This window comes from Lethenteron reissneri, chromosome 26 (assembly GCF_015708825.2).
Source record: "Lethenteron reissneri isolate LAM-NWPU_2019-01 chromosome 26, ASM1570882v1, whole genome shotgun sequence".
Taxonomy (NCBI): domain Eukaryota; kingdom Metazoa; phylum Chordata; class Hyperoartia; order Petromyzontiformes; family Petromyzontidae; genus Lethenteron; species Lethenteron reissneri.
Genome location: NC_083804.1, coordinates 13,733,017 through 13,791,470, shown reverse-complemented (window position 1 = coordinate 13,791,470; position 58,454 = coordinate 13,733,017). Strand labels below are relative to the sequence as shown.

Sequence of the window (58,454 nt, the reverse complement as noted above, 5' to 3'; positions counted from 1 at the left end):
TTTTTTTACAGATATATTGGAATATAAAGGCGTTTTAGCTAGCTGATGGGAGTTGAGAGCATTGTGGCAGAGTTAAACATGATGAGTTTGGCAGTGTGCAAGAGTTTAGAGTTTTCTTAACGTCTCACGTGTTCCGTAAACAGGTTGCAAATTTATGAAGTTGGGAGAGAAAAATAACGCAAGTCTGTGTAAAAAAGAACAATCCAGGATTAACTCACATTCAGGAAGAAAGGTAGTTTCTGCATATATTTGGCAGAAAAGTGGTCAATAACCAAGGATATTTCCTGGAAACCGAAATGTGATTTGCACTAAAATATGGATTGGGCTTTTCTTCAAAAAGTTTTCCTTCCTCGAGGTGATGCTCACGGTTTGCTTTGTAACCAAGGATATTTCCTGGAAACCGAAATGTGATCTGCACTAAAATATGGATTGGGCTTTTCTTAAAAAGTTTTCTTTCCTCTAGGTGATGCTCACAGTTTGCTTTGTATGACCATCATCATCCATGGTCAATGCACCGCTGGGATGAATCCCTCACGAGCCACCGGCACCTCTCGTGACCCTGCGACGCAATAAGTCAACCGGGCACCTGCAGACGAACCGATTTCTTCGCTCCATCTCCACGGCGGACGTGTTACTCCACACTACTACGACTACTGCTACGTACACACCGAGGGGCTTAGAGGCCCGTCGGGTTTTTCATGCGCTGTGACCGGGCAAGCCGTTCACGACGCCCGAGAGTCGATCCAACCCACGACGCAAACGCCAGCGCCGCACGGGCAGGGAACAAACGAGACGCAACAGCGGCCCCTGAAAAAGAAGACTTTTTTTTATTTCGTATCACAAGCGCTCCGGAACGCTTGCACATCGTTAAGTTTATAACCAATACTGTACATGATCACAGGAAAATTCTCTCCCTCTTGGCCATACGACAACGTATGCATAATCAAGATGCAAAATACACGATTTACAAGACCCTTGGTTTACTGTCCTTTATGGGATGATGGAGGTTTGGAATTCGAAGATTTGTTTTTGAGCGGGAGCGGCGGTTCACTGGTGGAGAACAGAAGGGTGGGGGGGTTAGCCGAGGTTGGGTGGGGGTTGAGGAGGGGATGAGGGTCAAGTTGAACCCTCGGTGTCTCCACCACCACCGCCACCCGCCCAGCGAGGGAGTCACCCCCCCCCCCCCCCCACCATCGCTCCTGGTGGTCGTGGGAGCCCTCTCACTGCAGGTCGCGGTCCTCCAAGTAGCGATACTCGAAGGTGAACCCTTCCTTCTTGCGTTGGCCCCACTTCTCGTAATCAAAGTAAATGTACGTACCCTGTGCAGAGACACAACAAAGACAAAATGGTCCCCCCGTATAGCCTTTAAAAGACTGCTGAAGCAAGTTATGTTAAGCGAGCACCTATGAAGGCCCGCGCGGCCACATGAGACGCCCCGGCCGCCTTTGTCTCCCGAGTCCACACATCACGACAGGTACTCATTTATGGCCGAGTAGAACTAGGGGAGGCCCAGGACCGGCTCAGATAATCGTCACTGGTATTGGCCATGAGCAGGAAACAGAGCGAGCATGTAAGCGGGTGTACAAGCCTGGGAGTGAGTGTGTCGGTGGGCCTGTGAGCAATTGTGCAAGCCTGCGAGTGTGTCGGTCAGCGTGCACGTGAGCACGTAAGCCTGGAAATGTGTCGGCGAGTGTGGAAGCAACAAGCGAGTGTACAGCGCTACCTACCTGCTCGTACTCGTCCGTGATGGTCTTGGGCTCCTCATGCCGCTGGAACCACATCATGTACTTGGTGTGGAACCTCCACGACTGCTTCTTCAGGGCCTTGGCTGCCAAGTACTGCGCCTTGGTGCCCTACAGAGCACGCACGAGCCACAATGCCTTGCAGGTGCCACAAGCACCACCGCCACCTCCACCGCCTCTAAAACCACCACCACCTCCATCACTGCCACGACCTCTATCATCACCACCACCACCATTACCGCCATGGCTCCATCTACACGACAACTCCGTTCAGGTTTCACGCTGTTTTGGGATCGTCTGTGCTGCATTTTCCTGCTACCCCATATGACAACAACAAAAATGATATCTGTGCCACTATGATTACATAGTTTGGTGAGCCAAGTCACCCGCACCTCGTGAAGATAAATAAACTTGAATTTGATCTATTAGGGAGCATTATGGCAGCATAGTCATGCCATGCGACGTCAAATGTAAATGTTGCAATTTAAATGAGGGACTGTGTTGGTTGGTGTGGTCTGGGACGGTTTTTTGTTTTTCTGCATTGCCCAAGATTGCATTTGGTGCTGAAAAATTGACAGGAATTGATGTACTTACGCAATTTGTACTTTTTATTTACATATATTTAGTTCCTTGCTTAGCTTTCCTATACTTTGTACTCCCTATCGTTTTTTTGTACCGTTTGTTGTTTTTGTAACTTTCTGACCCGCCCCGACTGGACATCTGTGAAAAAGAGCTTCACGGCTTGTCAGATTTCTCCAGGGTGAATAAAGATTCTAATGATTCTGAAACCAGTTTCACCTTTTATACAGTCGTCAACGTTGCGTTGTATTGCTATCACTCGTAGAAAACATTGCGCGTTTCATCCCAATAAACTATATAAATATATTACCACGTAAGGCCTCACTGAGCTTATAGCTCTTTTTAAGAAGCAGCCTGACCATCACGAATTACATCCCAACGGAGTGGCTTGTCGTCATGTGGACATTTTATAGCAGCCAAATACTCAAATCGCGTGATGTTGATTCTAAAATGTGGAAGGAAAAACCGGAGGACCCGAAGAAAGATCCACGCAACCACCACGTGGAGAACGTGCAAATCCCAAATATACAGAAGGCGTCAGGGTCGGGATCGAACCCACGACCTCCTGTATACCAGGCGAGGTGTTAACTACCTCGCCTGGTATAGAGCCCAAAAGCTATCCGTGCACAGCTGTCCTAAAACTGGTTTCCCGTTAGAATCCGACCGAGACCATCGGCACAGCGTGGGCAGGGGTGGGGGCAGTCACGACACTTTACCTCCAGGTAGTAGAAGATGAAAAAGAGGGTTTCGGTGGAAAGGCGCTGGTAGAAGTCGAGGGAATCGTAGCTGCCAGGCAGAGCGGGCTGGTGATACACGGGTATGGGGCACGGACTCCTGGGCAGGTAATGCCTGTGAGAGGAGCAGGCACGGGCGGGGGCCACATGGGCGTGGGACGGTGGCGTGGCGATCGAGTGTCCAGGCACTGGGATATGAAACTGGACGGAAGGGCGGGCCCCATTTCATTTCTTGCAACCAGGGCCCATGGCAACCGGGCCACGCCATCGACCGTCGAGTAATAGACGAATGCGCGCGACCGTTGCGTGAATACATGCACGCAACAGCAGCTACACGCCAAGACTGAACTTATTTATATTTGACCAGGTAAGGCCCACTGAGCTACATAGCTCTTTCTCAGAAGCGACCTGGCCTCAAATGTCAGCTCAACAATGTGGCTCATCATCATGTGGAAATGTAAAGCAGCGAAATAAGCTGAAGGCGTGATGTTGATTCGAAATGCGGAGGGAGGGAAAAACCGCAGGACCCGGAGAAAAGTCCACGCGACCATGGGGAGAACACGCAAACTCAAAATATAAAGGTGTCAGGGTCGGGACCGAAACCACGACCTCTTCCATACCAGGTGAGGCAGCTAACATCTCACCAGCAGCGCCCCTGCACCATGCCTGTGCAAGAATGCACTTGTGCGCACAATTTAGCAGTAGGCAGGCATGTCCACTTTTACACGACAGGGCCAATAGGGCCAACAGGACAGAGATCCCCCATGCGGCCTCTAACGAACTTTTGGCGCAAATGCTGTTAGCGGAATGGCACCTACATAAACGCTGACACGGCACAAAAGAGGGTTGGGTGTGGGACAGCACCACGCCCGGCCGCCTTTGCCACCCCAGTGCTGATGTTTACACACTGCACCAGGCACACACTGCGCTGTATATACACACTGCACGAGGCTGTGCCCACCTAGGGGAGGCCCAGGACCGGCTCAGATATTCATCATCAACTCGGGTCGCCGGGTTTGCACCGCGGTGCACCAACCGCTCCACCTATCACACACGCACTACAGCATCACCTCGACTGACTAAATAAAATCACTGAAGTTTCAGTGCGAATATAATTTTACAACACAATTCAAGCTTGTCTGTTTTTTAAAATCTGTAAATGTAGAAATTGCTTCTTAGCCCGATGGGCTATGGTTCGGGTGGGGGGGGGAATTTCAAGAGGCGTGAAATCGACCCTCACCTGAGCCTCTCCGAGTCGGAGGGGTGCGGCATGTGATGCCACACCGCCTCCAGCATGGCCTGCTGGTACAGCAGCTCCTTGACAAGGGGCACGGGCGCCAGCGGGCAGACGCCCATCACGGGCTGCAGCCTCGCCTCCACCGTCGCCACCTCCACGCCGGGGGACGGCGCGTCCGAGCCCTCGCCGTCCACCACCACCACCGGCGGCGCCGTCTCCAACTCCTCCTCCAGCAGCAGCTCTGGGGGCGGGGGGGGAGGCAGGGCACGGGGCGGTGAAGTTTCACGAGGAAAATGTCACAGCTGTGCGTAGTGGCACACGAGCGTCTGATCCAGCAACATACAAAAAACACACCCGAAGTGAAAAGCTGTTAATTGGGGCACCGCAGTAGGGCAAGGTTTTAACTACTTCGCCTGGTATGCAGGAGGTCGTGGGTTCGATCCCGACCCTGACGCCTGCTGTACGTTTGGAGTTTGAATGTTCTCTCTCCCCATGGTCACGTGAATCTTTCTCCGGTTCCTGTGTTTTTTCCCTCCCCATTGAGAATCAACATCACGCGGCGTTCAGAGCATTTGGCTGCTATAAACTTCCACGTGATCTGCCAATTCGTTGAACTATCATCGCATGTGGCCAGGTCACTCGAAAAACAGCTATGTAGCTCATTGGGCCTTACCTAGTAAAATGAAAAGTTAATTTTTTGTAGTTTACAGTTTCATTAACACTTTGAATAGGACCTAAGGCAATTTGTTATTAAATAATTTGTGCAAGGATCTCATAAAGATCGGCGGAGCAACCAAACCTGCTGTGCTGCGAGCGTAAGCCGGTAGCAAAGCAAGTGAAACTTGTCTGCGTGGACCTTTGAGTGTTACATTCTTGTGTGTGTGTGTGAAGGTGGAGAATCCAGGATCTCTCGATCGATCGGTCGATCGCTCGGTCAGTCGCTCGCTCGCCCACGCGGTTTACTTGTTTGTACCATCGCTCGCGAGTGGGTGTGTCATCAGGCTCGCCGCATTCTCACCGCTGTGGTTGAGGTGCAGCGAGTGCACCTGCTCCTCCAGGCCGGCGCTCACCACAATGTGCGCCGACAAGCTCTTCGGCGAGCTCAGACGCTCGGGGCTTGGGCTCTGGAGCGCCATTTGCCAGCGATCGGCGGAGACGGTCGGGGTAGGGGGGGAGGGGGAAGAGAAAACGTATAATTATGCTTTGGTCAACAAATGTCAACGTACAACACCACGCAGGAAGGCGATTTTAAATAAACTTACATGGAAAAAACGCAACCTCGACGACAAATTGATCTTGTAATATACGCGCCGAAGGTGGAGCGCGGACGCACTCGTTTGCGCACTGCGCTATGACCCTGGCAATCCCGAGTACGGTTCCTGAACGCGGCTATTATCGGTGGCTAAGAGTAACATCACCGGTGCTGGGCCTCTTCGCCTTCACCAACCAACGCTTCACCAACCAACGCTCACCGGAATCTGCCCGAACTTTCCTCTGGCAAAAAGAATGCGAAAAATCAAGCGACAAAGCTGCTGAATGGAGCTGGTGAGGAATCACCCCCAGTGAGGAGCTCGTGTCTGGCTCCAATTCCGAATGGCTCACATGGTGGAGATGACCTGCAGCAACCACAATGCACTTGATAATTGTTTTTTTACCCTTTTATCTGGCAACAAAACTGACACCTATTTTTTACAAGGAGTCATGTTTGCATTGACCACAATACCTGCGGTCGGAATGCAAAAAAAACCCCACAACTCTGATAATCTATGCACGGTCCTTGAAATTGATTGGTCCACACCTGAGACAGCTTTTCTTAGAGCCTAGTCTCACGTGGTGTTGGACCAGATGACGCCAAAAGGCGCACAACTCAAAGGCAATGCACCATCAGAGTACGAGAGCTCGGGGTAAGCATCTACACCATTGGAACCTCCTTTGCCAGTAGCATTACGACCGCAGGTATTGTGGTCAATGCAAACATGACTCCTTGTAAAAAAGGCGTCAGTTTTGTTGGCAGATAAATGGTAACAAATTTTTTTCTCATATTTTGCTACTGGCAAAGAAAGTTCCAATGGTGCACAATGCCCTTCTCAAGATTTGACAATGCCAACAACGGAAGCGGTGGTCCTGTGCATATATTGAGATCTGACAATATAAGTTGGACAGAAGACACGACGCAGACTGACCAGCTTGGCAAGTATTGTCCGTCATGGTATGGGGAGATCTTCATCCAGCAGTAGCTCAACAAAGGGGTTGTAACTTATAATTATTTTATATACTCCTAGCCTCTGCGTCCCAGGCTGTCCGATACATCCTTGGAAGCTTTGTAAAATTAGAAAAAAAAATACTTAAAAGTTACGGTCAGATGCGTCATCATGATGTTTCAGTGAGTTAATGTTGACGTCACTCCTGTACGCTTCAATTAATCCGAGTGGTGATGTCAAGTGTGAGCTATAATGGCGGGCAAACAAAGGAGGGCAGAGGAGCGACGCTGACAAAAACGAGTGGAGCGCCGGGCGGCTAAAATACAGCAAGTTGGTACAGCAGGGGGGACAGCTGGTGCCTTTGCCGGTCATCTCAGTCAGTCAACCCATGGCACCTGGGTTCATCCCGTGATCTCCGGTCAGCGAGCCTTCGACACTTCACGTGGGCTCAAAGTGCACCTGGCCTGGCACGGGCACCATGGTGACGTCACTGTCGCTTAGTGGCGAATGGCGGGTATTGGCATTGGTGACCGAACACAGCAATAACCCCCCCCCCCCCGCCCCCAATTTGTAAATCTCGAAATGGTTGGAAGCAGAGCGCGTGCCCCCACCTTGGCGTCACAAGGCGAGTGAGCGAGCGGGCCGTTGCTGAGCGCAGGCAGCGACGCTGCGACGCTCGCTCCAACGTCGTGGAACGACGCCGTCGTCGTCGTCTGCGTCACGGTGACGGTGAGCGTCGCCGTCACCGTCACGGCGGCCGTGGCGATGATGGTGCCCGGAGTCGCCGGGGTGGCCGGCGGTGACGGGGCACTGGCGCTACTGCTGGCGCTGCTGCTGGCGCCGCTGCCGCTGCTGCTGCTGGCGCCGCTGCTGGTATTTGTGGCGGGAAGGGTGGCGTTACCGCTGGGTGGCCTCGGCAGCCCTGAACTCGACGAGTACTCGCTGGTGCTGTGCACGGAATGGTGGGGGGGGGGGGGGAAATGAGAGGAGGTCATTAGGCTCCGTTACCACGGAACAGCGGCCAGGGCAAATTGCCGAGTGACGGTGGCAAAAACGCGGTTGGCATGAGCCTCGGTGCGCAGCAAGAACAAGGAATGGCACGGCTCCCGCCGTCCTATCTCCAACCCTCTTGGTAGCACGGGCACCTCGGCCCTGGTGCAAGTTGCACCTCCTGCACACTTGCTTGCTAGCTACTGACAAGAGATGTAACAAATAGTATCCGTTGATCTACTACAGATTCCTGCACCCACGACACGCGCATCGATAATTATGAGTAAAAGGGCGAACTGTCTCTGATTCACCAGTGTGTGCTGCATGTGACCGGCACATAGGGACTATATGCAGCCACTCTGTACAGTGTACGTGTTTGACAACAACAACAAAAACTTAAGTCTAAAAACTGTGGCCATGAATTGTGACAATGCCATGTACAGTGGCGGGGGAGGGTAGGTTATCCACTTTCCGGTTCCACGTTTCCCAGCCGCTAGCAAACCCTGTGCCGGTTTCGACTTATCGCGCCTCCTCAGCAGGGGCCCCCCACTGATCCCCCCACCTCGCCCCCCCCCGTCCCCCCACCCCCCCGTTCCGCACAGTGCACATTAACATACAAAAGCCCGTCAAGTTCCTAAATGTACCTAAATCCACCCGTTTCGCACCAACCCCTTCGACGACATTAAGCGCCATTCTGAGTCCCCACGAGTGTGAGGAATGGCTGGCAGGAAGTCACATCTGGGCCTCAGTACCCGGTGCTGGGTGAGGGGGCGGTAGACAGCGGAGGTTGCGCCGCGCTGGGCAGCTGCGTGTGTTCGCTGCCGTTACTGCTGCTGCTGCTGCCGCTGCCGCCATTGTTTGTGCCGCTGCTGCCGCCGCCGCTGCTGCTGCTGATGCTACTGCTGCTGCTGCCGATGTTGTTGCTGCTGCTGCTGCTGTTGTTGTTGTTCACAGACTGCGATGGCTCCAGGTTACCTCCCTCCGCAACCACGGCGCTGTAGCCTGAGAACCAATGCGGGTGGAGAAGGGGGAAAACGAGGCGGGATAAATAAGCGTGTCGGTACAATCGAGTTTAACACGTAGGCTTTCGCGACCAATATTAACCATTTGTAAATGTTTTGGGTTTGCTCTCCAACACACCGGTGTGCTGAACTAGTAACTAATTGGCATCTTTTGTTTACGTGACAAACCTTACTAAATGGCTGTGTCTGGTGGTGGCGGGTTTAACAACATATCCATACTTACACGATCTAACCCCAAAAAAAACCTCTATTACGGTACAAATGAGTTATCTTCAAGACAGTGCTAAACATGTGCCGGGTGTCCTGTAAAAAATGTTGATAACCCACGAACATCAATGCCCAGAGAGTAGGTTTTCCATAACAGTTTGCATATTAACCCCTTCCCGTTCCGATGCCATACGTGTACATCATCAGCTTTTTTACCAATTCCGAAACCGGAAGAAAAAGTATACTAAAATAACTTCATCGGTACCGATCCTCCCACAAGGCCATGCGGGAGGGCGTGTGACACTGTCTGGCGCCAGTGGCCGCAGAGTGCGGTCGTGTCGCTACGGTTCTCTGCGGTGAGTAAAATGTCTTCAAACCAACGGTGCTACTACGCCTCCCTGAATAAAATTAACACGGATGAGATTCGGCGGTGAACGGGGCATGCCACCCCGCAACTTGTAGACGTCTCGGAAAGGGTTGTGTGGACGAGAAAAGCCCGAACTGTTCAGTTAATTACGTAACCATGTGTGGGGAGAAATAATAATAATAAGTATGATCGACAGTGGATCGTGAATGTATTCTCCATTAGGTTAACATAAATACATGTCGGTTATCAACATTTAAAGTACACTCCCCCATTGTTTTGGATGAAGAAATCATTTAAAGCCGCTAGCAGAACCTCCCGGCACAACCCCATTTATAACGCACGAGCTGGTGAAGCCAAAGACGCCGACGCTGCAGACGCCCCTGTCTGAAGCTAAGGAGGGGTGGGGGGGGGGCGGTCGCTATCTGTCGTTCACCTCCCACGATGCACTTCCGTGGCGTGAAATAAACAAAGCATTTGATTTTTAGACAAAACTCAAGTGCGACCTTTGCAGGTCAGTTGGCGTTCCGAGCGCGTATTCTCTCACGAAAAATACCACGCCCCACCACAGGTTAAAGTTCAGCGAAGTGAGGTCATATGTCCCTCACTTCGACTCCTGAAGGTGCCCCACCACTGCGGCGCTCAGGAAGGCGTCGGGAAAGCCGTCGCAAATGGATGCCGAACTCAGAAGGCCACGCTTGCGGGTGAACGAGCGGCCGCAAAGAGCACAAACGCACTTAATCGAAAGAGGCGCACTCACTCGTGATGCCATTGGGCGGTTTGGCGGGAGTGTTCGGCATGGCCACGGCGGAGCCGGGAGGCCGGGGCTGGGAGGTGCCACCGGCTGTGCCGCACGGGGCGCTCGCTCCCACCGCCACCACCACCACGTAGCCCTGGTTCGATGTGGCCGGCGCCGGTGCCACGTGGTTCCTGGTCGACACTGAGAGAAGCGCAGCGCAACCGCGGCATGGCACCCTTCATTGACACGTGCTCCCCGCCCCCCCCCTCGGTTCACCGAACGAGCGATGGTTTTGGCCGAGTTACAGGCACATCGAGCCGTCGATGGTAAAAGTCGATTCCTGCGTTCGCGATACACGTCAAATCATCGCGCGCATGAGAACCGATGTTAGAATTTGGAATGCAAAACTGCCAAACTGTACGAGCGAGACAGACAGAAACAAAAAATAAAAACAAAACAAATGAGACAAAGGAGGCTAATTGAATCAACTAGTGACCGTGAATGGCAATCTTCCTTAAATCAACGTGAATGCATAACACGACTAATACACATCAGATGCCCGGCAAGTCTAAAGCACCTGTTAGGCAAGTAACGATAAAGCGAGTCGATTCTTAAGCTCAAATCGCACAGATCAGAATCACAGCGCGCGTAAGAATCAGAAGGTTATTATGTTTTTGTGACATGCAAATGTCACCGTAAACGCCAATTGTGAGAATGAACTTAGCGGAACAAATGAGACGAACGGTACAGACACGGAACGAGGCAGTAGAGACCGCACAGTTCCCCTAAACCAGTGGTTCTCTCTACCTTTTGGGTACAATAACCCCCTCTCAATCAAGACCAATGGCTTCGCACCACCTCCCACCCCCTTGCCACCCGCTACAACACACAAATCATCGGACCACAAATCCAAGTCTCTCGTCCACGCAGCGTTTAGTTAGGCATTTGCTTCACGTCGTGTGGCGCGCATTCAAACATTTCTCCTGAACGGTATCCATGCTGCAGCCTGTGCCCCTGCCCACTGCCCTGAAACGCTTTCCCGGCGCCCTGGTAGAGCGAGCGAAGAGCAAAAAATCCATAAACGATCCCACGAAAGCGTACAAAATACGAAGCGCGTGCACCAAGCGCACGGGGGCTTACATTGCGGCGGCGGCGGCAACGACAACGGCGGAGTTGGCAGAGTTGACGGTCCGGGCAGGAGCCGAGCCTCTGCCCGCTGTGCCGGGCGCCGTCGCATTCTTGGCCGTGCCCCGGCACGCCACGGGGTGGCTGGCAACGGGCGACGGCGGCGCGTGGTTTGTGTGGTTCGCCTTCACGCACAACAGTTTCGGTAGTGACTGCGTGGCAGGGCAGAGGGGGTGGGGGGTGGAAATGGCATGCTGAATATTGATTATTCTTGTCTACCCAGAAGAGGCACGCTGAGTTGGACGATTATTCTCAGGAGGGTCAGATCCTGCGACCGTATCAGTAGACGGTAAACACCTACAACTGGTCAAGTAATAATAATGACAGTAAAGGTTTTGCGTGGAGTGGTGGAACAAGTGGGTGGGCGCACTGCGCTATGAATCCGGCGACCAGAACTCGATTCCCAAATTCATATTCTTGGTTCTTTCGGTAAAGTCGCGTAGAAGGGAAATAATAAAAAAAGAAAAAAAAAACATAATGAAAAAAATCTCACGACGTTTCGGCCACAACACAAGCAGCCGTCCCTTCTACGTGACTTTACCGAAAGAACCAAGAATATGAATCCCTGCAGTCGCGAAAGCTTCAAATAGAAATTCCCAAATTGTTTATGTCACAACTGAAATGGAAAAAAGTGGGGGGGGGGAAGAGGTGGGTTGAAGAAGCGTGACGTGTTGACGTCGTTAATGTGACCCCCACCTGCGTCGTCTCGCAGTCCTTACTCCTCTTCTCCTCATCGTGGTTTTCCTGTGAAAGGGAGCAACCGCAAAGTTGTCATCTATGTCACCCCAGGAACCGCGGTGAACGTTTGATTCGGGCAAATTATTTTCTTTGAAGATGGAGAGAGTAACGGGGTACGGGCAGCAGTCCCGGAGATATACGAACGTCCGGCTTATGAACAGCTGCGCTTACCAACGGGCCATCATAAGACATTGCAAACATTCGATAGTGTTCACGAACACAGCAACTATTTTGTTCGGCAGGGCAATCCTCTGCGAGATGTAATGAGTCCCAGCATCCCGCGTGAAGCACAACAAAAGTGAACTGGACCACTCAAGGTAAGTGAAAATAAATCGATGTTGTTTTTATGTTACCAAATCGTGAACACGGCCGATACGCTGACAAGGGCTCTTCACACAGCCAGGCAAGGTAGATTCTTTAAGGAACCACTGCAAATCACTCTGTGGTGTCAAGGCCACTACTAACAACGCTTCCCTGTTGAACCACATTTTGTAACACTGACTGTACGTATGATTAAATATTGAGTTCCGAGATACGAACAAATTGACTTACGAACGGGTCTCTGGGACGGAACCCGTCATTCATAAGTCAAGCACTGCCTGTGCGCACGTGTATTTTTTTTTCATTGGAGAGGAGAGGTGTTGGACGTTTCAGGGGAATTGTACTATTTTCACAATTTTTATTTTACCAGGTTAAGGCCCACTGAGCAATGTAGCTCTTTTTCAGAAGCGACATGGCCACAACTGATAGCGCAACGAATTGGTTCATCACGTGGAAATTTACAAGCGCCAAATAACTCTCTAAGTGCACGTTTCTAAACGTGGAGGGGGAAAAGAACCTGAGGACCCGGAGAAAAATCCATGCCACCACAGGGAGAGAAGAGAGAGAGAACACGCAAACTCCAAATAAACAGGTGTCAGCATGGTCGGGACCGAACCCACGACCTCCTGCGTACCAGACGAGGCAAATAACACGGTGGCACAATACACGATTGGCGCGGGGTGGGGCCAGGGGGTTGCATGGAACGTACCATGGCTAAGAGGGCGCCGGGGCTGGCAGGGAGCGGTGAGCTGCTGGGGCTTGACGCTGGCGAGCTGTTAAACTGCAGTGAGTCCTCCTCCGTGATGCTGTTACTGCCAGGGGATGTCGCCATCAACGCCGCTTGCGCTGCGGAGGGGAGGAAGGAGAATGCGTGTGTGACGGCAAGGAAGGAGAGTGCGCAAGAAGGAGGGGAGCAGTGCTGGGCAGGAGACAGGTGTGGGGACGGAGTGTGGTTGAGGCAAGGCGTGTGACAAGTGTAAGGAAGAGCAGCGTGGAGAGAAGAGTTTGGTGGAAGAGAAGAGTGTGTTGAATGGGAGGAGTGTGAGAAGGAGTATGGGGAGGGTAGGCAAGAGTGTGGGGAGGAGCACAGGGAGTGTAGGGAGAACAGCGTGGCGAGAAGGGGTTGGGAAGAAGTGTGGGGAGGTGAGGAGTGTTGGTAAGTAGACAAGTGTGGGGAGGACAGGAGTGCGTGGGGAGGGAGTGAAGCGAGGGAGTTAGGAAAATAAATTGCGGGGCGCGTATCGTGCTCCCTCGTCACGTAACCGCATCGTAAAAACTTTGTTTTAATTGCCAAATCGTGAACACGGCTGATACGCTGACAAGGGCTCTTCACACACCGAGGTAGCCAGGCAAGGTAGATTCTTTAAGGAACCACTGCAAATCACTATGTGGTGTCAAGAACACCATCACTACCGTCAACATCTCATCATCCTGTAGGAGCCAACAAGATAAAACCACTGACGGCTAACTGCCGTGGTCGCGTTGCCTTCTCACAGCAAACCAAACACGCAGGATAAAATTAACGCGCAAAGCCAAACGACGATTACGAAAGCAACCAAAAAAAAAGAACAAGCAGGACGGAAAGGAAGTGGTCAAGTTGCACTCACTGATGTCCTCCATGTCGATGTCATCGTAAAGGAATTCGTTCTCTTCGAAGTCTGGGTCTTGCGAGGAATCGACGTAGTACTCCACGTCGTCCTTAATCTTCTTGATGGAGTCAACGTCTATCGTGCTGTTGTCCAGCATCCGCAAGAGCGTCTCTAGCATTCGTATGTGGTGCCTGTGCCTCTCAATGTGCCTCTTCAGCTCCTCTAGCCTGTCCTGCTTCTACACAACACACAAGGCAAGGAGGAGGAGGCAGCGGGGGTTGGGGGGGGGGGGAACCAAACGCTAACGCTGCAATAATAATAATCGTAATAGTCCTTTGTTTTAACACGTGAACGCCTCGGCTGAGTCTTGAGGCACGCATTCGAGAGGGTCCTGCTCGGGACGTTTGGACAATTCCTTTTCTGCAGGGGGCGGGTGGGGTTCCTGGAGAAAACCCACTCGTATGGGGCGGTGTAACTCTTACGCACTACACCGACAGGGCAACAATCTACTTGGGCTGTACAGCTGTCTACTAGGCGATCCCTCACACCCCACAAACCCTTATCCCTCGCAGGGTTGAGTGTCTCAGGCACATGTTGATGTCTGTGTGATTCACCAACCCCGCAACCCAAAGACTGGACCATTAGCTTGTGCCACCGCCATCCCAGCACTGCGTTGACCGTTCCTTATTCAACTGGGTGACCCCCCCCCCCCACCCCCGTCTCCACACCCCCCATCCCAGCGATTGAGGTTCATCACACTGCTCTTGACCGGGGAGTTGCACTTGATAGTAGTTACGTCGGAACATTTAATGTCGGGACGCCCCCAAAAAACACAAAACCCTAAACGGAAACAGGGATGCAAAGGAAAATAAATGAGTATTAGCAGGAGAGTTTGGTTCGGGTTAAGTTACACACAAATAATAATAACAATAACATAGTATTGTAATTAGAACAACAAGAACACGTCCACAAAGCCCAGGGATAAAAAATAAAAACTAAACGAGGGTGGGACGTACTCTTTGTCGGCAAAGGAAAAGGAACCAACAGCGAACACGCGAACGTTCATGAAATTTACATTTTTTCCAAGAGCTATTTTCCAAAAGATGAAACACACAAATGAGGACATTTCAATGCAGCGGCGGAAGATCGAGTAAACCTCAAAGAGCACAGCAGCGCCGCGTAAGATAGAGCACATGCCTGCGTGCGTTCCGTGGCGTAACGCGCTTCGGGGGTTGTTGTTTTTTTCTCGAGCGTTTCGAGTCATTTGAAAAGTCTCTGATCACAGGAAGATGGGGGGAACCCAAGCACGCCTCCCGCGTCCATCTTATCCGACCATCGCGTTAAAAAAACCCTGCGAGCCTGGCGTAAGCGAGCTAGGATGGGACCAACGGATCCGGGCATTGCTCACCTCTTTCTCCGCTTTCTTCTTCCTCGTCTGTGCCGATATCGACTCCACCTCGCTTTCAAATTGGTCCACCTACCAGAAGGACAGACGGAACACCCAGGGGGGAAGGTGAGCGACGCTTGTCAAGAAAATAGCCGCTCACTCTTCGACATTTAAAGCCCTTTATTTTTGTTGTTTATTTTGCGTGTTCAAGCCGAACTCAAGGCGTGGGCGACGCTCTTACCTGCATGTTGAGTGTGTCAATGGTGTTCTGCAAAACAATGTTTTGTTTGGATTAGAGGCGAGTAGGCAAGTGGGCCTGTTATTCTTTCATTTTACATCGGCTCGTTTTACGCGAGCGAGAGACGGAATTATTTCGGCTGCGTCGCCTTAGTGTGGCCACACATGCAATGCTTTGTTTTACAAATTATTAAAGATGACCTTTCAGACATTGAGCATTCTTTAAACTGTCACGACTAAAATGAAAGGCACAACGCACGTTGATGGAATAGAGGAGACACACTGCCCGGACGATTGCTGGTGATGGAGATGTCGTTAGTTTTTGTTTTTAAATCGGACAAAAACTAACATCGGTCAACACGCAAATTGCGAGACACAAGAAGCCACATTTTTAAGAAGTTATTCAGGACAAACACTTGGCATATGAATAGTTTGCCAAAACAACACATGAAGTAACAAACCTTGAATAATATAAACCCGAGGAAGGGAATGTTAACCAAGTGTCGAGGTCTTGCTTTCCACTCAAATTAACCAATTTGCCGAACAAGTGATTTAAATCCCAACAAACGTATAAAATGTTTCATTTTCTTTTCAAGCAACGTAATGTATCTTGTCTGCATCTATCTCGAGAAAACCTCCATCCGAACCCAACATGACATGTGCACCACTCATCTCAAATTTACTAAGATGTTTCTTTCCTGGCCCAACACCTCACAAGACACAACGAGGGTAGAAAGCACAAAAGCTAATGATACAATACGGAAGTGAAACTCACAGCCAGCCACTGACAAATGTCCTCCTTCTCCCGCTGAGCTGGGTCCACCTTGGCAGCAAGGCCTAGGCCTTCCTTGGAGTACGCCTTGGTCTTCGTCTCCCGCTCAATCACCTTAAACCTCTCCATTTGCTACACGCACGTGCACATAAAACACACGGTTCCACCATATAGCCTTCAAAGAGACTGTTGGGGCGAGTGCTGTCAGCGAGCACCCATTACGTTTGGCCTGGCGCACAAGGAGATGATCTTTTTGTCAACACCGCACCAGGCATTCAGTTAAGGTTGGGTTGACCTATTGGGAGACCCAAGACAGATTCATACGCTACTTGAGACTGATGTTAGCTGTGGCTAGGAATTGAACACAGGTCAGTGGGAAAAAATAACTGTGCAACCACTGCACACATAAACACACACACACACGAGTGGTGCATGAACGCACATGTAAAAGTACAAAGCTCCCCCATATAACGTTAAAGACTGTAGGAGCAAGCACTGTTGGCAAGCACCTATGAAGGCCAATACAGCACACGAGGGGGTGAGTGGCAAGCACCACGCCCGGCCACATTTGTCTTCCTAGTAGCAATGTTTACACATTGCACCAGGTACTCATTCTTAGTCGACCAAATACACACACACCTCTAGGGGAGGCCAAGGACCTATTCAGATAATCGTCAATGGTGTTGGCCAAGAGCGAGAATCGAACTTGGGTCGCCGGGTTCGTAGAGCAGCGCGCTAACCACGATACTACCGCTCCCCAAACTCCCCACATTTAAAATTACACTCAAATATTATATATATATTTAGTGACATTGCGGATGTCGCTGTGTAATGTATTGACATCGTGGGCACCACGTATATGTGGGTGCAGTACCGGCCCTAGAGAGGCTCGGTGAGCACTGACTAGCAGTGCTGGATGGCACCACGCTCTGCGTGCAGTGCCAACCCCTACAGGATAGGGTGTGAGCGTGCCAGCCATGGGAATGGGGTTACCAAGGGCCATGGCACTCTGGTTGACCCCGAAGGACACGTGACCGGTAAAGTCTACACAGAGCCCCCAGGTGGGGGCTATGGGTGGTCACGTGTCAGGGTCGAGATCCTGCTTGAGGGTTATCGAAGGTGGTCGTGGCTAAGGGCAGAGCCAGCCACACCACAGAGGATAGAAGCCGGGTCCCCGAGAGGGACCGGCTGCTGTTGTTATCCTGAAGAATCGACGTTCTATGTCCGAGAAGAGTCTCCAACACGTGCACCTGGACCCAAGATGGGGTCCTGTCCGTTGCAGCTACTCCCAGTGTGATTAGTGCAGTTAGCCTGGGGGTCCACCACCATAGGTTGTTATCTGGTGAAGGGGCAGTTACCCCTTTGTGTTGGTATTAATAAATGTGTTGCCTCCAAAGAGTGCGTCTGCAACTCAGTTGAACTCACTACATGTATACACACACAAAAACACACATGCGCACACATATTCATTCATGCACAGGCAGCCCACATTCAGCATGGGAAGCCAAGGTTTCAGCCAATTAAAAGTCTGCTGAGACAGAAATCTTGGCCAGAGACCATTAGACCAATGCTTCAATTGATCAGTCCTTTAGATTGAGGTCCTGAACAACCAGAAACTGTAAAGACTCAGGTCGGACACAATCAAAATCAATGAGGACACAAAGTTGTAGCCAAACAGAATAAAGTTATACTAAGCTTTCAACACATAAGATCAGACAAAACTTCTCAGCCAATCAGATCCTTACAAATTAATCTCTGCCGACTGAAGTCTCTTTATGAAGAAATCTCAACCAATCGGATACCGTTCACACTCAAGTCTCGACCAATCAGAGCAAAGGCCTGAGCGTATCCGCTGGGATTTTGATTGGTTTATTATCCGGGGCCGCCAGGCCACATCGGTGGCACACCGTCTCTATGAGTTTCCGGTTCTCCAACAGCTGCCGCTTGTCTTTGATGTCATTGGAGGCCACCCATGTCTTGATTTGGTCCCGTAACCTCTGCAGCCACACACACACGTACGCAAGCACGCACGCAAGCAGGCACGCAAGCACGTACACATTGAACGTCACTTGCTGCTGCAGAACCCACCTCGCAGTGCAAGAGCTCATCTCTGCGAAAAAAAACAAGAAACATTTTTTTTACAAACGTGTAAGGCTGCCAAGTTAAAAAATAAAAAGGGGAAGCTAATTATGTTTGCCCAACAACACGGGCAATGGGTTTTTAATTATTTTTTTCTTCTCTGGAATATGCTAATTATGAGTAACAAAAAATTGCAAAACCAATAGGATTGATATGACTATACACCTATTTCAAATAGATCCCAGGTGTTGACATTTAAAAAACACATTTTACACGCAGAGAAAATAGAACCTTTTATTATTTGTATTAACAGTGGGAATATTTCCTACTTGTCATGGGAAATACAAAGACATACCTCTCCGATTTATTTTAGAAAAGAGCAAAAAGCACGGGCATTAGCGGAGATCCCTGATGAGCGTAAGGGGAATAACGGTAAATCCTTTGTTGATTTGAATCGACGATCACGCTCACGATGCACACATCGAATTGTGAGTGTGCGAACCGATCGCTTCACAAAAAACGCACGTTGCCTGAGACCGATTCCTACTAAAAACCTGCAGCCGCAAGACTCTACAGGAGCTGTGAAATACCCGACGAAATCACCAATCAGTCCATATGTGGACGTTGGTGTGGCGTTGCCGGTCTCTGCCCATATATGGTCTTGTGGAACCCTGAATCGAGGTGTCGATATCGTATCGATTCTGCTCACAGTCGATCCGACAGCATTGTTCTGAGCATCGATTCGTCGAGGGATAATCGCCGCGTCGGTTCGTTGGCAAGAGATTTATAGATCGAGCAAATTCACGACACATTTATAGTTATGCAATATAACCCAAAAAAAGCCTGTATTATGGAAAATATTGGTTGCGAAAACTGACAAGGAGGGGGGGGGGGGGGCTGGAGTTGGCAGCTCGCGGCGCTCACCTGCAGTTTCTTGATCTCCTTTTTGAGGTCGGCCTCGTACTTCTCCTTCTGGTTCGCGTTGGCCGCATTGTGCACCTGGGTTTTGTCGCCGGCATAAAATTTCAGAGACAACGCAGGGTATCAGCGACGTGCGTTCACGTTACGAAGAGACGCGCGCAGTTCAGCCGGGGGTCCACGCGAGTCTGTTAATAGTGAGACCACAAGGCACGTCGGAGTCTATATTAGAGAGATGGGGGGAGGAGGCGGGGCTCGTTTTAAAACAAAAAGCTTCATAGCTCCAGCATAAACACACATTCTGATTCTGAAATGGAGAGATACGTTTGGGTCGGGCTCTCTCGCGATTACGCTCAACACACACTGTGACCGGCGCGGCGAGGTGGGGGTCAAGGGGAACCTTCGTGACCCGTAGGGTGTAGGGGAGGCCATTGTCCAGCAGTGGATTAACAAGAAATAGTTGGTTGGCAAATGTCTCATCAAACCGAGGGTGGTGCATAAAGTTTGTTAGAGAGCGTCGTGGAACACAGGCAGGCAAATTAGATCAAACTGTTAGATTGAGGTCGGATCAATAAGTGCTCGTTGGCTTGAAGTTCCGACCAATGACAGTCGAGTCAGTTGAGGTCACATCCAATTAAAAGTCTGTGAAGCCAGGAAAACAGCCAATCGGAATCAGTGAGAGCCCATGTCTTTTACAACGAAAATCGCACCTCCAGTGTACAAGAGGCGGCTTCATTATTTACTTATTGACAAAGGTGAAGCTCTCTCATTGACGACGCAAACAAAACGATTTCATCCGGTCCGCTCTCCCATGGGGACAGTGGGCGAATGAGGCCGTTACAATTAAGTTAGAGGAAAACAAAACCCCAAAAAACAAACAGGTGTCTATGACGTGTGGATATGCACCTCGGACGTGTGAGCAGGAGTCCGACAAGATGTCTGAATCTTCATTAATGAGACAAAAAGCATTTAAAGTTATGGTCGGGCGAGCCATAGCAACATCTACAAATATCGTCACACCTCAAGTGACATCAAAGCGACAGCAGCGTGTCAGGCCATAACTTTACAAACAAAGCATTTTAAGATCAACGTCTACATTACATCCAGCTGTTTGTTTCTGTGTTTTCCTTCCTAAGCGGGGTGGGGAACCTTTTTTTTGCCGAGGGTCACACATTAACACATCCCAAGTCACTTCTGTCACAGCAAGAGGCACCTTTAAAAGAGGTTGCAATCTAAATTAATAAGACAGTGTTGTGGGGTAGAAAATATCCCCCTCTAGTACCTTGATTAGTGCAGCCAAGCTGCTTGGATTGATGGGTAGTACTAAAGTTGTAGGCCTCATGTAACTGCGGGCGATGAAGTAGTGGGCCGTATTCAGCCCGCGGGCCTTAGGTTTAACACCCCCCGCACCCCACCCCGACTAGCACAGTTGGCTACGTACGGTGCGAAAAAAGTTCAACATACACACACACACATACGTACAGAACCTCAAAAAGGTGCGGATGTGGGTGATGCGGACCCCCGTGTGTTGAGGGGAAGATGTAGGGGCAGAGCTTTACCTTCTGCCAGATGTCTTCAAACATCTCCACGCCCTCGCACACCTTTTTTAGACAGCGCTCTATCTCTCCTGCACCCCACACGAGGTAAACACGCAGCTTATTTCGTTCGGCAACACGTCAAACCAGTGAGCTACGGTTTAATGTTGGGATATATTTCGCGGAGGTATTCATGCATGGTAGGCATCTAAAACCCATTCTTATCATCAAAATATATATACACACAGAATCAGACGTGGGAGAAATTATTATTATTTTGACAAGCATATGCTGCGTGTGTCAGTGCGATTAAGTTTCACCGCACTGTGAACCTGGCGACCCGTGTTCGATTCGGCAGCCGTACAACCGCTTATTCTTACTTGCGCGACGTAGTTCCATTTACTCAAATCGCGCTATATCCAAATCGCATCTGCGTTATAAAAAATATATGTTCCCTAACACATCCATCGTGTTATATCCAAAGCGTGTTATGAAAACACGCATTACAGGAGAACAAACTGTAGAATCAAACTGACAGTTTGAATTCTAACACATTTGTGCAAAAAAAGTTCAACAGACATACATGCATACAATGTGTCAGATCTGGCATTCGACGGATTGGTTGTTGGGAGACTTGTGAAATGTGTGTGTGTGTGGGGGGCTGCAATGTGTGCAACTCACCCCACTCATTGGCCTTTTATACAAATGGCTCTTTTAACACCACGCAGCCCCGCAGCAAGATTTACAGCTCCGCCCGTGGCGGCACGTTAATAAAGGGTGATTTATCCGAAGGCATCGCCTACGCACCGCCTGTACCGATTGCCACAAATCCAGCCATCCGAGGTGGCCAGGCCAGGAGAGGGAGGTATGGAGGGAGCAAGGGAAGGAATTGGGTCTTTAAAAAACAAACACGGCAGGGAAATTACTGTCTGCCGGAAATACTATTGTGTGGTCATATTTATGAAAAGCCGAGATTCGTTTTTCTTACTGACCAGAGGGACGGGTTGTGCACCTGCTTCGCATCACGTGACTGCTACGTAATGCATTTCAAAACGTCTGTGCATTGCTTAGTATTTGCAAACATTCCTCTGATCTCATGATTTTTATCTCCTACTCCCTCTCCCTTCAACTTCAGCAAACACTAACTTCCTTTCTCTCTCTCTTTCCCTCTCTCTCCCCGCATGCTTCCATCGTACCATTGATTGCATTTTCATATTCTTAAGCCAAGCGTGGACAAGTGTTGGTAGGTGACATAGTTTTGTGAGACTGATATTGGCCTACCAGATGAGAAGGAGCCTGGTGGTGTGTTCGTTAACCCATCTGTATGGGACGTTGATATCTATGCTACCTTTTTGCCAGTACAGTATCAAAATCATGGAGTAAAAAAAAAAGATAGGGTTTAGCCTTTCTGGCAATAAAAAAAAAAGCAGGCATTTGATGTTCAAACACCAAATAGATACCTATTACGTCTGCATTGACCACACGTACTTGTGGCAAAACATGTAAACAAACATGCTCTGATAACATGTGCATTGACTTTGAACCCAAATGACCTATGCCAGAAATAGCCTTATTTATTTTCTTCACCGTTGTATTTGACCCTTTGCCCTGTAATGCCCTCATACGCGTAGATTTTTCTGGGGTAATTTGATTCCCTCCCCAAAACAAATTGGGGGGAAAAAAAATCACAAATGCCATTACGACCCTATTCTCTAAATGATAAGACACTCCTTTCCCCTCCTGCCCCCCCTGCCCCGGTATTTTAAAGCAAAAGGTGGAGGTACAAACCAGATTTCTAAAACTTTATTTACAATAGGGCACAAACTTGTGGTGCATCTTACTTTCTGGAGCATCCTATAGTCCCGAGACTACGTATTAAGTCTATACACGATGGGAAGTTGCTTCTTTTTCCAAGGCAATTCTTTGGTCTGAAAACAATCTCGCCCCTGGCTTTGAGAATTTCTGACTTTCTTTATGCCAATCTTTCTCCCTCCACTACTCACTGTGTGCTATATACATCGCTTCACACTTCATTTATTTAGACGTACACAGCAAGGTGTGTATTATGTGTTGAAATGCGTTTACTCTTAACCCAACCCTGAGAATAATTACACATGTGCAACTCGGTAAACAATATAAATATAATTGTATTATGATTCTACGCAAAAGCAAAACTGTAGGATTCAGTGTGGAGAACTATATTATAATGCATTTTATAATAAAATTATTAACTGTTAATGTGTATCCTTGTGACCCCATGGTTTTCTCCGTCTCCCCTGTCAAAAAAATAACAACTCTCAATGAGCTCTCACCTTGTTAAATAAAGGACACTGATGAATCAGCAAGTCAACTTTTATCACTTCTTTAGAACTGCTTTCTGTATTTAGTTTGTTGTCCTTCCCACGCAACTCCGATTATATTCATCACGGTTGGCTACGTACGGTGCGAAAGAAGTTCAACATACATACAACTTGTTGCAACACTATACTACAGACTACAAGCCAAACTAATTTCCATATTACTATTAGAAACAATGATTAAAAAACGATCAGTTATTGCCAAAGAGGAATAGCTTTGCAGTTCAGACGACGAAGGGACAGTTCAGCTACGGCAACGCACAAACTATTGTTTGTTGCTCAGAATCACAAACCAACCCAGCACTCGCAAACAAGACACACATAGCTTAACCCAACATAAACCTCCAGCCGGTACACGTAGCAGACACACAAGGGACGTTGTTACGGGCCACCCACAGCAGGCAGTCCAACGTCAGCAACGTGTGACGCAACGTGTGACGCAACGTGTGACGCACGCGTGCAACTTAACCCCAACGTGTGACGCAACGTGTGACGCAACGTGTGACGCAACGTGTGACGCAACGTGTGACGCACGCGTGCAACTTAACCCCAACGTGTGACGCAACGTGTGACGCAACGTGTGACGCAACGTGTGACGCACGCGTGCAACTTAACCCCAACGTGTACGGACAAACCACACAGGCAGCGCTTCCAAGACATGAGAAGCAAGTGACCTAAACACAACCGGCACGATTGAAATTTGCCAACTCTGTGCGCATGCATACACACAAAAAGACAAAGATCCACCGTACAGCCTTAACAGACCATCGGGGAAAGTGCTGTTAGCGAGCAACTATGAAGGCTGGCACGGTACACGAGGGGGTGGGTAGCCAGCAACCATGCCCGTCCGCCTTTGTCCCCCTATTGACGATGTTTACACATCACTTAATCATTTGAGGCTGAGTCGACCTAGGGGAGGCCCAGGACCGGTTAACATAATTGTCACTTGGGTTGCCAGGTATGTAGCGCGGCGTGCCAACCGCTACACCACCACTCCCCGCACACACACACGCACACAACTTGATCTGAACACATACGAATAAACCGCACGCGCAACGCAAACACTTATCCCAAACCACAGGATTGGAACTTGCCAATACGACGCTCACATAATTGACAGGCACACAGAACACTTGAGATGTACGGGCTGACAGAAAACCCCACAAAATGAAACTCACCTACATGCACACAACACGCACAAAGTAATTACACAACTTGAGCGCTGCGATCATCTAGCAATGGCTCATACATTGACAATTTGCTGCAATGTATCTGAATATAGTTACAAGAAACTATTAATTTTGATTATGACGAATTAAATCTGATGTGCTTTTTTTTCTCTTTCTGCAACTTATCTCGAAGGTTTCCTTTACATATGAAACGTGTTAATAAATGGTAAACGTGTTTAGAACTGATTCAACACAAACTTAAATGAAGATAAATGATGAATCCCCATATTAATAACCAGGTGGAAGAGCCTACTGAGACAAGCATCCAATTCAAAGAAGACCTGAAATGCAGTAAAATCAGAACATAATCTGGTACACAGAACGCATGAAAACAAAATTGAGAATAACTTGGCCAACCATCCCAATCCATTTTAAAATCCCAGCGTTCCGTTTGTCCGTCAACTAAATTACAAGAACCTCTCAGAAGGCCTGAATCACAAAGTTAGAGAAACTGGACCCCCCCCCCCCCCCCCGAGTGTGGGGGTAAAAAGTTTATCCAACAGGTTACCAAAAATTGTCGACCCCCCAAACTTTTTTTACTACCCCCGCCCACCCGCCACCCCCCAAAAATGTTCATTTATTTTGCAGGCATATATGCCGAGATACCCTACATACAATAGAGTCAGTAGTATCTGTACGCATTAAAAGGGGGGGGGGGGGGAGAAGAGGACATCAGTAGGGGCGACGGGTGTTTGCAAAAAAGTGTCTGGACGCAGCGAAGTTCACTGCGATAAATTAAATGCAACTTTTACGTCAGTTAAGTGTGAATGTGCACAGACCGACAGAATTAAGATTACATTTTATTTTCCGGGAACATACCACTTAAATAAAATAAGACAGATCATTCTGACCCAACAACAATTCAGCCCTTGAGATGAAATATACTCAAGAGAGCAGTAGTAGTACACCAGCTGATAGATGTAGCGCAGATGTCAGGAAGCTGATTAAAAAAGACCACCTCTAAATTAATCTGAGGAATTTCACATTAACACAAACGTTGTTGTTCCTTGAACATTAGCAGGAGGTTCAGAAATCTTAGGGAGCGATAAGAAGGGGGCAATGTCTGCCATATATAACGCGAGAACGAGGGATTTCTCTGTGCCCCCTTTGGGCGTGCGATGACAGCTTACAAGACACACAGCGCTCCGATGTACTCCAGGAAGAGGAAAGCTGCACAAGGGTGTACGTATTCCATGTGTGTATGTGTCCTGCTCATGGCCAACACCAGTGACGATTATCTGAATGGGTTCTGAGCCTCCCCTAAGTCGACTTAGCCTCAAATGAGCACCTGGTGCATGGTGTGTAAACATCGCCACTTGGGAGACAAAGGCGGCCAGGCATGGCCGAGGCGGCCAGGCATCGGCCGACCTTCATTAGGTGCTGCTCGCAAACAGCACTTGGCCCAACAGTCTGTTAAGGCTACACGGGGGATCATTGTCTTTGTGTTTTGCGCGCGCGCAAAATTCTCAAGGCGCGAGGCTTGTGCTTTTGCCAGCTGCTCTCCCATCAGCAGCAACTTCTGTTTTAAAAACATCCTTGTAAATGTGTCAGAATAACAGGACGCCCGATCCGAAAAGTTGAGTGCAGTGATGCGCGGTTCATGCTGCTAGGCATACACTGTACATGCCATCTGTGCTTATCGCAAATAATTGTGGGGCTGTTTTGTTCCCTGTAACACCGTGAAGTGTAGAAAGAATTAGAAACAATAATTATGACCATGGTTTATATCCAAGATGGGGACGGGGGGTTGTGGGGGGGGGGCATGTGTGCGTGCGTGGTGGTGCCTTAGGTAGTTCTGGCCACGGCTAACGTTAGTGGCGAGTGACACCAGACCCGGTCCAATCAGCACGGTTGGCTACGTATGGCGCAAAAAAAGTTCAACATATATACGTACAAAGTGGAAACCCCTTCAACAACCTGCATTGACCAGCGTGGTGAAGTGTGATCACCACGCCAGTCCGTGAGACTTTTACGGAGGGTCCTGCTTGTGCTAAGATTAAACGGCTCAGAAAAGTTTTTCTTTGCACAAGGAAAACTGAGGTACCTGGAAAAAATCGACACGTATGAGGTAAACACCACTAAAAATCCAATATTTAAATAGTCTCTCAGAGATACCTATTACCATACTGACACCTCACAGCGTCAAAGATGGCTCTGTCACGTACACGCCGATGACTGGCGAGAACCACCACCCCCCCGGCTCGAACGACGACGCTGTCCGTTCGAAAGTCGTGCGGTCGCGCCAACTTACCTTGCAATTTCCGCTTGTCAGCCATCGCTGCTCACGTCACGATCTCTCGCTGCTCCGCACCATACTCCACCTACTGTGAGAGAGCGCGTGCAAAACCCGCCCACGCTCTTTGTCAGCGAGGGGTACATGCCGCGCGGCACGGCGTGGAAACACCGTGGAATGGCGTGGGTCACGGCCAGGCTCCTCCGATTAGCGGGGTCGGCTACGTACGGTGCGAAAGAAGTTCAACGTGCATACAGTACATAACACACAGGCTCACCGCGAGCGAGACATGAGCGTTCCGGCCGGTCTACACAGCGCACGGTGGTCGGTCCGCTGCACCAATAGCAGCGATGTGCAGGGAAACAAGTGTACGGTTATCGTAACGGCCCGACCGTAACATCAAAAATTTAAAGGTATGCAGGAGCGAACAATCAGCCAAGAAGGTTTGTCTCATGTGCCATTACAAACACACAATAAACATGTATATGTACACACATCCCTTCGTCAGCCCACTGCTGGATGAAGGCTTCACCAAGCCCACGTGGGTCAAGTGGGTAATTTGACCACCCGTCCGTATTTTATCCAGGTTCAAATCCAGCTTAGGTTCTGAGATCTAACGATAGCATGCACATTCCAGTTGATTTTCTCTTCGGCTCAACACACATACAAATGTTGAAAAATATATATCATAACAAGGCCAAAACGCTAGTGCTGGCGGCAGGCTGTCAACATGGTGGCGAGATGTTAACTACCTGGCCAGGTATACAGAAGGTTGTGGGTTTGATCCTAACCCTGACGCCTGTATATTTGGAGTTTGCGCATCTCTCTCCCCATAGATTTTCTCCGTTTCCTCCTGTTTTCCTCCCCCAATTTTTTAAACATGCGTTTTAGAGTATTTGTCTGCTATATATTTGCACGTGATGATAAGCCACTTCGTCGAGCTCTCATTTGCGGCCAGGTCTCTTCTGAAAAAAAGAGCGTGTCGCTCAGTGGGCCTTAACTGCTCAAATAAAAACAATAGTTTATTTACTTTTAAATTCAGTGTGCAGAAAAAAAAGCAAAAGGCCCAACAGGGATGAAGGCTTTGTAAAGCGACCCAAGCATAAAGACAGCAGATGGTCATCCTATTAAGTCAAATAGCTTTTAAAAGCTGGAATCAAGATGTTTGTACGGCAAAATTAATTCACAAACTGCATGACTGGCGTTGAAATTAAACGATTCCTTGCGGGCCCTATGCCGTTTGTTTAAAACGTATTATATACGTCATAGGTACACACTGTACACATTAAAGTGTTTTAGAAAACTACATGCAGTAAAAAAATTTGTTTGCATCAAACAAGTCAAAAATATATTTGAAAGTCGCACAAATTGTACAGGCGAATGCTAATTTTCTTTCCGTTCACATCACTGCATCCGTCATATCCACCTATGCCCGTTATTACAATCTTTTGGAAATAAAGCATGTGCTCGTAAGAATTATCAACAAAGTACCCACAATGCACCTAATTAGAGAAGCTCACCCGGTACAGAGCCTGGATAGTGCTTGGATGAGCGATAGGAGGCTGCTGCAGAGATATGTTGTCAACAGAGGGCAGTGCAGCAACATGCAATGTTGTACTGCAGTATGCTTCACCATCTATGCTATCCACCTTTATCAACTCACACTGACCAGCGTGTTTAAGTGTTTGCTAATAACCCTGACGACCAGCAGTGCGTGGAGAGGTCCTCATCCAGCAGTGGATTGACAAAAGGGCTGGTCATGTGCACATGTATACGCATCACAGATGCTCACACAAAACGCATGCATGGGCCTATCACATGCAAACAAACACATGTACATCAATGCCCATCACAAACAATGCACACTCCAAACGTACGCACGCGTACACCTGAAAACCACATAACACACTTGGGCAAATGCACACACAAACGTAACCTTATGCACGTACACAAACCCAAAATACACACATATGGCACACATACCCAAGCATTTAACATGTATCCATCTACCATGCACACACACGTGACATTCACTATTTTATCGCAGACCTACGAGAATATATCATGCACGTACATCCATAAGATGTTTTTGGGTTAGATCGTGTCAATATAAATGTGTCGTTAAACCAGGCACCACCTGACACAGCCAAATAATAAGGTTTGTCACGTAAACGAAATATGCCAATTCGTTACCAGTTCAGCACATGTGTGTTGGAGAGTAAACCCACAAACATTTACAATTCGAGTACGACGTTTTGCCAATAATTACAACCAGCATCATCAGGCAGACAGCCATAGTTGTTCTTGTTAGGAGGATTTCTCCACAACTCTGGATATCCGCTTGATGATGCTAGTTGTAATTACTGGCGAAACGTCGTACTTGAATCGTAAATGTTGTGGGTTTACTCTCCAACACATCGGTGTGCTGAACTAGTAACAAATTCGATTTGAAGCTTTCGTGACTGCAGGAATCCATACTCTTTTGTTCTTTTGGTAAAGTCACGTAGGTAGAAAAATAATAGATCACGACGTTTCAATCGCAACACAAGCAATCGTCATCAGGTGGGACAACCACAGCAAGAAAAAAACTGAATTTACCGAAAGAACCAAAGAGTATAGTAAAAAATTGGCACGTTTTGTTAACATGAAAACCCTTACTATTTGTCTGGAGGGTGGTGGCGGATTTAAAAACACATTTATATTTACGCGATCTAACCCAAAAACCCTTTAATATCGATAACATTGGTCGCGAAAGAATACGTGTATGCACATACATGATGTGCACTCTATCCGAGACAAATAAAAAACGTGTAGCTGACACGTGGACACAACATTATTACACGCATATCTATCCCTTATCACTGTCGTGTATATACACTTCACACAAACCAAAACACACAGCAACACCCCAATATTCAACACGCACACACAGTCCTGATACAAACACCTACAACATAAACTTACTTGACACCCACCTCTCACACCACCACTATCCCTCTCTTTCACACCCCTACCTCACACCTTTCTCAAACACCACCTTTCTGTGTCAATTGGGATCATGTATCACAATCATCACCCACATACGGGCAGAGACCAACGTCCCTTCAGGTCGCTTGTAAAGGAAACTCTTCTGGTATCGTCAGTTCTCACCTCGTAAAATAAACTTGAAACTTGCACCTACCTACCTCCCTCTGACGCACACACCTCTCATACATACCCACACACACTCCTCTCACTCACCTCTTTTTCACACAATATATACCTATGTAACGTACACCATTCACTCACATAAACCTGTCAAACACACACACACCTATGTCTGGCACACACACACCTACGTCTGACACACACACTTATCTCACAAACACCTACGTCTGACACACACACACACACACCCACTTCTCTCAAAAACTCAACTATGTCTCAGACATCTCTGACACATCAAAGATAAAGTCCCCCCCCCATAGCCTGAATAAACTGTTGGGGCAAGTGCTGTTAGTGAGCAGCTATAAAGGCCGGTACATCACACGAGGGAGTGGGTGGATAGCTACACGCCTGGTCGCCTTTGTCTCCCTCGTGGAGATGTTTACACACCGCACAGGTACTCATGTGAGGCTGAATCGACTTAATACACGCATACCACTCATACACATCCTCACACACATACACACCTACACCTCACATACACACACACACCTATACCTCACATACACACACCTATACCTCACATACACACACACACCTACACCTCACATACACACCCCTATACCTCACATACACATACACACACATACCTACACCTCACATACACCCCTATACCTCACATACACACACACACACCGATACCTCACATACACACAATGTTAGACACACACATGTATGCCTTACACACACACACACCTCTCACACAAACCCATGTCTGACACAAACCTATCTCCGACACACACCTGTCCCCCACACACACCTGTCCCCCACACACACCTGTCCCCCACACACCTATGCCCGACACACACCTATCACACACACCTGCCCCCCACACACACCTATGCCCGACACACACCTATCACACACACACCTATGCCCGACACACACCTTGTCTGACACACACAAACCTATGACTGACACACACCTCCCACACACACACCTGCCCTCACAATACACCTACGTCCGACACACAACACACACCTACGCCTCACACCCCCCCACGTGTACCCGAGGTTCATGTGCCAAGTTCACGCGCTCGCTCGCTCCCTCCCCCCACCTCCCAACGCTGGCGAGAGCGCGTCCAGGTGGACACAAAAGGAGCGCGCTGCTATTGTTTGCGAGCATCACCAGCATCATCATCATCACAGCAGCGCACGGGTTCCCATCTTTACCGTCGTTCACAAGTTCCACTCGCCTAAGAGTCGAGGACGTAAACATTGCGATGACACACGAGGCCCGCGTTGTCGAGGAACGCAGCAATCCTCAACACCATCACCACCCCCGCTAACCACCACCACCACCAACCTCACGTTGAGGGGGCCATGATATCTATATTTAAACACGTAACAACAAAATAAAAGATATACATATATACACCCACGACGCCGACGCCAACAACAACAAAATTACCCTCTTGCAAAATCTATAACAGAACGCGAATCGTGAATTCCGTCGTCGTGTGTATGTTTATAGATGCACGCGATAATTTTACGCACATTAATTAAGAATCTGCCTGTGCGTCTGTGTGAGTGAGAGTCTTGCAAAAAGCCCCGAGTTAGCGCGCGTGAATAAAATAAAACCCGCCGTCACACACAGACACCGCAGCGATTTAAAACGTTGCGTGCACACACGCGGAACGTGTAAGAATAATCGCAATCGCGTCTTTATTGAATAAAATAATAATATTCTTACCAATCGCATCCCTAATGCTACAGATCCAAGATGGCGTCCCGAGCCGCATCACCTTTTGTTGCGCGGAGGGATACACCGCCGCCCCCCCACTCCCCTTCACCCCGACCCCCATCCACTGCACCCTCCGCCCCTCGAAAAAAGGTCGCGTTTCGTTCGCGCGGTAACGCGAAACTCGACGCGATCGCCGCTCCGGGCGACTCGAAGCGACTTCGACACCTCCCGGAGTCGCCGTCGCCAGCGACAACGCGGGGCTGGCGCTTCCTGTAACGGGGGAAGGGGTTGTGTGGGTCGGGACTACTTGCCGGAGGCGGAAGAATAGTGAATAGCGGCGGAAGAAGAAGGGGGAGGGGGTGAGAAGTAGTGATGCGGTTTTGGGACTCGGATCGTGTCTGCAACCCGGACTGGATTCAGACCTGATCCGGACCTGGATTTTGCGGGACTAAGTCCGGGACTGGAGCATTAACTGGATCATGACCCGGTCCGGACCTGGATATGTGGGACCGAGTTCTGCATGGAAACCTGGACTGGATTCAGACCTGATCCGGACCTGGATTTGCGGGACTAAGACCGGGACTGGAGCATTAACTGGATCATGACCCGGTCCGGACTTGGATATGTGGGACCGAGTTCGGGATTGAAACCTGGACTGGATTCAGACCTGATCCGGACCTGGATTTGCGGGACTAAGACTGGGACTGGAGCATTAACTGGATCATGACCCGGTCCGGACTTGGATATGTGGGACCGAGTTCGGGATTGAAACCTGGACTGGATTCAGACGTGATCCGGACCTGGATTTGCGTGGACTACAGGATCATGACCGGTCCGGACTTGGATATGTCGGGACCGAGGGGATTGAACCTGGAATGGACAGTCGGACTGCGATTCGGCCGGTCCGGACTTGGATATGTGGGACCGAGTTCGGGATTGAAACCTGGACTGGATTCAGACGTGATCTGGACCTGGGTTTGTGGGACCTGGACCGGGATTGGAACCCGGACTGGATCTGTGAGACTAAGAACTGCACTCTTTCGGTATACTGACCTGTTTCAAACCAGAATCACGAGCTAAACGCGGATCTGGATCCCATTCGGATCTGGATATGTGGATCCAGACCGTAATTGATTACCGTGGCCAGATGATGCTTTGTGGGTCCGAGGATAAATTTGATACAAATTTTTTGGAACATGGTCTGATTGATTTCCTCCAAACCAGGAACTGGAGTCGACGGGACGTGTGTCTAGATTTGAAGTTTTCGTGACTGCAGGGATCCATACTCTTTGATTCTTTCGGTAAAGTCACGTAGGTATAAAATGAAATAAATTAAAACACGACGTTTCGGGCGCAACACAAGCATCCGTCGTCAGGTGGGACAACCACAGCAAGAAACAACTGCTGAAGTGCTTTTGTTGCGCCCGAAACGTCATGTTTTAATTTATTTTATTCCTACTTGACTTTACCGAAAGAACCAAAGAATAAGAATAGATCTGGTATAAACATGCGTTGCACCTGTTTTAACCATACCGAAGGTGCAATTTTCTTAAAGATTCAGATTCTGGTATGAGTACACTGTAAGTTAGCTGATCGGCAGAGACGCGTGTGGTGGGGTAAAGTGTGGGAACTTCCATCGCTTCCAAGACAGCGTGGCCAAGTGTGGGCCACGCCCATACTGGACATCCGAAAACAAAAAGAGCTTCATGGCTCATCGGATTCCTCCTGCAAGTGTATAAATCAATGATTCTGATCCGGGAAGAGTAGAGGGTCAAATGCCCTCTAGAGGGAGCTCCTCTGCGATTGAGGCCCTCTCGCGACCAGGAGCGGCGTGAGTGAGCACACAACGGCATCGAAATAAGCGCTGTGCGGCGGCAACTTGGGGGATATTTCTATTTACACGCTTTTATTTAACTCACTCCGGTCTTCTTGGTTCTTTCGGTAAAGTCACGTAGAAGGGAAATAATAAAATAATAAAAATAAAACATAATAAGATAAAATTCTCACGACGTTTCGGCCACAACGCAAGCAGCCGTCCTCTTTCTGACAGCCCTGTTCTTCACCTGAGGACGGCTGCTTGCGTTGTGGCCGAAACGTCGTGAGAATTGTATTTTATTATGTTTTAATTGTATTATTTTAGTATTTCCCTTCTACGTGATTTTACCGAAAGAACCAAGAAGATGAATCACTGCAGTCACGAAAGCTTTAAATCAAAAAATTCACTCTAGCCTGTTGTATCCTCAAATCTTGTAACTAAATTTTAATGCACTTCCCAATGTAGTATCGACTGCAAACAGGGTATACTTATGTCATGCTGATGACAATACTATATTCTATTAAAACAAGTTTTTTTAAGCACTCTTTTTCATATGTTATGTTTCGGCTTGGGTCTAATTGTCCACGCTCAACTCACGTTGGCTGTAAATCACCACGGTCACTTACGTTATGGCAAGCCTCGGGGCCACTTCCTGGAGTCGTGGAGTTCTGCCGTTACTCGTACGGTACATTTCATTAAAGCGTGTTTTAAAAGAAAGTATTTTTAAATATTACTTATTTACAAGAGGAACGTGTTGGGGTTGGACTTGAGGGGACTCGGCAGCACGGGTGGCAGGGGAAGCAGTAAAGTAAAAAAAAGAATAATAAAAAAAAAATTAAGATTTTTCCAATGATTTGTGTTATAAATGTCATTTCTGTACGCTTCCAATCATTTTTTATAGTCAAAATCGCCAAATTTGCGGAGCTCCGCTGCAAATACAGGAAGAGACGAGAGGTGAGGCAGCGACGAGCTCAGCCTCCCCTCTGATTGCGCAACCCCTCAGTAACTGGATGGAGCGTGGGCAATAAGCGCGTGCCTGTTACTATCTCAGTATGTCACCAATGTAATGTTAATAGACCTCTCCGTTTCATGTCCTCGCCTTCCATACTCCAGGTAACTTATTTCACGTATGTGTATAAAGATATTTAGGCTTGCTGGTCTCGTCATGAAACTGCAATGAAAAAAGCACCAGCGGAGGCAGCTATCACATCTGCCTCACTATCTAACACGCCACCCTAGTGAGGCCACGCCCCTCCTTGAGGCCACGCCCCCCCCCTCCGTGTGTGAATCTGGCTCTGACACGAGGCAGTGCCTCCCCAGCCATTGACCTCACCGCACGTCACTGACGGGTGGGGCTGGGGTGAAAGGGGAAAGGAGGTTCCTGCATTGTGACGTTTGGATCTAATGTTTTATTTGACCAGGTAAAGCCCACCGAGCGAAGTAGCTCCTTTTCTGAAGCGACCTGGCCACAAATGATAGCTCAATGAAGTGGCTTATTAGCACGTGGAAATTTATCGCAGCCAAACACTCTAAACGTACGTTGGTTCTAATTGTGGAGGGGAAAAAAACTAGAGGACCCGGATAAAAATCCACTCGACCACGGGGAGAACACGCAAACTCCAAATGTACAACAGGTGTCGGGGTCCGTATTGAACCCAGGCCCTCCTGCATACCAGGCGAGGTAGTTGAGTAGTGACATGCGAGAATCCCATCTTAATCGACAGCATCACCATTCGTGCTCGGCTGTTTTTCAAATTGAACATTTCTTTATTTAAAAAAAAACATTTAAGAACGTAATACCAGAGCAAAGAGAGGGTTTGTTAAATACAATAAAAAATATACACGTACACCGGCAGAATTTCAAATCGATACGCGCTGAGAGTTGGACGACAGGCACACGTACGGCACACGTACGACACACGTGGGACAACAATAACATTGTTAGCATCATCAGGGCTTCATTTCTGTCGGAGCTGTCCGGGCCTGAGCACCAGAAAATATCCCCCCCCCACCCCCTTCTCGCTGTTGGAAAGGCGCGGGGGGGGGGGGTGGTTGTCCGCATCCTGGGGTTGAGGAGGCGCCCTTGAAATTTAGAAATATTCCACGTGAAATAAAGCCCCCTGCTCGTCATCGTTAAACCGTCGGATTTATGTTCAATGTTAACGCACGAAAAATTACCACCGTATAATGATGATCATGATGATAATACAGTACAAATCACTCATTTCACGTCCATCGGTGGCCACTCCACCTCCGCCTTCCCCAGCCCTGGAGGCGAATCTTGATGGCAGAACAGGGGCCATCAAAACAAACGTGGGTTTTTTTTTTGTTTGGCAGGGATATGTGGCGAAATCTGCCCCCCCCCCCCTTCCTCCCAACAAAGTGTGTTTTTTGCAGCATTTATCAAGCGAGGAATTGTGACGCTCACCATCATCGTCGTCGTCTGCTCACAACTCTCGTGCGGCGCGTGGTAGAAATTCCATGTTCCTACGACGGGGGCGAAATGAGCCTCCAAGATGCCCCCCCCCCCCTCAACTGGGATTTTTTAACCCGATATTGGGAGAAAGAGAAAAGTGGTGTCAAACCTCGGTATATTTCCATAAAATATTGGATTTTGCTGGCTCTCCACCGACACTTAAATTAGGCCTCGGGATATCTGAGAAGCACATGTCAAAAATTAGAGAGTGGACCCATGAAGAAATGCGCCGTTCTCCGTACCACTTTGTGAACTCATAAAAAGTTTATTCCATAATTTTGCCAAGCTGCTGGGTAACCCCTCTGCTGTGGTTTGGAAGGTCACCTTACACTCCTGTGTTGAGATGGATGTAATGCAAAATTGAGCCTTGATTTAAGTTTTAAAATGTGAGTTGAATACTTAACAACTGGAGTCATTGTCATCCTCCACCTCTCTTCCCTTCTTATTTGTCTATTTTTTTCGTCTCGCATCCCTCTGTGGATTCCCAAGTTTCCATTTATCATTCATCCCTCCATTCATATACCCCAATTACCAAAGTCCTCCATCTCCCATCTCTCTACCCCCCATCCCTCCATTTCCCATCCCTCTATCACCCATCCCCTTACCCTTCTCCTCCCATGCACCCTTCTCCTCATTCTCCATCTCCCATCGCCATCCTCTCCCATTCCTGCCCCCCATTCTGTGCTGTTATGGGGACGCCCCCCCACCCCCATTTTACTATGTTACCAATATCCCAAATTAACAGCACCCCTGCAAATCCTAACGTAGTGAGCCCCCCCCCTCCCAATCTGCTGACACCTCTGTCATTAAAAGCACCCCATGCCGGTTAAGAGCAGTCCCCCAACGTTTTCTCTCGTTAACAGTGCCCCCTAATTACTGCTAATCGCACCCCCATCCTGCCAATACCACGGTCTCCCGGCTCCCATCACCACCACCGCCATCATCATCCTCACCACTGTGACTCTCCCTAGCCCCCCCTCCACCCCCCCCCCCCCCCCCGTGCTAGCCCCCACTCCCTACCCCAATCGCGATATCTTCCTGCTCCCATCACCACCAACAACCAACCGTCATCATCCTCACCACTGTAACTATCCATAGCCAGCCCCCCCCCCACCCCCACCGGGGGCTAGCCCCCACTGTTGAGCATGGCGAGGAGCTTGTTGGGCTCCACGCCGAGCTGCTGCGCCATGCGCTGCACGTCGAAGCCTAGGTGCATGAGGAACTGCACGGCGCTCATCTCCTTGCCCGTGTAGTGGTCGCGCATCGTCGGGCACGACGGGTTGCAGTGCGGCCACGGGCAGTTGTCCACCAGGTGCGAGGGGCAACCTCGGGGGGGAGCGCGGGCGCCGCCGCCACTGCCGCTCCGCGACGCGTCCTGCAGGGCGCGCTCCCAGCACTGCAGGGCGCGCGCCAGCGAAGTGCCCTTCACCTGTACGTCCAGCCACGAGCTGCACGTGGTGGTGGTGGGGGGGGGAATGTCGAGACGAAGGAGACGTGGGGGGTGATGGAGGGGGTGAGCGGGGTGGGGGAGATTATGGGGGGGTGATTCGATTTGGGGGAGATGTGAGATGATGATGATGATGGGGTGGGGCAGGGGGAGATGTGGGAGATAATGATGAAGAGGGGGGGGGGGGTAAGGGGAGGTGATGGGGCGTGGGAGATATGTGGGAGATGGTGATGGGGGGAGGGTGATGGGGTGTGGGGGAGATGTGGGAGATGGTGATGGGGGGAGGGTGATGGGTTGTGGGGGAGATGTGGGAGATGGTGATGGGGCAGGGGGGGAAGGTGATGGGGTGTTAGGGAGATGTGGGAGATGATGACGGGGGTGGGGTAAGGAGAAATTATGGGGTGTGCGGGACATGCAGGGAGAGATGCGAGGTGTGACTTGTGAGTGTTAGCTCATGGCTATGGTGCAGTGGTGAGGCTATGGTGCAGTGGTGAGACTATGGTGCAGTGGTGAGGCTATGGTGCAGTGGTGAGGCTATGGTGCAGTGGTGAGGCTATGGTGCAGTGGTGAGGCTATGGTGCAGTGGTGAGGCTATGGTGTAGTGGTGAGGCTATGGTGTAGTGGTGAGGCTATGGTGCAGTGGTGAGGCTATGGTGCAGTGTTGAGGCTATGGTGCAGTGTTGAGGCTATGGTGCAGTGGTGAGGCTATGGTGTAGTGGTGAGGCTGTGGTGTAGTGGTGAGGCTATGGTGCAGTGGTGAGGCTATGGTGCAGTGTTGAGGCTATGGTGCAGTGTTGAGGCTATGGTGCAGTAGTGAGGCTATGGTGCAGTGTTGAGGCTATGGTGCAGTGGTAAGGCTATGGTGCAGTGTTGAGGCTATGGTGCAGTGGTGAGGCTATGGTGTAGTGGTGAGGCTATGGTGTAGTGGTGAGGCTATGGTGCAGTAGTGAGGCTATGGTGCAGTGTTGAGGCTATGGTGCAGTGGTGAGGCTATGGTGTAGTAGTGAGGCTATGGTGCAGTGTTGAGGCTATGGTGCAGTGTTGAGGCTATGGTGCAGTGTTGAGGCTATGGTGCAGTGGTGAGGCTATGGTGCAGTGTTGAGGCTATGGTGCAGTGGTGAGGCTGTGGTGCAGTGGTGAGGCTATGGTGCAGTGGTGAGGCTATGATGCAGTGTTGAGGCTATAGTGCAGTATTGAGGCTGTGGTGCAGTGGGTGGTGAGTCTATGGTGCAGTGTTGAGGCTATGGTGCAGTGTTGAGGCTATGGTGCAGTATTGAGTCTGTGGTGCAGTATTGAGGCTATGGTGCAGTGTTGAGTCTGTGATGCAGTGTTGAGGCTATGGTGCAGTATTGAGTCTATGGTGCAGTATTGAGGCTATGGTGCAGTATTGAGGCTATGGTGCAGTGTTGAGGCTATGGTGCAGTATTGAGTCTGTGGTGCAGTGGTGAGGCTATGGTGCAGTGTTGAGTCTGTGATGCAGTGTTGAGTCTATGGACAGTGTTGAGTCTATGGTGCAGTGTTGAGTCTATGGTGCAGTGTTGAGTCTATGGGCAGTGTTGAGTCTCTGATGCAGTGTTGAGTCTATGGTGCAGTGTTGAGTCTATGGGCAGTGTTGAGTCTATGTGTAGTGCTGCTCAATGTACAACAGAAGTTGATTCCAATGGAGCAGTTGCAAGGAGGGAGAAGGCCCCTAAACGGGACTGGGCACAGGGAGAATATGGGACGGAGAGAGGATTGGGAATGAAGAGGACGAGAGGAGGGGGGCATGAAATGAGATGAGGGAGGTGAGATGCGGTTGATACACACAGACCAAGGCTGCTTACCTCTTGCTGATGAGGCTGTGTGAGAGACAGGACGGCGCGAACACGGCCCTGCACACGTGCACACACGCACACACGTGTACACGTGTACAAACACAAAGATTCACACCCCGAATTGCAATAACAGACTGTTGGGGCAAGTGCTGTTAGCGAGCGGCTCCTACGAAGGCCGGCACGGCACGCGATGGGGTGGGTGACCAGCACCAGGGCAGGCCACCTTGGTCTCCTAAACCGCACTAATTTGAGGCTGAGTCGACCTAGAGGAGGCCCAGGACCGGTTCAGATAATCGTCACCGGTGTTGTCCGTGAGCGGGAATCGAACTCGGCTACACGCACGTGCACTTACTTACAAGCGGACAGGCACGCACCTAGACTGGTACTGTGTCACGTACACACACACAGCTACATGCATGCTGTTGTGGTTTTTTTGTGGTGGTGGTTGTTGTGGTTGGGGTGCGTACGAGACGCCTCGGGGCACGTTGTGATTGTGGTGGTGATTGTTGTGGTGGTGGTGATTGTTGTGGTGGTGGTGGTGGTGATTGTGATGGTGGTGGCGGCTGTGGTGGTTGTGGCGATTGCGGCCGTGGTGATGGTGTTGTGGTGATTGTGGTAGTGATTGTGGTGGTTGTGGTAGTGATTGTGGTGGTTGGTGGTTGTGGTTGTGTGTCACGCACGAGACGTCTCGCAGGGTGTTGTGGTGATTGTAGGTAGTGATTGTGGTGGCTGTGGTGGTTGCCATGGTAGCAGTAGTGGTTGTGGTTGTGTCACGTACGAGACGTCTCGCAGGGTGTTGTGGTTGTGGTTGTGATGGCTGTAGTGGTTGTGGTTGTGCTGGCTGTGGTGGTTGTGGTTGTGTGTCACGTACGAGATGCCTCGGAGCACGTTATGATTGTGGTGGTGATTGTTGGTGGTGATTGTTGTGGTGGTGGTTGTGGCGATTGCGGCTGTGGTGATGGTGGCGCATACAAGACGTCTCTCAGGGTGTTGTGGTTGTGGTGGTTGTGGTTGTGCTGGCTATATGTGGTTGTGGTTGTGCTGGCTGTGGTGGTTGTGGTTGTGGTGGTTGTGGTTGTGGTGGTTGCCATGGTAGCAGTAGTGGTTGTGTGTCACGCACGAGACGTCTCGCAGGGTGTTGCGCAGCTCGCGGCCCAGGTTCTGCAGGTAGCTCCACTTGTCGTCCTGCACGGGCTGCCCCGTCAGGTGCACGTTGTCCACCGACAGCTGCGCCTCGTCAAACAGCCACTGCACCACGAACACGGGCGCTGCCGCAGGGGTACAGCCTCCTCGTCATCGTCGTCGTTGTCATCGTCATCATCGCCATCATCGTCATCATCACCATCATCATGATCATCATGATCAATTTCAAATGTGTATCATCACCATCGTCATCATCGTCATCATTGTCGTCATCGCCATCATCATGATCATCATGATCAATTTCAAATGTGTATCATCACCATCGTCATCATCGCCATCATCGTCATCATCATCATCGCCATCATCATGATCATCATGATCAATTTCAAATGTGTATCATCACCATCGTCATCATCGTCGTCATCGTCATCATAATCATCATCACCATCATCATCATGACAATTATCAATTTCAAATGTTTATCATCATCATCACAGTCAGAGTCGTCGTCATCATTATCGTTGTCATCATCGTCGTCGTCATCATCGTCATAATCATCACCGTCATCGTCGTCATCATTATTGTCGTCATCATCATCATCATCACCATTTATCATGCTCATTATTGTCAATTTCAAATGTTTATCATCGCCATCATCATAATCATCACAGTTATCGTCGTCGTCGTCATCATGATCATGAAAACTCATTTTCATCAGCATCATCAGCATCATCGTTGTCATCGTTGTCATCATCATCATCATCACGGTCATCATCATCGTCATCAATCTGCCAAGGCAGAAGGGAGCCGATGATGTGATGACGATGTGCAATGATGACGATGAGAAAAAAACAACCGAACTCGGCCCCTTGGTGTTCAAAGTCGTGGTGAATGCAGTGGTCTGAGCCCCCCCTTTCTGAATATTCGGCCCCCCTCACTCCCCCCCCCCCCCCCATTAGGTGCTGGTCGCTAACAGCACTTGCCCCAAAAGTCTGTTATGGAGAATGCACATTTAACTTATTTCGGCTGCTCACCTTGCTCTGTTATTTCCCACTGCGTTATGAGTGGTGCTGGCCACCCACCCACCCACCCACACCCACCCAGCCCCCTCGTGTGCCATGCCGACACTTCGCAGGCGCTGCTGCTGCTGCTGCTTACTCGCCAACAGCACTTGTTCCAAAAACAGTCTGTCAGGGCTACACGGGTGAATCTTTGTCTCTGCCGAGTCCGGGACTCACTCTTGAGCGTGGGGTACACCTTGTAGCCAAAGAAGCACTGCCACTCGTCTCCGCGGCGGAAGAGTTGCCGGCAACGATCCGGGACGATGCCACTCCAGTACCTGGGGGAAGAGGGGGGAGGGTAGGGACAGACTTTGTTATGTATGCCATGTGTTAGTTACAAACCGCACCTCTCCATAACAAAAGCTCAGTCATTTGTTATGCAGTCTACTCTTGATCTTAAGCCTCACCTTACCATAATAATAAAAAAGTGTGCCGTTCCTGGCCCTTCCCCCCTCAACCATTATATATACGGGGTAGTATTTCTTGTCATCTCTCATTTACTTGATACAGCTGTCGTGGCTATGACGGTTCCACTTGAAGACGGAGGCTTGTGTTGCTTCCGAAACGTCGTGAATTTTTTAATTTGTTTTATTTTACTTTTATTAATTATTTTTTTTTACTTACGTGACTTTACCGAAAAAACCTAAGAGTATGGACACAGGTCTTCTTCTTTCCCACAGGCCTCGCTCTGCAGATGAGACTCAAAAGGTTGAAACCGACGCGGCTATTATTCATTAACTCCAGCTCCCCACTGCTCCCCTCAATCTTAATATGTAAGTAATTTGTTTTTTTTTCTTTAAAATGTTTTCAAAAGTAGACGTGAATCCAGCACACGTGGCATACTCTTCCATGAAACGAATATTAACGTCACGCAGCGACCTTCCGCACCCAGTGAATCACAGCTGACAACACCTGAGCAGCATTAACCGGGGCGGCCCTGGTGGGTTCGAAACGTGAACTTCAGCAACGAGGATATTTGACTATTTAAATTAGATGTTTTTTATTTTACCAGGTAAGACCCACTGAACTATGCAGCTCTTTTCAGAAGCGGCCACAAATGATCGCCCAACGAAGTGGCCTATATTGTGTGGAAATGTATAGCAGCCAAATGCTCTGAACGCGCGATGTTGATTCTACACGTGGAGGGAAAAAACACAGAGGACTCTGAGAAAAATCTACGCGACCAAGGGGAAAGTGAGAGAGAGACAGACGACATGCAAATCCACAACAGGCGTCAGAATCGGAATACGTATTTACACTGCAGGAGGAATCCGATTACCTATAAAGCTCTTTTATCAACAGATGTCCACTCGGGGCACGAGGTAAGAACGTAACAACCACAAACAACACACCAACAGTGATAGGGTTCGAACCGCACGGACCTCCTTGCATACCAGGAGAATGAGACAACCATCGCAGTCCGGCACTCACTTCATGCCCTTCTTGATGGCGTCCGTGGGCAGGCAGGAGTATGAGTCGAGGCAGTCGGCCGGTCGGAACTGCTTGTTGTCGAGGAACCAGCCCGAATCGGCGAGTCCGCGCATCTGCGCCGGCGAGCCGAGCGCCTCGAGCTGCTCGGCCACGCGGTCGGCGTTCAGCAGCACCCCCGTGCCGCCCGCGCTGGGCACGGGGAGACGCACGTTCATCACGAGGGTGGCGTCAACAACGACGATGACAACAACAACAACAACGATTCTAGATTTGAAGCTTTCGTGACTGCAAGGATTCATATTCATCTTCTTGGTTCTTTCGGTAAAGTCACGTAGAAGGGAAGTAATAAAAAAATGAAAATAAAAATATTCAGACAGTGTCTCCCCGACAGACCTGGTCTTCACCTGAGGACGGCTGCTTGCGTTGTGGCCGAAACGTCGTGAAAATTATTTTATTATGTTTTATTTTTATTATTTTATTACTTCCCTTCTACGTGACTTTACCGAAAGAACCAAGAAGATGAATCCCTGCAGTTACGAAAGCTTTAAATCGAGGATTCATATTCTTAGGTTTTTTTCAGTAAAGTTACGTAGGTAAAAATGTTTAATTAATAAAAGTAAAATAAAATAAAAATCACGACGTTTCGGAGGCAACATAAGCTTCCGTCTTCAGGTGGAACCGTCACAGCACGATAGCTGTATCAAGTGAGATAAATTTCAAGAAACAGTATTTGTATAAATACTGGTTGAGGGTGGGAGGAGCCAAGGTAGGCCCTGAATAGTATTTCTGTGAGGTTCGGTGCGGCTGAAGCACGCTGCTAGGAATGAGCCTTTGTTGTGTGAACTAGGTGCGGATGATGTAAAGGTGCGTGTAAAAGGGACTGAGCCTTTTTGTTATGTAGAGATGATGCGGCTGAAATCGCTGCCAGGAATGCAACAACGATAACAACAACAACAACGACGATGACAACAACAACAACGATAACAACAACAACAACGACGATGACAACAACGATAACAACAACAACGACGATGACAACAACGACAACGATGACGACAACAATCAACATCGATCAGAATCTTTATTTAGACGGGAGAAACCCCGACGAGCTATATGAAGCTCTTTGTCACACGTGTTCAGCGGGACACCGCTCGTGTTGCCGTTGGAGAGCGATCCAACGCGCAGCATTTCACGACGTCGATTTGGAGCGGCGTGGACCCTTTCAAGAACGAGGTGGGTGAGTGGGATGGGTAGGGTGGGGTGGGTGAGTGGGGTGGGTGGTGGTGGGTGGGGTGAGTGGAGTAGGGTGGGTGGATGGGGTAGATGAGTGGGGTGGTTAAGTGGGGTGGGTAGGGTGGGGTGGGTGAGTGAGTGGGGTGGGTGGTGGTGGGTGGGGTGAGTGGAGTAGGGTGGGTGGATGGGGTAGATGAGTGGGGTGGGTGAGTGGGGTGGATAGGGTGAGTGGGGTGGGTAGGGTGGGGTGGGTGAGTGAGTGGGTAGGGTGGGTGGTAGTGGGTGGGGTGAGTGGAGTAGGGTGGGTGAATGGGGTAGATGAGTGGGGTGGGTGAGTGGGGTGGGTAGGGTGAGTGGGGTGGGTAGGGTGGGGTGGGTGAGTGAGTGGGGTGGGGTGGGTGGATGGGGTAGATGAGTGGGGTGAGTAGGGTGGGTGGGTGGGGTGGGTAGGGTTTTGTGGGTGAGTGAGTGGGGTGGGTGGTGGGTGGGTGGGGTGAGTGAAGTAGGGTGGGTGGATGGGGTAGATGAGTGGGGTGGGTGGGTGGGGTGGGTGAGTGTAGTCAGTGAGTAGGGTGGGTAGGTGGGGTGGGTGAGTGGGGTGGATGAGTGAGGTGCGTAGGGTGGGTGAGTGGGGTGAGTGGGGTGGGGTAGGTGAGTTGGGTGGATGGGGTAGGTGAGTGGGTGGGGTGGGGTGAGTGGATGGGGTGGGGTGAGTGGGTGGGGTGGGGTGAGTAGATGAGTGGGTGTCTCCCCTCCGCTTCCCTTCACCACATACTTCCCACATATTTATTTAAAGTTTTGGTTTAGTCTCATGAGGAATGAAGGAGGGGGGCGGTTGGCGGGGGGCTATTGACCCCCCCCCCCCATTGACCCCTCTGGATCCGAGACTGCTGTCTGCTGTCTGTGTCACCTGGTCCCGGCGAGCATCAAGAGCTTGGCCTGGTCCACGCCCTTGGGGATGAGGTCCCTGATGACCTGCTGCAGGATCAGCGCTCCCATGAACGCGTAACCGTCTAGGAGGTTTCGCGAGGCCACACACAGACACACACACATACGCACACACAGACACACACACACAGACACACACACACAGACACACACGCACACACATACGCACACACACACAGACACACACACGCACACACAGACAAACACACAGACACACACAGACACAGGCACACACACGCACGCACACACAGACACACACACACGCGCACACACGCACACACACACACGCGCGCGCACGTAAGACAAAGATTCCCCGTGTAATCTGTAACAGACTGATGAGATCAATGATCTGCGTTATATTACCCGTTTCCGTCCATAATACAGCGGGCGGGGGAGATGTTCAAACGACGAATAGACACGCGTATCGCAAGGCACCAAGTCTGCACATCACACTTGTAGTAAAACACATGCACGCACAGAGAAGACAAAGACCCCCATCCATAGCCCCAACAGACTGTTGTGGCAAGTGCTGTTAGCAAGTAGCAGCTCCTATGAAGAAGGCCGGCGCTGTGGCACACGAGGGGGTGGGTGGCCAGCACGACAAAGACAAAGATCCCCCTTATAGCCTCAACAGACTGTTGGGGCAAGTGCTGTTAGCGAGTAGCAGCTCTTATGAAGAAGGCTGGCGCTGTGGCACACGAGGGGGTGGGCGGGGGAGCAGCCAAAGAGCCGCAGGCGTGGAGCCACATGCCCTGGGGTCAATAGGAGAAGCAGAACGTTACCTTTGCCGGTCTTGGTGGAGGTGCCGCTCCACACGTCGCTGGAGCAGTAGGGGACGTACCTGTGCCACCACCACACAGAGCAGCGCCACTTTAACACGACTATGACTACTACAACAACTCTATAGCTTGTGTTTTACCAGGTGTAAGGGCGCGCTGAGCTGTATCGATGTTTTTTTCAGAAGCGACCTGGGCCATCACGAATGACAGCTCAACCGTGTGGCTGATATCGTCACCGCGTGGACATTTATATCAGCAGCCAATAACTCTTAAACGTGTGACGTTGATTCTAAACGCGGATGGGAGGGGGGGATACTGGAGGACCCGGAGGAAAAATCCACGCGACCACGAGGAGCGAGAGAGAGAGAACGCGTGAACTCCAAATATATATATATACACAGGGGGTCAGGGTCGGGATCGAACCCACGACCTCGTGCATACCAGGCGAGGTAGTTGACATCTCGCCACGACTGGTAAGCTCAGCGGGGTTCGTGCCTTTCGTTCCTCGCTCAAAGCTTCGCTCAGTGTCGGAGTAAGCTCGTGCAGGGCCTGTTGCAAATGTTGTTATAAAGAGGCCCTAAATATAAAAAAAACCCAATAAATATTCAAACACAAATTTTGAACTTGCATAGTAAAGTAATTGGATTTTGTTCATTTGCTATACAGCCACATCATACGACAAATCGCAAATTTTAAACACCCACTCGTTCATAAAAGTCGAAGGCGGTATAGTACTATGGTAATAGAGCGGAGTGCAGAATTACTGAACCAGAATTGATAGCTTGAAAGCATTTAGCGCGGGGGCCTTTGAAAGTGCGGGGCCCGTAGCATGATGTAGCTACTTTCGCTTCTTATCCGTCGCCCATTCTCTTCCCTCCCCTCGCCCCTCCATTCCTTCCCGTCCTTCCCGCTACCCCTCTATCGATGTCACTCCCTCCTCAGTCATTGCACCGCCCCTGTCATCTAAAAAATTCCATTCTCGCACCGTTTTCAAAGTGCATGTCAAGCACCTGCAGTGAAGAGGGCGCTCTATATGAATATAAATCAGATTCCATTGTTGTACCGTACTTCTTCGCTTCCACATCCGCGCACCTATGCAGCTTTCACCGAACCGCGCTGACCAGCGTGGTGAAGTATGGTCAAATAGCCCGTCGGGACCCGCACTATGAGACCCTGCTGTTGACCTACAATGCACTCGATGGGTTGGCCCGGCAACATTGACAGGAGCCGCGCCGTGTTGACTCCCCAACGAGGTGCCGCAGATCTTGGGATCGCCTTCTTCGAAGCACCCCGAGCTCAAGGGCTCCGTACCTGGGGGTGATCGCGATTTTGCCCCGCGCTGTGCAGCCCCCAGACTATGGAACGACGCTTTGCCCTTGCTGACAAGACAATGAGAGTCGATCGAAATATATTGAAGTCACGTCCTGAAAACTCGCTTCTTTAAATTGGTATTCACACCCCACCCCCCTGCCTAGTTCTGATGATTTGCCCTGTGTAGGTTCTGTTGATTTCATATTCGCGGCGAGGCTCCTGCTGGAGAGGCACAGAGAGAAGAACAAAGCTGTGCACGTGTCGTTCCTCGACCTTGAAAAGGCATTTGACAGGGTCCCCCACGACCTCATCTGGCACTCGCTTCGATCCCATGGAGTCCCTGAAACCTACGTGCATTGGGTGCAACTCCTATACAAGAACGTCACCAGTGCAGTCAGGTGTGCAGTGGGCATATCACCGCCATTTGCCATCAGCGTTGGAGTGCACCAAGGATCGGCCCTGTCACCACTCCTGTTTATCCTGTGCATGGACACGATCACTGCCGACCTGCACACGCCCCTTCCATGGTCAATTCTCTACGCGGATGACGTCCTCCTCTCAGATGAAGAGAGAGGAGAAGTGGAAAGACAAACGCGCCTATGGAAGGAACGTTTGGACGAAAACGGGATGAGGTTCAACATCAAAAAGACGGAGTATATGGAGTGTGGCCCCCAAACCGACGGCACCATCAGTATTGACGGAGAAGATCTGAAGAAAGTGACGGACTTTAAGTACCTGGGCTCCACCATCAGCTCAGATGGTAGCATCACGACTGATGTGAGGTCACGAGTCAATGCGGCGTGGATGAAATGGAGGCAAGTCACCGGAGTCCTCTGTGATCGGAAAATGCCGGATAGGCTGAAGGGAAAAATATACAAGACCATCGTCCGACCGGTGGCACTCTATGGATCCGAGTGCTGGCCAGCCACAACTGTACACGAACAAGCTCTCCACACCATGGAGATGAGGATGCTCAGATGGAGCCTCGGGCTCACTCGATGGGATCGTGTCAGGAACGAAGACGTTCGGAAGCGACTTGGTGTGGCCCCCATTGCGGACAAGATGCTTGAGGCAAGGCTTCGGTGGTACGGCCATGTGATGCGAAGTGAAGAGTCATCAGTGGCCAAGACTGCCGTGCGTATTGAGCCAGAGGGCCGCCGTCCACGCGGACGTCCGAAGAAGCGATGGATGGACCGAATAAAGGAGACGGTCAACGCATCCCCTGAAGATGCCCTGGACCGAGCCAAATGGAGAAGACAATGCCGAAAAGCGGACCCTGCGCCACAGCGGGAACAACGCTAGGAAGAAGAAGGTTCTGTTGATTTCCCGGCTTTCCATACAACGGTGGTGGCGTATTGGTGAAATCCACGGATTTGAATGCGCCATTCTACAAACGTTAATTATTATTATGATTATCATGATATCATAACCAGGTCTCGGCATGCAAAACAATAATTGGAGCGGTTTTTTTGTTCGAATTCGGTACAACCCCCCCCCCCCCCTCCATATTTCAAGAGATGCAAAGCACGTGGGGAAGGAATGGAGAGAACTAACAACGGGATAGAGGAGAGGGAGGGAGAGAGGGAAGAGAGGGAGGGAGAGAGGGAAGAGAGGGAGGGAGAGAGGGAAGAGAGGGAGAAAGAGAGACAGTGGATGTGAGAGGGAGAGGAAAAAAGAGGTGGGGGGGGGCACATAAAGCAAAGCATTGAAAAACAAAATGATGAACGAAGCAAAGTGCCGACTACACCGAGCATCTTCTTGTTTCCTCTGAGCGTAAAAAAAAAGAATGAACAACGCGGAGACGGAGCGGTTCTTGCGCAGGAGAGAGGCGGATTGTGGAGCCCCTGGGGGACCGCGCGGGGCGGTTGATGCTGTGGGTGAGGCGTTCATCCAGCAGTGGATACAACATAGCCCATGGTGATCGTGATGGAGGTGGTGTTGTTGTCGATTATGTGTGTTTGTCGAACTGTTTTATGCACCGCGCGTAGCTTTTGGGTCGATGATGGTTGTGATGTGAGAGTGGATGTTGGTGATGCTAGATTTTGATGATGTTGGTGATGTTGGTGATGTTGGGGGTTGATGTTGGTGATGTTAATCGTGATGTTCGGGGTTGATGTCGGGGTTGATGTTGGCGTGATATCACTCACACGGAGTTGGCGTTCCACCAGTGGGGGTTCTCCTCTGGCGAGGACGACAGAATCCCTTGTCCTGCGAGAGGGAGAGATGACGACACAGCTCCGGCATCACCAATCACCTGCACTACCACTCACCTGCACTAATACTCACCCGCACCACCACTCACCCGCACCACCACTCACCTCCACCACCACTCACCCGCACTACCACTCACCTGCACTATCACTCACCTGCACCACCACTCACCTGCACTACCACTCACCTGCACTACCACTCACCCGCACTACCACTCACCTGCACCACCACTCACCTGCACTACCACTCACCTGCACTACCACTCACCTGCACTACCACACACTTGCACTACCACACACCTGCACTACCACTCACCAGCACTATCACTCATCTGCACTACCACTCACCCGCACCACCATTCACCAGCGCTACTACACACACCTGTGCCCACCCCTCTCTGACCTGCGTGACCTCGTGCTCACCTGTGCGACTCTGAGGCCAGTCCGCGGATCCCATGAGTCTCCGCATTGTGCTGTACCGCGCGTCACAGCTCTCCTTGCTGAAGCAACACCATCCCCCTGGTCCCGGGCATCAGCAGCAGCAGTAACAGTATCAATAGCAGCAGTAACAGTAGCAATAGCAACAGGGAATAACAACAGCAGCAATAGCAGCAGCAGCAATAGCAGCAGCAGTAACAGTAGCAATAAAAGCAACAATAGCAATAGCAGCAGTAACAGTAGCAATAACAGCAGTAAGAATAGCAGTAACAACAGTAGCAATAGCAGCAGCAGTAACAACCGCAGCAGCAATAGAAGCAGCAGCAGTAATAACAGCAGCAATAACAGCAGCAGCAAAATCAGCAGTTATAGCAGAAGCAGCAGCAACAGTAGCAGTAACAAGGAACAGCAGCAGGAGCAGCAGCAGAACACACGGCGTCATGTTAGTGGGCGTGTTGGTGTAGTCGTTGTTATTGTGTCTGCGCGTGTGTGGTTGTGGGGAGCGGTGGTGTAGCGGTTAGGGCGCTGCGCTACGAACCTGGCGACCCGGCTTCGATTCCCGCTCACGGCCAACACCTGTGACGATTGTCTTAACCGGTCCTGGGCCTCCCCTAAGTCGACTCAGCCTCAAATGAGTACCTGGTACGATGTGTAAATGTCGCCACTGGGGAGACAAAGGCGGCCGAGCGTGGAAAGTTGGCTACCCACCGCTTCGTGTGCCGTGCCGACCTTTAAAGGTGCTCCCTAACAGCACCACGCCCCAACCGTCCAGTCGGGGCTATACGGGGGATCTTTGTCTTTGTGGGGAGTGGTGGGGTAGCGGTTAGCGGCGCTGAGCTACGGACCCGGAGACCCGAGTTCTATTTATCGGGAATCGAACACCAGTGAGGTTTTTTTTAAAAAAACAATCTCAACTGGTGCATGCACTAACGATTGCACTAACAACTCTACAGTTCCCCCCCCCCCCCCCATTATGCAGTACTTTATTCACTCTGTATTTTTTTGGGAAGATTTGTTGGTTTATCTAGAATGTTTCTGTTGCGCGTCGTCGCTTTAAGATGTTCTCCGTTCATATTTTGTTTGTTGCGGTTGCACCCGACTTAAGAGCCGCATGGCTCACAGAAACTTGAAACTATTCTTAGAGAGAGAGAGTGACCGTAAGAGAGCGCGCGAACCCTCGAGGAAGATGAGCCACCGCTTGCTTCCTTTCGACTCCCGCAGGTAATACCTGTGACGGGGGAGGAGGGGGAGGAGGAGATGACATAGAGGTGAGCCGGCTTGGCGGAGTCTGCATGCACTCGTCACCACCCCACTTACGCGCCGCATCACGTAACGTACGCACGTTACGCACGCACGTAGAACTTTACCTCTTTGCCACCGTGCACGTAGCCAACCGCGCGAATCGGAGGTGCGTGGTGGAGTGCCGATTTTGGAACCCAACGTTACGCGTCACCCGGCGTCAGGCCACACCACCCAGAGCCACGCCAAGTCACAACACGTCTAAACATTTCGAGGGAAGGCGGGTGGTGGGGGAGAGGACTGGGTGGCGGGGGGATTCCTGCCCTTTTCATTTCATACCCAGGTTCATCTCCGAGCCTGGGCTGTTACTCTACAGTACGTGTCCTCAGATGCGGGAATCCCACGTGGGTTATGGACCAGGAGATGTCAGAGGTACAGCAATGGAATTCTTTGGAATCCATCCGTGTGGAGCTGGTCTGAGTATTAAACTCGTGGCGTATGCGTGGTGGGTTTTCCCGGTGGGGGGGGGGGGGGGAGGTCCTCTGATTTCCTCCAACGCGAAGCCAAAATCTTAGCAATATTTGGAGTGGGATTTGGTCAAACATCCTCAATGTAGCAGCACCTTCCTGAAAGAAGTGTCTTGAGACCAGTGACATTGACTCAAAATCGGCCCAGGCATTCGTAAACACGCCGGCCCAAATTCGGCCTATGGACAATTATTAACTGTGTTGTGCGACAAACTGTGTCATTGCTCGTCGCGAGATGTTGCGATGAGACGAAGGAGGAGCAATTGGGGTTTATTAGTAATAAATCGGCATTTTGCGACCCCCACTGCCACTGTGCAGCATATTATTACGTGCCAGGGACTCTATGAGATGATAGAACAAAAGTCTGAGTCAATAATTGGCAATAAGTAACGGCAAAGCGGTTATAAGCGACTCAGAATTGTGCGCAGTTGCGTATACAGTACTCGACTTCCCTGAAGGCATCAACACTTTCAGCGAGCGTGATGCCGATCACACAACGCGGTTCGATTTCGACCCTCGAGCTATGGCTGTGCCATCGCCGCACACGCGTCAAATAAAAAGCAAGGGACAAGTCCTTACTTACTAACAACTGCTGCCCTATCGGCCAGTCCGAGCCTGCTTGAGACTTAGCGATGCTTTCTTTGGCAAATGTAATTAATTTTTTGGGGAATTTGTTATTCACTAATTCATTTCCCACCAGGCCAGGAGGCATCACTGACACGACTCAATAACTCCGCTGGCAAATAAACACACCGCTACGTGGAGGAGTCAACCAACGGTGGTTGTCCTCTGGATGAACATAATCAGAATCTTTATTCAAACTGGGAGGAATCCGATGATCTTTGAAGCTCTTTTTCGCAGATGTCGAGTGAGCGCGGGGTCAATGCAACAACTCATAGGAGTGCAAAGCATAGGAAAATCACTCAAAATAAAGAGATCATAATTAAATATGTAATACAATTTGCTAAATAAGTGTCTCAATTCCTGCCGGTATTTCAACAATAAATGCAAGATTGGGCAAGCCAGCAAAACAACAACAACAGTCCCAGACCACAGCAAGACAACAACAACAGTGGTCCCTCAATAAAATTTCACCCCGCAACCTCGCCCCGCCATAGGAATGTGGAATTTCTACCACTCGGCGCAGGGCTGTAAAAACGGAAAAGTGAAAACCACATTTGGCAACTTGACCTGGTGACACGGCACGCACCGACACGACACGCGCAGTCACCAGCAACTTTGAAATCATCGTCTGACAAACTCGTTTAGTTTGTTGTCCCCCCACGGTTGGCTACGTACGGTGCGAAAGAAGTTCAACACGCACACATTGACAGCGTTATCGGACGTCTCATCGTCACCAAATTACCGAGGCCGCTTCAGACGCCACGGCATATAAATGCGACAGACACGACACCACTTCACGCTACGCAATGCCACAAATACAAAGATCCCCACGTATCGCCTTTAACAGACTTGTGGGGCACGTGCTGTTAGCGAGTAGCACCGATGAAGGAAGGCTGGTACGGTGCACGATGTGGTGGGACGCCGGGTTCGTCGCGCAGTGCGCTAACCACTGCGCCACCGCTCCCCATGTCACACACACACCGCTATACTACACTCTCCACACCATACCACAACATACCACACCGAAACCACGTCCTAGACCATGCCACACCACATTACGACACGCCACCCACCACACGACGCTCAACTCCACACCGCTCCATACCGCTCAGAGCGACACCAAACACGAAGATAAAGATCACCCGTATAGCCTTAACAGACTGTCGGGGCAAGTGCTGTTAGCGAGCACCTATAGAGGCTGGAACGGTACACAAGGGGGTGGGTGGCCAGCACCACGCCCGACCGCCTTTATCTCCCGAGTGGCAATGTTAAAACACCGCACCAAGTACTCATTTGAGGCTGAGTCGACATAGGGGAGACCCGGGACCAGTTCAGCTAATCATCACTGGTGTTGGCCGTGAGCGGGAATCGAACCCGTGTCGCTGGGTTCGTATCGCAGCGCGCTAACCGCTACACTACCGCTCGCCATTGCCGCACACACACACCCACCACATAACAAACACCCACCACGCCACTCAGAGTCACACCACGCACAGACTAAATATGACCACCACGCGGCACATCACGAGGAATTCACCAAACCCACACAAATACCAAACCACACCACGCCGCCACTCCATTCCACATCGTGCCACGTGCCAAGATACATTACCCACTCCATTACACCACCACCACCACCACCAACCACCACCACCCACCACCACCAACCACCACCACCCACCCCATTACACCACCACCACCACCACCAACCACCACCACCACAACGACTACGACGACGACACATCGATGGGATGCCCCGGCAGACAACGCATCGTAGCAGCCCGATTGTACACGACACCACCACCACACCGCAGCAGCAGCAGCAGCGAGCCATTCCCACGCACCACACCACGACAGCCGGACCTCGCGAGACACCACACCACACGTACTGTTCACGCCACACCATCCCCCCCTCCCACCCCATAACTTTAGCACACAGCAGCCGACACCGCCGATCACACCACGACCGCACCGTGCAAACTGACGCCGCACACTGCGCCACATGGCACCGTGATCACATCGGCAGATATCATACCACAGCCATCAATAAACACGCGTCACGCCACTCACACAACTTTCAACACAGTTGCCTAGCCCGTATCACCTCCACGCCACGCCATACACCACACCATTAGGACCTCACAACCACATGATTTAGACTCTACCCGCCACACCATTGCCACACACCACACCCATTAGGATCTCACTGGACATCACCCCACATGACTCCGACTCGACACACCACACCACCGCCACGCTGCTGGGACCACACTGGACCTCACGATTCCGACTCTGCTCGCCACACACCCACCACGCACCCGGCCGGCGTGCCGTCGTTACAGGTCACCGAGTCGTTGGAGATGAGGTGCAGCTTCATGTCATCGCTCGCCTGCGCCGAGCACGAGTAGAGTGACTGCGCCAGGTTCTTGATCTGGCTCATGAAGGTCTCCACGTTGCCCTCCACGGCCGTGAAGTCCAGCGTGAAGCTCTCCTCCCGTTCGGAGCCTGCTGGAGCTGCCGCCGCCGCTGCCGCCGCTGCTGCCGGAACTGCTGCTGGAGGTGAGGGTTGATGTTGAGATGGTTGAGCAGCGACCAGCAGCGACTCGACAGAACCTATCCCCTGCTGCTGCTGCTGTTGCTGCTGCTGTTGCTGCTGTTGCTGCTGCAGCGTTCCAGATCCTCGCCTGTTCTGGAAGTTGCTGCTGCTACCACTGCTGCTGCTACTGCCGGGACCTTTGCTGGTTCGAACCAGACGCCGGTTCTGTCCCACGGACGGGCGAGTCAGCACCAGCAGCAGCAGCACCAAGGATGGAAAACAGCGGCTCCACATTGCGACGGCCAAGGCGAGGAGATTGTTTATGAAAGGGGAGCTGGAAGCACTCGGAGATCGGGAGAGACGGAGAGAGAGAGAGATGTTGGATGGAGAGATGATCGGTGACTTGATGAACGAGATGGATAATAAGTTGAGAGAGCGTTTAAGTAATCGAGTTAGGCGACTGAGAGAGATGATGAGCAGCGAGATAGAGGGAGACGGTGAGAGTTGGTGAGGTGGTGAGAGAATTGATGGGGGAGATTGGGGGAGGAGGCGGGGGGTGAAGAGGAGAGATGGAAACACAGTGAGAGAACCGGAGTGCTGGTGAATTTGGACGAAAGAGTCGCCGAGAGTGTTGGGGTAGAGCTGGTAAGAGAGTTGAGTGAAAGTGAAGACGTGAATGGTGGTGGGAGAGAGAGAGAGGGAGAGATAGAAAGAGAGAACCGGTGGAATGCTCTAACAACGAGATGAACACCGCGAGATCGCGATAGCGTGGTGCAGAGGCACGGGGAGAGTCCGGCAGCGAACACGGGAGATGTCTCAGAGATGGCAGGGCCGCTGAAAGCGATGGGGAGTTGGGGCGCTGGAGAGCGAATCTGACGGGCGAATACAGCGAGCGAATAGATTAGGAGCGAGAGTCCGAATGCCCCCGGGGACGACTTGTAGAGGAGCGGGGAGCTCGACAGAGCGAGCTAAGCGAGTGACTGATCCTTGCGCGCTCCTCACACACATCTTAAATAATTCCCCGACCCCCCTTTCGGGGGCTACCCCTCTCTCTCTCTCCCTACTCTCTCTCTCTACCCTCTCCAAATAACTCTCCCCCCCACCCACCTCATCTTGCCGCTCTCCTCCCTCTCCCTGCCACTCTCTCTTTCTGAATCTCTCTCCCACCCCCTTTCGCTCCCTCTCTCCTTGCACTCAACAACACCACTCCCCTCTCTCCCTCGCTCTCCGTCCCTTTTACCACCCTCCACACACACTCTCTTTATCTCTAGCTCTGGAGCCCGTTCACATCAAAGCACTGAGCGCCTCATTGTCACATCCTGAAGCTCATTGGTGCGGGAATTGAGAGTCGGGGTGGGAGATGATGCGGTGGAGCTGTAGGGTGGAGAGGGGTGGCAGAGGGTGGTGGGGAGTGGTTGGTGGTGGTTGTGGTAGCGCCGGTGTGGTGTTTTGTAATGTAGTTGGTGTGGTGCATCGTGGTTGGTGTGATGAGACGGTGTATTCTGATGCATATGATGATGCGTCTGGTGTGATGGGGCTTCATATGTGTTTTCCGCGGCCGTCTGGAAGGCTCTTTTGATATTAGGAAGCTGCTGGACCTCATGCACTTTTAAGTCATCTCGATTTAAAACGAATTTATTTAGAACTATTTTTTGTTGTCCTTCCCCTGCACCTCCGATTAGCACGGTTGACTAAGTACGGTGCGAACGAAGTTCAACATACACACACACGGTGTGGTTTGAGTCGTGTGCCTGGTGCAACATGCTGAGTGGGTGTCGACATTATGTCCAACTGTCAAGCGTAAAAGTGTATACCTAAATTAAATAAATCTACCCCCCCACCACCCTCCGATTGATCTCGTAATATGTTGTGCATAGGTATATAAGTCCATCACCCTATTGGTCCTTCAGACCAATGTTACCCATCGATAGTTGCTGTCGAATGCATGTTGTGTAGAATGCACAACACTGGAAAGTATCCTGTTGACAGTTCATCTCTCCATATTTCTCGAGCGCACTCTCCAGCTTTTTAGTTCAATTTGTTTTGCTACCGAGCACGCGTCTGTGAATATATCTGGCAGCAGCTGGCTGCGCAACCATGTCACGCGTCTCCCTTTGGGCTAATTGGCGCGTTGCTTCATTGATTACGTTCAGCCAGAGCCGGATTATCCCAGGAGCAAAAGTAGCAAATGCTACAGGCCCCGCACTTTCAAGCGCCCCCGCGCTAAACGCTTTCAAGCTATCAATTCCGGTTCAGTGATTCTGCACTCGCTCTATTACTATAGTACTATACCGCCTTCAACTTTTATGAACGACTGGGTGTTTAAGGTTAGCGATTTGTCGTATTATCTGGCTGTATAGCAAATGAAAAAATACAATTACTTCCCTATGCAAGTTAAGAGATTGTCTTTTAATATTTATGTTAAAATGTTTATTTAGGGCCCCTTTGTAACAACACATACTGCAGGCCCGCACTAGCTTAATCCGGCACTGCGTTCAGCCTTAACTTTGCAATCGCAATCCAACTTTCACTCGTCAGCCTGTACATTGCTTCCGTTTGCGACCCGGCCGCCTATTCTGCTGTGATATTTTCCAGTTGCGTCCCTTCGACAGATACTATCTCCAAAGTATTTAGCAGCGCTGTTGTAAACTACCTTTCACTCCCATATTTAAGACCGAAAACAGGAGGACTTCTTTACAGATATGTATGTCGCCTGATGAAGCTGGTTGTTGTAATCACAAGGTCGTACTCGAATTGTAAATATTGTGGGTTTACTCTCCAACACACCGCCGCTGTGCTGAATTAGTAACTAATTAGCACGTTTAATTTACGTGACAAACCTTACTATTTGGCTGTGTTGGGTGGTGGTAGGTTTCACGACACATTTACATTGGCCTAATGTAACCCAAAAAAAACACCTTGCTATTATAGATTTATATTTGTAGTGAAAGCCTACTACTTGTTAAACAAACCACCTTGGGTTTGCTAAACAATATATTTGGTGAAATTGCCTTGGCAGGTGGTGCACGACATATTACGCCATTAACACTGCCTGTTGAGGAGAATACGTATTTCGCGCAATTGCCATACTTCACACTACATAGGCCAGGTAGGTAGAGTGGGTAACACTTCTCAGATCTCTTACCTTTCTGGCCTCTCTATGCGCTGTGCAGAAGGACCATAGCCCAAAACGTCACCTATTTTTTTTTATCAGGTAAGACCAGCTGAGGTGTATAGCTCTTTGTCAAAAGTGAGAACTGGAACCCAAATGACAGCTCAACGAAGTGGCTTACATCGAGTAGAAATGTAAAGCAGCCAAATACTCGAAACACATGTTGATTCTACACGTGGAGGGGGAAAACCGGAGGACCCGGAGGAAAATCCATGCGACCAAGGGGAGAGAGACACGCAAACTCCAAATGTAAAGCAGGCATCAGGGTGGATCTGACCCACGACCTCCTGTATACCAGGTGAGCTATTTAACATCCCATACCTAAATAATGGTACAACTTTGTTTTAACTTTGTTTTAACATTATTTACTAATACTTAACTTTGTTTTAACATTATTTATTAATACTTATTCATTAGATTCGAAGCTTTCGTAACTGCAGGAATTACTCTTTGGTTCTTTCGGTAAAGTCACGTATAAAGAAAATGAATTAAATAATAACAGAATACTACCTTTCGATTACAACACAAGCAACCATCATCAGACACGAATGAATGAGAAAACAAACATAGCAAACTGAGCAATATAAGGGAATACAACCCAGAGAGTCGGCTAACACAACAGTCAACATCCTACCTGGTTGATTAACGTTCTTCCAAAGAATGCTAAATTTGAGAGAGACTAAACACAGACACGGAGACACAGACACACACACAAGTGTTCTCTCTCTACTTGTGTGTCTGTCTGTGTCTCATTAATAATAGTACAACTTTTGTGACCATTATTTACGCCGAGCCCAACTTTTCAGCCTTGTATATGGACTCCTTCTGACTGTTGCATGCAGTTCGTTCCCGTTCGGACGTTATAATGCCTCTGGCCTTGAACAAATGTGAGATGCTTCATCGTGATCGAGATGGCTGAGGTCCCCCACTTTGAAGGGGGATCAGATGGGGTGACACGCTTTAGCCA

General features: G+C 50.1%; 2 protein-coding genes across 9 annotated transcripts; both read right to left on the bottom strand.

Moving 5' to 3' along the window:
* Positions 1-808: 808 nt before the first annotated feature.
* Positions 809-31,378, bottom strand: LOC133347987 (CCR4-NOT transcription complex subunit 3-like). 8 transcript variants are annotated; one of them, XM_061560760.1, is made up of 21 exons: positions 31,292-31,378; positions 26,414-26,486; positions 20,601-20,668; positions 19,948-19,986; positions 19,048-19,122; positions 17,952-18,041; positions 16,048-16,176; positions 15,277-15,303; positions 15,057-15,125; positions 13,667-13,886; positions 12,769-12,905; positions 11,697-11,744; positions 10,956-11,152; positions 9,837-10,006; positions 8,236-8,485; positions 7,105-7,441; positions 5,311-5,416; positions 4,296-4,533; positions 3,038-3,170; positions 1,728-1,853; positions 809-1,319 (listed from the first exon to the last, which is right to left on the bottom strand). In XM_061560760.1, exons 2-21 carry the CDS (start codon positions 26,436-26,438, stop codon positions 1,221-1,223), a joined length of 2,583 nt encoding a protein of 860 aa, XP_061416744.1. In that variant the 5' UTR covers positions 26,439-26,486; positions 31,292-31,378; the 3' UTR covers positions 809-1,220. The 8 variants fall into 8 exon arrangements, with proteins under 8 accessions (XP_061416744.1, XP_061416745.1, XP_061416748.1 ...); XM_061560761.1 differs by having other exon boundaries at positions 26,414-26,483; positions 31,292-31,314; XM_061560764.1 differs by lacking the exon at positions 19,948-19,986.
* A 5,212-nt stretch (positions 31,379-36,590) lies between these two features.
* LOC133348007 (palmitoleoyl-protein carboxylesterase notum1-like) lies at positions 36,591-55,410 on the bottom strand. The gene is made up of 11 exons (XM_061560805.1): positions 54,098-55,410; positions 50,565-50,617; positions 49,375-49,470; positions 48,889-48,949; positions 45,434-45,492; positions 44,614-44,716; positions 42,471-42,659; positions 41,217-41,317; positions 39,956-40,103; positions 38,845-38,892; positions 36,591-37,022 (listed from the first exon to the last, which is right to left on the bottom strand). Exons 1-11 carry the CDS (start codon positions 54,607-54,609, stop codon positions 36,701-36,703), a joined length of 1,692 nt encoding a protein of 563 aa, XP_061416789.1. The 5' UTR covers positions 54,610-55,410; the 3' UTR covers positions 36,591-36,700.
* Between the last annotated feature and the right edge of the window lie 3,044 nt (positions 55,411-58,454).

Coding starts and splice junctions, on each gene's coding strand:
- LOC133347987 (XM_061560760.1), bottom strand. CDS start 26,438: ATGGCTGACAAGCGGAAATTGCAAG. Junction 20,669..26,413: donor TGACAAGCGGAAATTGCAAG/GTAAGTTGGCGC, acceptor TGTGGGGTGCAG/GAGAGATAGAGCGCTGTCTA. Junction 4,534..5,310: donor GCTGCACCTCAACCACAGCG/GTGAGAATGCGG, acceptor CCCCGCCCCCAG/AGCTGCTGCTGGAGGAGGAG.
- LOC133348007 (XM_061560805.1), bottom strand. CDS start 54,609: ATGTGGAGCCGCTGTTTTCCATCCTTGGTGCTGCTGCTGCTGGTGCTG. Junction 42,660..44,613: donor TTGATGCTCGCCGGGACCAG/GTGACACAGACA, acceptor CCCCGTGCCCAG/CGCGGGCGGCACGGGGGTGC. Junction 41,318..42,470: donor GCCATCAAGAAGGGCATGAA/GTGAGTGCCGGA, acceptor CTCTTCCCCCAG/GTACTGGAGTGGCATCGTCC.